Here is a 72,089-nt window from a genome sequence, read left to right on the forward strand (position 1 = left end):
ATAAGCCTACAGTAGCAGAAGTCTCCAAATATTCCCGCTGCCAACTCCTGGATTCAGTTGCTCGCTCCCTCGGTGTGGCCAAATATGATCTGAGCGGCAGCGCTGGCTCCAGCCTGTAATGTCAACATGCGCTTTACCAGGATAAGTGAGAGAATTTTCCACAGCGGGCAGCTAAAGTTAGTTATTTCTGACTCATCTATGCAATCGGACCAATTTTAATTCTGTTTATTTTTTCCTCACATTCCAATAAAATTAAAGGAAAAGGCTAAAAAGGGCGGCACGATAAAATCAGACGAGATCAAGAATGTTATCAGGGCAAATCCTCTAGTAATTATGTAGAATAATGAGTTCCAATGCACTTCAACAATCTAATAAAAGACATCAATGGCATTTCCATTTTCAGATTTTAACTGGTAATTATAGCAGACCGAATAGGCTAAAAGCTGGTAACGGATTTCTCAAGAGTCTCGGCTCTCCAGTTTATCCACAGAAATCTTGATGACTTGTTAAGATGGAAATGTCTCCCGACACAGAAGTAGAATTATCCAGTCTTACTCTCTGTGTGTTCAGTGAAGTCAAAAAGGTCTGTCAGTGTGAAGCAAATTTCAGATGTTTTAACATAGACTCAGACTTTAGTGAAACACGTCACTGAGTCTACCCTCAGCAATGTCCACACTGAAGATAATGAGGATGGCCATCTTGTCCTGCTTGTTACCCTCAGCTCTGAATGTGCAGACTCATACAGAGAGACAGTGACCGCTACTGAGGCCTGAGATACTGCCTGTGCTGTATTTCATGTACTCGGCTTTCAACCCAACCACACAAAAAAGGGCTTCATTCAGAAACATTTGTATGGCTGCTTTATGGAAAAAAAAAGCTTGCCTGTGGCTTACTTTAAAAAAGCATATTATTAATGGAACCTAAATAGAAGCTAGACCAAGACTTGGGTACACGTAATCTGTGTACAAGGTTAAAACTGGGTCACATTTGATGGAAAATGTTTGCCTACAAAGGTCACATAGTATCCACTACTATATTTTAGTATAATTACACATAACCTTGAATTTCTGGCAAAACAGCCCTTTATATCTCTTCTTAAACATTTAGCTTTTCCATATTTAAGCGCATAACACAACGAGGAGCAGTTACGAAACTCAAAGCTCATTAATTCTAAGCTTTAATAACTCTAACCACATGATAAATAACAGAGGATACACATACACAAATAATTAACACCTTATTCCTTTGTTTAAAAGGTCACCATAGTCACTTGTTTTAGATCATTAATGTGGCTTGGAGCTTTCCTGTTTTCCTTCACTATCATTATGTTTTTTTTCCAGATTCATAAAGTGGCAGAGTTCAGCAAAAAAGTCTCTAAAATCATACCAAAAAACCAAATCAGAACGTTTGTCTTGTAGTGACTGACTAGACTGTAAATAGAGTGAAATGTTCAGCAGCTAAAACCCCAAACGTTTCCGTTCATTTCCTTTCCAAACCAGACCTGAATGTTGGAGTTACATTTAGGTGCTCAGACTCTAAATGAATGCTAATGCTGTGCTGTGCCTGCTGAATGGGTAAATGAGCAGTAGTTGTCATAGCACCCTTATGAGGTGATATGTCAATACTGCAATCCCCCAAAAGCCCCTCACCCTCAACCATCCACACATGCTTAAACAAAAACACCACAAACAAATAAGTTCATATCAAGACTAGCAGGCTCTGAAATCAATGTGGTTTGTGTACTTATTTACATTTCAGCTTTTCCTGGATGCTTAACTCAATAAGTCTTCAATTCATCCCATCAACCAATCAGCCTTTGGCTGTCACTTCAGTGTGCAGTCGATGGAACCAGCTTCCACTTTCATTCAGAATCCTTCTACTTGACGCGCTCTTTCCTCACTCAGTCTTTGTTGGTGTATCTTTTTGTGGACACCCCTGCAAAAATTTCAGGTATCTCTTGGATGTTTTTCCTACCAGGCACACCGTAGAAAACGATTCAATTTTAAATAACTTCATACGGCTGCTTTCTGTCAGCATCTCTTGAAAGCAATAATCTTGTCCAAATCTAGCGTCCAGTTGAAAGTCACAAATACCAAACCAATTCATAGAGTCCTGACTCTGCAACTATTCATGTCGTTATGCTTTCTTCTGCTGAGCCACTAGGCAGCACGTTCAGCTAGAAGGGGCATAAAAAACAACGCAGGCAGACAGACAGCAGCGTGTTGCCACAGCAGGACTCCATCTAGGAAAGGAACTGTTGAAAGCACATTGCCCCCATTCTGTTATAGGCAGTGAGGGATACATGCTGTTGGCATTTGAATGGGAATTCAAACCTGGGCAGCATGGATCTCTCTCTCAATATCTCTCTCTTTCCCAAGGCATCCTTTGATGATAAATCATTTGCGTCTTTTTTAACCGTGATTTCTGTCATGAGCTTATATTGCTTGTGCTGCAAAACATCTGTGGCAGGTGAACCCGAGATGCAGATTGCACAACGACTTGTAAAATATCACAGTTGACTCGTGGATGGCCTTAACGCACCAAAGCTGGTGCAGCCCGGGCACTGTGCCGTAGCTGTCATACATGGCACGTTGGACAAATGATGCCATTTATTAAATGTCAGAAGATAAAATGATTCAGAGGCATTTAAAGGGTACTTTATCAGGAGTTACTGATCTGGGGCGATTGTAATGTTCTTCTCTTTTCCCATTTTCTGCTTTGAGGTGACAATAAGACCATGTTAATGAATTCCTCCTATGTGCTGCTATAATGTGGTGTCATCTGTTCAGTAATATTGCCTCTTTGACAACGGGGCCATCAGGCCGTGGACAAATCTCCCTGACGTACCACAAGGAACTAATGATGTTCCACTTTCTAATCAGCTGTCATATCCCATTCTCTTGTTGAACACATGACTGGTTTTTATAATTTTTGCAGGTTCAAATGAGTATTTAAAGGTCGAATTGTATTTTGTGAAGGATAGAAATAGCAGAAATCACTGTTAAATGTCAAAGTCAAGCTATCAGACTTTCTAATCAGCCAATATGGATCTTGATTGCTCAACCCATTTTTCTGGCTTAATGAAATATTTTTGGTTAAACACAGTCTTCACTCTTCCCCCCTGATTCATCTGACCATACACTATACATGTATTAAAATCTTTATTAATAATAGATGTCAGTTGTGGTTATATTGCACTGCTCCTGCACTGTGAAGAGTAGCCAATCAGAAGAAGGCTGGGGCTGAAATGAGGGTGGAGGGTGGCATGTTTCGGAACGAATGAACTGAGTGCATCAACAACCAGTTTAATCTATCTAAAGATTTTTTTGAACTATGATCAATGCAAACTTATAGTAGTATTAGCCTTTCGGTTTTTCACACCCCCACCCCCTGACTTAAGTATTTCCGGTCAAAATTGAGCAGTCAGTTTTAACAGCTCTTAAATCAGCATAACAAACACATTTTTCACCACTAAATCCAGTTCAGTGGGCAGATCAATGGGTCATTCAATGGGTGGGTGGGGGTGGGGGGGGGGGGGAATTTGCATTCATTTCCTATGGATATTGACCGGCAACACCACAGATGTAACAAGGCTGATTAAAACGCTCACAATTCATTGAAAAAGGTGCTCATCACTTTTATATATTCAAGTCCGCAGTGTGGAGGATGTCATAAAGCCTTGAGGCAACCAGATGTAAAACACAATATTAATGATCTTGTAAATTGGGGTGATTTGACCCAATCACGACAGGAAGGGTAGTGGTAATAGTAGTTATAGTGGAGTCCAAGAAATGAAATATTCCAGCTACAGTAGGGCAAGACTTGGGACACACCCAGGTCACCACGTGTGTCACAGGGGTAACCGCGGGAGACGAACCATCCACACTCACATTCACACCTATGGGCAGGTTAGAATCAACAGTTAACCTAACCCCACTAACTGAATGCCTTGGGAGTGTATAAGAAAAGGCAGAGTACCCAAAGACAGAACCCGCACAGGCATGTGGAAAAAATGCAAAATCTATACTGAAAGGTCCCGGCTGAATGTAAAGGTGCTAACAGAACAGTGCTAACCACTGCGCCATAATATATTTTTACAATTTTTTACATTATGAAGTGGCACACAAAGCCATAACAAAATGGAATACAAGATTCTTCTGTCCAAGTGCTTACAACATACTGTACTGTACTTAACTTAATAGTGCTTTATGAGGCAATAGTCCAAGCATGCACTGTATTGCATTTTACATTGCATTCACAAAAAAAGTTCACTCATAAAACTTTTTAGTCCTCCAAGTTTTTATTGTTTACTAACAACATCTTGCATCTCAAATAAGACATTAAAATGCCACACATGGTTCCACCTCTTTAAAGCTGGTAAAGTCTGCAAGCTATATTTTTTATTTTATTTAAAGACGTTTAAAAAAAAGTAAAAGAGAGAAAATACGATCTCATAAATGCAGATGGCAGCAAGACGGTAGAAAAGCATTGCTGTTAGCCTGTGGAAATCCCTAAGAACAAAAGCATGAGCATCCATCAGGCTGCCGTTGAATAGAGCTCCCTCTGGGGAGCCAGGGCAAACAGGCCTCTCTTCTCTCTGTCTCTGCTGCAGCACTTGATACATAATAAGGATCAGCCCTCCTAGCTATCCGACTGTGCACAAAGAGTAAACAATTACATCTCTTTTTCATGCTAGGGAAAGAGCTGGAAAGCTTCAGTTAGTATTCGGCTCCCACCTGGTATTTCCGTGTTGAGAGAGAGAGAGTGAGAATATTGGAACATCGCCTTGACCTTGCTGGCAGAGATCTCGAGAGATCTTTCATGTTACACGACAGGGGGAGTAACTATATCCACTGCACAAAGTCGTAGGCTAATTGTAGATTTGAATCTTGAGCCTGACCAAATGACACTTGGAGGAAGGAATACAAATTAAGTGCAGAGTGAGTGCTGCAAAAGGAGCTGGTGCAGGACGTGTTTGAAGAGCATCTGCTGTTCAGAATTTTGTTTGTTTATACAATGAATAAGTCCTGAACGTTAAGGGGACAGTACACCCCCAAAATTAGCATATTTTTTCCCTTTGGCCTTTAGCACTATTTATTCATCTAGACTTTTTTGCTCTAAATTGCCCCATTCTGGCTCCTCAAATGTCTGCCTTCTGTTGACTATATTGGAATTAAAGATCACTTGGCAATAAATAAATACATAAACAAATAAATGGAATAGCACAGTAGCAGTGACTCTTTCTAGAAATCATACCCAGGTTACTCAAAGAAATCCATATACCTTGCTGTGAGCAGTTTCATGTAGCAATATTTTCTTTTTGTTGCCTACATCTTCCAACCAAAGGGGACTCAATTAATGTTTCCATTGTGTCACACTGTTAAGAGTGTGAGCATCAAGTAATTGGTAGATGCTGTCTTCATTCTGCACAGTGTTACCACTGGCAAATGCAAAGGTTCCTATGGGAAATTGCTATAAATAAGGTGAAATATACACACTGTAGAGTTTGTTTTCACATGACCCGATGCATGACCTGTAAAAAATCCCCCCATTATTCAGTAACTTGCACAGCCACCTTTAGCAGCAGTAATAGGAAAAAAAAATCTATATCATGTTATCAATCTCTCACATTGTTGTGGAGGAAATTTGGTCCACTCTTCTTTGCAACATTGCTTCGGTTCATTGTGATTTGCATGCATTCAGACACTCCCCACAAAGTTCTGCCACAACATTTCAATCAGGTTCAAGTCTAGACTTTGACTGGGCCATTGCAACAACTTGATTCTTTTGTTTTTCAGTCATTCTCTTGCAGATTTGCTGGTGCACTTGTGATTATTGGCCCTGTTGCATGACCCAGTTTGTGCTTTAGCAATTCTCACGGGCTGCCCCACAGGCACAGCTGGTGTGGAGCACCCAGAATTTTGTTGTACATGTACAGTGACAATAAAGGGCATGACTTTTCTTTTTATTGCACAAAAGAACAGGAGTGAGATGGTGCAAACTGCATCCAGAACAGAAATAACTGCATTATACTTCTAACAAAATTCTGACTGTTTGCAAGCACATGCAACAACAACACACTAACTCTAAGCTAGCCAAGAACCCAGAGTGATCTTAAAGCTGAGTCAATGCAGACCCCAGCTCAGCAGCTGGACCCTAAACTTCAACAGGTAACAAAAGCATTCATTTGCAATCAGGCTGCAGCCTATGCTTCTACCTGTTCACGTTTCTACAGCAGCATCACCATGGCATTCACTTTGAAGTCTCTTTGTGCTGATTTTCATCTTTCCTCTGTGCTGTCAACTTTCTGTTCATACATAAATGCTAAGAAAAAGATTATGTGTTTCCTAATATGGATTTGTGTTGGTGTGTGGGGCTGTAGCCTATAGGTTTATATTGTTAAATACTAATTATGAGACAATGCAGGTCATTTTATGTAGAAATGCAAAAGTGATGTGTTCTCCGTAATACGTGTAATACAGATTTTTTGAGAAATCCTAACACCAATCACAACAAACAGAGGACATACCTGCAACATGCAGAAACATTTGACCACACAGGATCCAATTCATTGGCATGAACGTAATTTCTTTGGTATACAGCTTGCAGATGGTGGAGAATCAAAGCGGAGCCAATGAAAACCCGATGAGAATCGATATGAAAATTGATCATGGAATTGCTAAATTCTTATTAATTCCCATCCCTACTCACATTTTACTCAAGAAAACCTGTATATAGTGGAGTTTATGGTCAGCTCAATGACTGCAATGTCCCACATCCACATTATTGCCCTATGCAAAAATATTACTTTGCACTCAAAATTACTGTTAAATTTAAAAAAACAAGCATTTTGATCTATTTTTGTTCTCCCAACCCTGCTTATGCGAGTAAATCAGAGTAGTTTGGAAGCAATGGCCCTGTACAATCACCATACAGTTTGGATACAATCTGCAAAATTGCCCCAACCCAATGTTTCTCTGTAAGGAAACATGTGAACTTCCAGGTAAGTAAGTGTGGGAAGACAGAAGCCTGTACCTCTAAGGCAAGAAATGTGTAGAAATTCTGACTCCTTATAGAAAATGAAATAAATCCTCTGTGAGGTCCAAGGAGGAAGCCAGAAGAGGAAAATGTTTAAATTAACAGTTTAAAATAGATTGGGGCCACAGCTGCAGTGATGCAGACATTGCATCAGTCCATCTTGCTGGAAAGTGTAAAAGTAAAGCGGTCGATTTACTGGTCGATCTACGTCTCCATCCTCACCTACAGTTACGAGATCTGGGTAGTGACAGAAAGAATGAAATTATGCAAGCAGCAGAAATGAGCTTTTTGGCTAATGGTCATTATGAAAACTGTAAATAACCACCAAAATGCAACAATAATAATTGTAATTCTAATAGTTCTTAGCTGCTACCTTCCAAAGAAGTCAAATTTCAGTCTCTTTTGAGTTGTATTGAATTTTAACAATTAACATGGTAACTGAGGCCTCTAAAATCTGATATGTAGCTCTTGGGTTTCTTGCTTTTTCTCTCAGGGTTGTATGGTTAGCATGTTAACATGCTAACTTCCAAACTGGCAAAACTTCTGCTTTTATAGAGGTGCTCCCACCTGCAAACTTTTCTTTTCTCGACACAATAATAACTGAGTGAGTGGGAACTGAAATAACCGTGCAAGTTTGATGTTAAGGAGCCTCCGTTGGGTTTTATGAGTGAAGGTGGGAATGATATCAACAGCTGAACAGGTTTAGCTATAAGCCCTACTTCTTAACTCATCCCTCTGCAGGGTGCTTCACTGTTCAGAGAGGCCATCTCATGACCAAAGGTAGCAGGTTCAAGCTCTATGGGAGAAGGCCTATATGCAGTCATTTAGCAATAGTGTGCTTGAGTAATACATAGAACCCCTACCTACTCCATCTAATTGTAATTCACCCATCGGGGAAGAGCTGAATCTAAGAGCTTAAAAGGAAAAGAATCCCCCATGGATACCTTTACACCAGTAGAGTAAGCCTAGTGAAAGTTCAATCAGGAAGATGACTTCATTGACAAATTATTCATGTTTTAATTTGGAAGAAGAAGACACAACTCCCTTAGCTTGCATCATCCAATCAGCTCAGGATTCTAGACTCACAAATCAATGCGGTTTTTATTACTTTGTACAGATCTACACCATCACACTATTGTCAAGGTGAGGGAAAACCATGATTTCCTACATGATCTGTATTGTATCTGTATCTGTATTATAGAGGACATAAAACAGAATCTGCCATTAGCAGTCATTGGAACTTAATGATCTGAAATGTTATATTTGTACAGAAAATGCCTGCTATTTTATGTAAGTTACATTTGACATTTCATATAGGTAAAATACAATATCCTCTTTGCTTCCTCATGAGAAAAAACATTGGTGTACAGTTGCCTCCAAGATTTGGCTGCAAGATAGGCAGAGAATTGTTGTCAAGCGTCTCTTTTCTGATGCCTTTCTTCGATGGCCTTCGAGTTCAGCTGAGAAGATAAAAGAACAGCATATGTGCATTCTCACAAAAGGTTGACAGTCAACATTGTCTTCCGGCTTCAGCAGGACTCCCATGGGTTTCCTATTATCTTCCCTGAGATGATGATTTCAAACTCAGTCAGTCCACCAGCTCAAACTAGGCTGTTATAAGGAAGAAAAATAACACAGTGTAAGAGGAGATAGAGCAGCTGAAACGTGATGCCTTTAAGAATTTTTCCTTCATTGTGAATTGAACGCAGTGACCATTTTGACCTTGCCAGATATCAGTTGTTTAAAATGTTCTTTCCATGACTCCTGACTACAGAGGGAATTTGGTGTTCTATAGAAATGTTATCTTAGATGTGTAATGCTGAAAGACAGAGAGAATTGTGTGCTATTCTTGCTCTTTATATACAAGGAAAGAGATGACTGTTTTCTGGCTTTGAAAGTCATCTTGTGCACTCAAATCAGCAAGGTTGGTTTAGCTCTGTCAAAATAACAAGGCCTCAGGCCCCAGGCTGCATGTTTCCATGTTAAAAAAAGGAGAAAAAAAATGTGTTGTAGGTGTTTCTACTCAGACCTTGACATCAGAGTGTTGTTACTGCACACAGACCATGCTGGGAGACAGGGTGTATTTGTCTGTATGCAGCCACTGCAACAAGCTAACCTGCCATCAGGAAAATGATCTTATAGGTATTATCTGAGATCAAGCCAAATGTCTGGGTTCATCCCAGTGGAATGAAAACCTGAACAACCTGGCACTGGGTCATTTTTGTGCAGATTGCTGTGAATGCAAACAGGTAGTCAAGCTAATGCAGTGTCATACAGGGTGGCATTAACTAAAATTAATGTGGATAATTAGAGAATAATTGAATCTGAGGAATGTGAGGTGACCTTTACTGTTGGAAGATGCTTTATTGCCTGCCCCAGTGAGGCATGTTCTTTTGAAACAAACAGTGTGACATAATTTACAGGTTATGGGCCATCCTAATTTACTTGGACCATCCTAATGTCACGAGTATACTTGGTTACATCCAGGTAATTACTGTGAGTCTACCCTCACATAAATGTGTGAATAATGACATTAGCCTCCAAGCTGCAGGCTTTTACATTTTTCTTACTTTTTGTTAATGTTTGGTGTGTTTGAAAAAGAACTTTAGTCCACTGTTTTCACTCATTCTTTTTCCTACCAGCTTTCTTTTAACTATAATCAGTACAAAGGTTTAAAACGAACCTATGTTTTTGGTTTAAAGAACTCTGGGAAGGTTTTTTAAGAAATTGTAAATATATGTGCTTGTTAAACAGCCCTAAAACAATGTAAAGCATATGAAGAGTTACTGTTTACTGCTTCCAAGATCCTGGTCTCTGGGTGCTTTGCTTTCCTCTTACTATTTCCTGATATTCCCGCCTTTTATGTCATTTGCTGATGTCTGAGTCCTGCAGCTAAGGGATAACCTTCTAGGTCCTCCATGAGCTGGTTGGTTGAAGCTGCAATTCAGAGTGCTCTGTCTTTTCTCTATGATATGTTTATTTAGGTTTTATGTGTTCTTTTTAATTCATTACTCTTGATTGATGCATTCTTTGTTTCATTGTTTTGTGCTAAAAAAAACCTTGTAGGGGAACATTGCGTTTTTAGTTTGATCCTGGAATTATTAGAGAGTTGAGTCGTGCTTTCCTTTTGTCAAAGTTAGTTAGCTGATGACATTTTGTTTTAGGTCATGACTGTTTTGCTTGCTACATTGGTCTTGGTTCTCTTTGACATTAATTGATTTTTAGTTGATTGTTTTTCAACTGAGTTTTATGCTACTCCCCTTATGCCCAGATCAATTTAGGGATGTACAGTGGGGCAAAAAAGTATTTAGTCAGCCACCGATTGTGCAAGTTCCCCCACCTAAAATGATGACAGAGGTCAGTAATTTGCACCAGAGGTACACTTCAACTGTGAGAGACAGAATGTGAAAAAAAAATCCATGAATCCACATGGTAGGATTTGTAAAGAATTTATCCGTAAATCAGGGTGGAAAATAAGTATTTGGTCAATAACAAAAATACAACTCAATACTTTGTAACATAACCTTTGTTGGCAATAACAGAGGTCAAACGTTTACTATAGGTCTTTACCAGGTTTGCACACACAGTAGCTGGTATTTTGGCCCATTCCTCCATGCAGATCTTCTCGAGAGCAGTGATGTTTTGGGGCTGTCGCCGAGCAACACGGACTTTCAACTCCCGCCACAGATTTTCTATGGGGTTGAGGTCTGGAGACTGGCTAGGCCACTCCAGGACTTTCAAATGCTTCTTACGGAGCCACTCCTTTGTTGCCCGGGCGGTGTGTTTTGGATCATTGTCATGTTGGAAGACCCAGCCTCGTTTCATCTTCAAAGTTCTCACTGATGGAAGGAGGTTTTGGCTCAAAATCTCACGATACATGGCCCCATTCATTCTGTCCTTAACACGGACCAAATACTTATTTTCCACCCTAATTTACGAATAAATTCTTTACAAATCCTACCATGTGGATTCATGGATTTTTTTTTTTCACATTCTGTCTCTCACAGTTGAAGTGTACCTCTGGTGCAAATTACTGACCTCTGTCATCATTTTAAGTGGGGGAACTTGCACAATCGGTGGCTGACTAAATACTTTTTTGCCCCACTGTAACAGTGCTAAAGAAGTTATTTGAGTTCCCATATCACTTGCAGCCATTCTGCTTTTCTCATTTTCCCTATTAGTATCCTCTAAGGACATGTCCTTCCTGAGACTTCTGACATTGAAATTTATTTTCTTACTATAACCATCTAACCAACTAAGGATGGCCTCGGTCGCGCTGGCCAAGAGAATACTTGGCAACCCTCGGCAACCACTGGGAAAAGTGCCATCAATTTCAAATAGATGCTGGAGGTTTTTGACAGTATTTGATTGGTAAAGCCTGATTCTAATAGTTCTCGAGATCAATTACTGACTCCCTGGTAACCACTGGTTACTAGACGAAAGTCTATATTCTGCTACTGGTTGGGAAAGGGTAGCTGGAAGTTTTGGGCAGTAGCCAGCATGAAAACTAATTGCAAAGAGAAATACTGCAGTTGCATAAATAAAACTTTGGTCATTTAGAGGTTGCTGCAGTCGCCAATAGTTTGCATGGAAGATGCCAGTTTGTCCGAAAACACAAACTACTTGCTGAGGAGTAGAAATACTCCAAAAAGGGTGCCAGAAATGGAAAACTAAGGCTATTTGACAAAGTAAAAGTTGACTCTTTTGAAGCATGTGGGATTGTAGGTACAACACTGAAGGCAAACATTCTCCATTTCCAGTTTGTGTCCAAGTTTTTCAAGTTTCACTACAGAGAGTAAATGGTGGGTGTTTGGAAGTTATCATTTTCCATGTAAACTTTGCCATCTGCTACCAGATTTCACCTGGTAACAGCCAGCTATCATCTGCCAACCAATTGGCAAATACCTATTATCCCCTAGTGGTCAAATGTTGCCTCATCATGTTTATGGCACACCAGTCTGTAGGTCTGTGTGACTAAGGCCTAAGACCAGTGATAACTAGCCAGTAAACAGTGATCACAACACTAACCTTAACCAAGTAGTTTGTTTCCTTAGCTTGAGCAAGTCTGAAATATCATGTCAAAGGTGAGAAAGGGCTTGACTATAAACAGTAGTGCCAAGAAGAATCATTACTGTTAAGCATATTCATGGTATCATAATTTGTCTTCTCTCTACAGCTATGGAAAATTCTATTTTCTGATTATGGGAATATCCTCCACATGTACATCACCAGAAGAAAGACAGCGCCCACATTCAACACTTCAATAAGTTAACACAACACTTAGAAGCCAGTTTTGCCTGAAGATAAGCAGCATCTACATGAATGTGGGATTTAAAAAATATTGTGTGTAGTCTATAGACAGGCTAATCAGTCAGTTGCCACTAAATATCATTAATCTGCAAACAGCATGAGGAACTGTGAGAGTCACGGGTAATAGACAAGTCTGACGTGTTGGTGTGTCTGCCTGCAGGTTAGAATATGATCAAAATTTAATTGTAGCCAAAGCTATGCTTCACAGCAGGCATTTCTGTGGGGTTCCTATTACAAAACTGTTTGACATAATTGTGTTTACGTTATTATAATAAAGGCATTAGAGAGAGAAGTACTGTGTGTGTGTGTGTGTGTGTGTGTGTGTGTGTGTGTGTGTGTGTACTTGTTTTCATGACATCTTAGGACAATTTTATGATAACACACTCACAAAATGAGGACGCTCAGAAAAATGAGGACATTTTTGAGGTCCTCATTTTTCTGAGCCTTCTAAAGTGTTCTAGAGGCTCCCAACATGCTCCCAAACCAAAAATCTCGAAAGTCCTGAAACATCACAATTTTATGAAAAAGTGTGTTTAAGTGTGTTTAGCGTTTTTGCTCACTTTCAGTTTCGCCGCCTACTGGCCAGTTTTGGAACTTAACACACTTTAAACACACTTTCAGTGACGTCACTCTGCGAGTCCTCATATTGTAGGTGTGTCAGACACAATAACACATTTGACCCAGGTTATACCCTTCTGGGGCTTAGCGGACACATGCGTTGGCAGCACCTTTTAGTTCTTATGTCCAAAGTCGTATTCAATGTTGAAATGGAGGTGAACTTTATTTCAATCATTCGTGGAATAGTAACAGATGAATTTTGAGGCTTCTGAAAATTGTTCGTTCAAACCTTGCCAATTAAACAATCATTCTAACACACATCAAAAACATATTAAGGTGAGCTATAAGCAAGGGTAACAACAGTTAAATCAGGCAAATCTTGACAAAAATGAAGGTCTTTAGATTCAGTTATCAGTACCTGCACAGCTTGGTTTCTTTTGTTGTTGACAAAATGTATCGAAATATAAAGTTTCAACATTTGTCTAATTATATTACTATTAATTAATGAGTCTTACTTCTCAAGATCAATGCACAAATTGTCTGACCTTCACTATGCAGAATGATGTGTGTGCAGATTTTGACCCTTGAAGAGTTTATATTAATCTACATTAATATAATTGCATCTGCAATCTGCAGTTGAACTTGGAGATTCCTGCCGCTGTCATCTGATTCAGTATGATCATCAGGCTCAGTCTCGACTCTGTGTATCTACAAGAATTGATGAAAAAAGTCAACACTTTATTAATTATATTTTAAATTCAACTTACCTTATACTTTTTACAATATAGTATAAAATGCATATTGTTTCTTTAAAAACTAATAACACACTATTAAAAACTGCAGAATGCACAATTCCAGCTTCATTTAGTAATTCAATTAGTAAATAAAAGTGAGTAATTAAGTCACTTAATTAACTAAGCAACTGTAAATGTCACAGAAGTACAATTCAATTTCAATTCAATTTTATTTATATAGCACCAAATCTCAAAAAAAGTCGCCTCAAGGCGCTTCATAGATACAGAGAAAAACCCAACAATCATATGACCACCTATGAGCAAGCGCTTTGGCGACAGTGGGAAGGAAAAACTCCCTTTTAACAGGAAGAAACCTCTGGCAGAACCAGGCTCAGGGAGGGGCGGCCATCTGTTGCGACTGGTTGGGGTGAGAGAAGGAAAACAGGATGAAAGACATGCTGTGGAAGAGAGACAGAGGTTAATAACAGATATGATTCAATGCAGAGAGGTCTATTAACACATACTGAGTGAGAAAGGTGACTGGAAAGGAAAAACTCAATGCATCATGGGAATCCCCGGCTGCCTACGTCTATTGCAGCATAACTAAGGGAGGATTCAGGGTCACCTGGTCCAGCCCTAACTATATGCTTCAGCTAAAAGGAACGTTTTAAGCCTAATCTTGAAAGTAGAGATAGTGTCTGTCTCCCGAATCCAAACTGGAAGCTGGTTCCACAGAAAAGGGGCCTGAAAACTGAAGGCTCTGCCTCCCATTCTACTTTTAAATACTCTAGGAACAACAAGTAAGCCTGCAGTGTGAGAGCGAAGTGCTCTAATAGGGTGATATGGTACTACAAGGTCATTAAGATAAGATGGGGCCTGATTATTTAAGACCTTGTATGTGAGGAGTAGAATTTTGAATTTAATTCTGGATTTAACAGGAAGCCAATGAAGGGAAGCCAAAACAGGAGAAATCTGCTCTCTTTCTAGTCCCTGTCAGTACTCTTGCTGCAGCATTTTGGATTAGCTGAAGGCTTTTCAGGGAGTTTTTAGGACATTCTGATAATAATGAATTACAGTAGTCCAGCCTGGAAGTAACAAATGCATGAACTAGTTTTTCAGCGTCACTAAGAGACAGGATATTTCTAACTTTAGAGATGTTGCACAAATGAAAGAAAGCAGTCTTACATATTTGTTTAATATGTGCATTGAAGGACATGTCTTGGTCAAAAATGACTCCAAGGTTCCTCACAGTATAACTGGAGGCCAAGGTAATGCCATCCAGAGTAAGAATCTGGTTAGATACCATATTTCTAAGATTTTCAGGGCCGAGTACAATAACCTCAGTTTGATCTGAATTAAGAAGCAGAAAGTTAGCGGCCATCCAGGTCTTTATGTCTTTAAGACATTCCTGCACTTTAACTAATTGGTGTGTGTTATCTGGCTTCATGGACAGATAGAGCTGGGTGTCATCTGCATAGCAGTGAAAATGTATGCTATGTCTTCTAATGATACTGCCTAGGGGAAGCATGTATAATGTAAACAGAATTGGTCCTAGCACTGAACCCTGTGGAACTCCATAATTGACCTTAGTGGGTGAAGAGGACTCTCCATTTACATGAACAAATTGTAGTCTATTAGACAGATATGATACAAACCACTGGAGTGCAGTACCTGTAATATCTACAGCATGCTCTAATCGCTCTAATAGGATATTATGGTCAACAGTATCGAACGCTGCACTAAGGCCTAGCAGGACAAGCACAGAGATGAGTCCACTGTCAGAGGCCATAAGAAGATCATTTGTAACCTTCGCTAAAGCGGTTTCTGTGCTGTGATGAACTCTGAAACCTGACTGAAACTCTTCAAATAAGCCATTCCTCTGCAGATGATCTGTTAGCTGTTTGACAACTACTCTTTCAAGGATTTTTGATATGAAAGGAAGGTTGGAGATTGGCCTATAATTAGCTAAGACTGCTGGGTCTAGAGATGGCTTTTTGAGTAAAGGTTTAACTACAGCCAGCTTGAAGGCCTGTGGTACATAGCCGATTATTAGAGATAGGTTGATCATATTTAAGATTGAAGCATTAATTAATGGCAGGACTTCTTTGAGCAGTTTTGTAGGAATGGGGTCTAAAAGACACGGAGGATTGGAGGAAGTAATTATAGAAGTTAACTCAGAAAGATCAATTGGAGAAAAAGAGTCTAACTTAACATCAACGGTACTAAAAGTAGCTGTAGATAATGTTACATCTGTGGGATGATTATTGGTAATTTTTTTCTCTAATGATAAGAATTTTATTTGTGAAGAAGTTCATGAAGTCATTACTAGTTAACGATGGTTGGCTCAAAAGAGCTCTGACTGTTTGTCAGCCTGGCTACAGTGCTGAAGAGAAACCTGGGGTTGTTCTTATTGTCTTCAATCAGTGACAAATAGTAAGATGTTCTGGCTTTGCGGGGGGCTTTCTTATAAATCAGCAAAATATTTCTCCAATTATGATGATCCTCTAAATTTGTGACACGCCATTTCCTCTCCAGCTTACGAGTCATCTGCTTTAGGCTACGTGTTTGAGAATTATACCACAGAGTCAGGTACTTCTGATCTGAGACCTTAGTTTTCACAGGAGCTACAGTATCCAGAGTCATATGTAGTGAGGAGGTAAAATTATTATTAACAAGATAATTGACCTCTGTTGGGGTAGCGTTCAGATAGCTGCTCTGCTCTGTGTTGGTACAGGTCATTGAAGATGATAACAGTGGGTGGATTACATTCTTAAACATAGTTACAGCGCTTTCAGAAAGACATCTGTGATAAAGTCTACTCTCCACTGCTGTGTAATCAATTATTGTAAATGTAAATGTTATCAGGAAATGATCAGACAGGAGAGGGTTTTCAGGAAACACTGTTAAATGTTCAGTTTCTATGCCATATGTTAAAAACAAGATCTAGAGTGTGATTAAAGTGGTGGGTGGGTTCTTTTACATGTTGAGAGAAGCCAATTGAGTCTAATAACAGATTAAATGCCATGTTGAGGCTGTCATTCTTAGCATCTACATGGATGTTAAAATCACCCACAATAATTATTTTATCTGAGCTGAGCACTAAATCAGATAAAAAGTCTGAGAAATCAGAGAGAAACTCTGTGTAAGGCCCAGGTGGACAATTAGATGATAACAAATAAGACTGGTTTCTAAAATTTTTCAGCTGGGGTGGACAATGCTAAGCATCAGGCTTTCAAATGAATTAAAAGTCTGTCTTGGTCTTTCATTAATTAATAGGCTGGTGTGAAAAATTGCTGCCACACCGCCCCCTCGGCCTGTGCTTCGAGGTTTCTGGTAGTTAGAATGACTCGGGGGTGTTGATTCATTTAAACTAACATAATCATCCTGCTAAAACCAGGTTTCTGTAAGGCAGAGTAAATCGATTTGTTGATCAATTATTAAGTCATGTACTAACAGAGACTTGGAGGAGAGAGACCTAATATTTAATAATCCACATTTCACTGTTTTACTCTTTAGTTAGGATGTGGATACTGTATTGTTCTTTCTTTGTAATTGTTTATGTTTAAGTTGTTTGTTGCTGGTTTTTAGTTTGTTTTTTGTCTTTTTGGAAGCTGACACAGTCTCTATGGAGATGGGTTTTTGGGGGGGTAGCAGGAGGAGAGAAGCTGCAGAGAGGCGTGTAAGACTGCAACTCTGCTTCCTGGTCCCAACTCTGGATAGTCATATTATGGGGGGTTTAATTAATTTGTCCATATTTCTAGAAATGAGAGCTGCCGTCTCTCCTTATAAGACCAGGTTTCCTCCAGAAGGTTTGCCAATTATCTATGAAGCCCACATCGTTTCTGGGACACCACTCAGACAGCCAGCAATTTAAGGAGAACATGCGGCTAAACATGTCACTCTTGGTCTGATTGGGGAGGGGACCAGAGAAAACTACAGAGTCCCACATTGTTTTGGCAAAGTTACACACCGATTCAATATTGATTTTAGTGACCTCCGATTGGCGTAACCGGGTGTCATTACTGCCGACGTGAATTATGATTTTACTGAATTTACGTTTACCCTTAGCCAGCAGTTTTAAATTTCCTTCAATGTCGCCTGCTCTGGCCCCTGGAAGACAATTGACTATGGTTTCCGGTGTCTCTAGCTTCACATGTCTGAGAACAGAATTGCCAATTACCAGAGTTTGACCCCCGACGGGTGTGTCGCCGAGTGGGGAAAAACGGTTAGACATATGTATGAATTTGAGGAGTGGACCCAAAATGCTGACACAAAGGAACGTGAAAGAAAATTTGAATATTAACAGAAAGCAAGCCGTTTATTAATCTCTACTTTTAAGATTAGGCTTCAAACTTTCCTTTTTGCTAAAGCATATAGTTAGGGCTGGATCAGGTGACCCTGGATCCTCCCTTAGTTGTGCTGCAATAGACGTAGGCAGCCGGGGGATTCCCATGAAGCACTGAGTTTTTTCCTTTCCAGTCACCTTTCTCACTCACTGTGTGTTAATAGACCTCTCTGTACTGAATCATACTTGTTATTAATCCACAGCATGTCTTTGTCCTGTCTTCCTTTTCTCACCCCAACTGGTCACAGCAGATGCCCGCCGCTCCCTGAGCCTGGTTCTGCTGGAGGTTTCTTCCTGTTAAAAGGGAGTTTTTCCTTCCCACTGTCGCCAAAGCGCTTGCTCATAGGTGGTCCTATGATTGTTGGGTTTTTCTCTGTATCTATTATTGTGCGATCTACTGTACAATATAAAGCGCCTTCAGGCGATTGTTGTTGTGATTTGGCGCTATATAAATAAAATTGAATTGAAATTAAAAGATTACAAAACAAAAGGCAGAGGTGAAGCTAAACAATAACCTAACCTGGGGAAAATATTTTTTATTAAAAAAAACAAACAAACCATGAAACCTGACATGGATACAAAGATACCTGGAACATGGAAACGTGGCACCAAAAACAACAGATGACCTGACACTGAACAAATGAGGACAGGACTTACAGTGGCTTGCAAAAGTATTCGGCCCCCTTTAACTTTCCCACATTTTGGCACATTACAGCCACAAACATGAATCAATTTTATTGGAATTCCACGTGAAAGACCAATACAAAGTGGTGTACACGTGAGAAGTGGAACAAAAATCATACATGATTCCAAACATTTTTTACAAATAAATAACTGAAAAGTGGGGTGTGCGCAATTATTCAGCCCCCTGAGTCAATACTTTGTAGACCCACCTTTTGCTGCAATTGGATTCCATTAAAATTGATTTGTGTCACGGCTGGGAAGGCGAGCCGTGTGGTGTGGAGGAAGGAGGACCCAAGATGCAAGCAGTGGATGAAAATGCTAGTGAAGTTTATTTACAAGGTGTAGTGGCAAACAAGCAGTGGGGCATGACAAATAACTGAAGACACCTAAACTGGGAAGAACTAAAATAACAGACCTGGGTGCATACGACAAAGGGATGCGCGGCAGCCGCCGAGCAGGACACCGAGTAACAGGCAGGAGAACACACAGGGCTTAAATACACACACCAGTAATCAGGGGATGAGAGACAGGAGGGCAACACGGCTGGGAGGAATCAGAGCTGACGGGACAGGGGAAACGTAAACTGAACACACTCACATCAGACAGAGACCTTCACAATAAAACAGGAAACTCAGACACGGGGAACCAAACAAGACACAGAACTAAACAGACAGATTCACAAACAGACGGGGTGACAGCATAGACAGAGACACAGACTCAGAGGCAGACCAAATATAACACATAGAACTCAAACAATAATAATCATCATCATCATCATCATAATAATAAACTAAAAGCGCTGGGTCACCGACCCAGGACCATGACAATTTGTGTTTGTGGCAGTAATGTGACAAAATGTGGAAAAGAGGGACGAATACTTTTGCAAGCCACTGCAAGTACACAGAGAGATAATGAGGGGATGAGGAACAGCTGGGACAAGGGGAAACAAAACTAGACTCACTGCATTTAGGACAAAGACTTTCCCAATAAAACAGACATCACAAGGGTAATCTAATAAACAAATGAACTTAGCAAACCTAAAGAACTTATAAATAAACATCGACATCTAAACAAACTAAAACTTAAAACGCTGGGTCAACAGACCCAGGAAAGTGACAGTAAAATCATTTATTATACACATTATACTTATTTTCTTAAATTGCTTATCTATTATCTGTATTTTAACTTGGGGGTCTAGGGGTGCTGCATGTTTATGATAACACACTGACAATATCAGGACAATTTTAGCCTTACTCTATCAGTGAACAGCATGCCCATGCTAACTTAAACTAGACCAGCAAGCTAACCCCATGTGTATTAAGTGTTACTTCAGAATAGGAACCAAACAAATTAACGGAACGAAATTAACTGTAACAGCAGTTTGCAAAACATTGTGACAGTTCTCAAGTGTTCCTACCTCAAATCCAGCACGTGTTGCTGTGTTTTTGTTGTTAAATGGACGAGGAGAGACCGTGGCTGGTGAGAGGATGCAGCATTTCGTCAGTGGAGCATAGAACGACGTCTCTGATTGGTCAAAAAGTGAGTAAAGATGCATCTGATTGTTCGAAAGCGTCAACCAAAGAGCTGCTGGTCACGGCAAGATACAAACTCGCCGGAGCTCTGCGTGAACGGCACATCCGGGACCTTCAGCACTCAGGAGAGATTTATCTTGAGGTATGTATTTACCTTTGATATCCATGCGTCGACGAAAGCTCCGCGAGGTAAAGTTGTATGTTTAACAAGCTAATTAAGGTTAGTTAAACGGAATTAAAACAATACACAACCGATTTGAACAAATTGAAAGTGGTGAATGATGATAAATGCTAAAAAATTACTTAAGATTTATCTTTAACAATAGATATTAGAAGTTAAATTTAACTGTTTTTAAATTCCCACCGGAGTTAAAGGGACCTGCGGCCTTGCATGTGCTCTGCATCTTCAACTGCAGAGACAGTCAGTCTAAGCTCAGTGTAGCTAACTGCAACACACTTTTTTTTTTCAACACAAGATATGCTTGGGGGGATTTAAATGATAATATTAATGTTTTCTTATTCAGCACAAATCAATAATATTATAGTTATTTGCTCACGGTCTGGGTCTCTGGCCCAGCGTTTCTGATGTTATTCTAAGGTTTTTGAGTTTCTTATGTTTAATGGCGGGTTAGTTGAGTTTGGCTTAACGTTATTAATATCGTTTTAAGGAGTTTATGTTAGGGCTGTATATTACCACGTTTGTATTTTCATGCCATGTTTCCTGTTTTATTTTGAAAGAGTCTGTTGCGTTCAGTTCATTAATCTCACTTCCCTGTTGTGTCAATAGAATCATTTGTGCAAGCTACTACCCTGCTGTCCCTCTGTCGTGTCTCAACCTCCAACAGGAAAGTAGAAGTCCTCATATGGTAGGACCAGTGATTGTAGTGTGTGTTACACTGTCCTCATATTGTTTTAAGCTGTGAAGGACAGGAGTGTGTTTCAGTTGCCTTCCTCATGTGGTAGGACCAACAACTCTAGTGTGTGTTACACTGTCCTCATATCGTTGGGTAGCAGAACCGTACAGTGTTAAGTTTCTATAGAATCTGGTATAAGGAAGTCAGATCCTTCTGTAATAATATTCACTGATACAAATATGATCTGTAGTTAATTAAATAGTCGGGATTTATACTAGAGAATGTTTCTGAAGTTATATTGTTGTCTTTTGTTGCAGACACCAGGTGCCGAGGTCCTGTCTCAACCTCCTTCAGACCAATTGGTGAGTGACACACCCACTTCATTCTTCCAACAGGTTACACATTATTTTTTTGTATTTGGCATCAAGTATATGTGTCAGTTGGGCCTAGTGCATAAATGAAATGCACTTTAATTGTACTAAAACAATCAGTTTTAGTCGAAGTTAAACAAAACCAACATTAGCATTAGGATAAAGTAATTGTCTATACCATTTGTTAGTCCAAACTTTCCCTTAAAGCATCAGCTTGATCTTTATTCTGACAAAATTTGATATTTTTGTCGTTTTACACATGTTTTTGTCAAAATAAGCTCCCGCTGATCAGTTTACATGATTTAATTTCTGGGGAAATAGATGGCTGTACATCAGTGTTGGGTTTAGAGCTTTTATTGACAACAGCAGGAGAAGTTAGAAGTCAGGAATGTGAACTCTACATGTGTTCAGTCGTCATGTCCTCATATTGTTTTAAGCTGTGAAGGACAGGAGTGTGTTTAAGTAGAAGTCCTCATATGGTAGGACCAGTGATTGTAGTGTGTGTGTTACACTGTCCTCATATTGTTTTAAGCTGTGAAGGACAGGAGTGTGTTTCAGTTGCCTTCCTCATGTGGTAGGACCAACAACTCTAGTGTGTGTTACACTGTCCTCATATCGTTGGGTAGCAGAACCGTACAGTGTTAAGTTTCTATAGAATCTGGTATAAGGAAGTCAGATCCTTCTGTAATAATATTCACTGATACAAATATGATCTGTAGTTAATTAAATAGTCGGGATTTATACTAGAGAATGTTTCTGACGTTATATTGTTGTCTTTTGTTGCAGACACCAGGTGCCGAGGTCCTGCCTCAACCTCCTTCAGACCAATTGGTGAGTGACACACCCACTTCATTCTTCCAACAGGTGAAGATGGATGTTGCAGACAGGACATATCCTAACTTTTGCAGCCGTTACGATAATAACGCGCTGTTTGCACGATGAGCACAGCTTCCAAGCTCCCCTAAATTGACCGTGCGCTTCGTGTTGTGTGTGCGTGAGTCTGTGCATTTAGTGGCGTCTGTGCAGAAATGACTAGTAAGACAAGGCTGCAAACTATTCTCACAGACTTCAAGTGTGCACTTGAATCCAAAACGATCTCTCTCTCTCCCTCCGGCTCTGTTGAGATGCCACTGGGAGAGTAACGACTGCCCCTCCCCCCCTCTGCTCAGCAAACAGGTGGCTGTTTTTGCACCCCTCCCCCTCTGCTCTGCAAACACGTGGCTACTTTTGCACCCCTCCCCCCTCTGCTCAACAAACACGTGGCTGCTTTTGCACCCCTCCCCTCTCTGCTGAGGGCAAAAACAAGGCTCATGTGCAAAGTGAAGCAAAATAACATTGACAGAGGTTCAGAGAAAGGAGAAAAAAACGGAGCAGGCTCCCGTTGTTCACTTCAAGGAGGCGGCTCTACGGGCCGTTTTGTTTGTGACCGACACACACAGTATATATATATATATATATATATTCTCAATCACATTCACACCACTCTCTTATATCAGTTCCACTACATCAAGACTATTTTATGGTGGTCAGCTGTTTTATTGTCATGTATTTTGCATAGTAAGATAACCATGTCCTCCATTCAAAAGCACTGAAAATGTCTATGGTGGTGCTGTACCTAATATTGTGCTCATTTGATCCAAAACCTATTTTTCCTTTATTTTGAAGGCTGAGGCTTAGATCCATTAGGTATTCACGAGAAAGGCATTATCGCATGTCAGGATTACAGTATATCGAAAATATGTGATTATAATGGGAGTCAATGGGGCCCAAACGGATACAAGGGTAAAAGGAGGTAGTACATATGTGAATCTTCTTTACTATACACCACACCATAGAGGGGATCATTGAATTTCAAAAACAATCCTAAAACACACATCCTGGCCAAGTTTCATGCAACTAGTCTTTAAAATGACTGATATATTGAGAATCAAAAATCCAAAGTTACCCAAGCGGGTCCCTTTTTTCGCTAGGGTAAAACGAGGGTTAAATAGTCGGGATTTATACTAGAGAATGTTTCTGATGTTATATTGTTGTCTTTTGTTGCAGACACCAAGTGCCGAGGTCCTGCCTCAACCTCCTTCAGACCAGTTGGTGAGTGACACACCCACTTCATTCTTCCAACAGGTTACACATTATTTTTTTGTATTTGGCATCAAGTATATGTGTCAGTTGGGCCTAGTGCATAAATGAAATGCACTTTAATTGTACTAAAACAATCAGTTTTAGTCGAAGTTAACCAAAACCAACATTAGCATTAGGATAAAGTAATTGTCTATACCATTTGTTAGTCCAAACTTTCCCTTAAAGCATCAGCTTGATCTTTATTCTGACAAAATTTGATATTTTTGTCGTTTTACACATGTTTTTGTCAAAATAAGCTCCCGCTGATCAGTTTACATGATTTAATTTCTGGGGAAATAGATGGCTGTACATCAGTGTTGGGTTTAGAGCTTTTATTGACAACAGCAGGAGAAGTTAGAGGTCAGGAATGTGAACTCTACATGTGTTCAGTCGTCATGTCCTCATATTGTTTTAAGCTGTGAAGGACAGGAGTGTGTTTAAGTAGAAGTCCTCATATGGTAGGACCAGTGATTGTAGTGTGTGTGTTACACTGTCCTCATATTGTTTTAAGCTGTGAAGGACAGGAGTGTGTTTCAGTTGCCTTCCTCATGTGGTAGGACCAACAACTCTAGTGTGTGTTACACTGTCCTCATATCGTTGGGTAGCAGAACCGTACAGTGTTAAGTTTCTATAGAATCTGGTATAAGGAAGTCAGATCCTTCTGTAATAATATTCACTGATACAAATATGATCTGTAGTTAATTAAATAGTCGGGATTTATACTAGAGAATGTTTCTGACGTTATATTGTTGTCTTTTGTTGCAGACACCAGGTGCCGAGGTCCTGTCTCAACCTCCTTCAGACCAATTGGTGAGTGACACACCCACTTCATTCTTCCAACAGGTGAAGATGGATGTTGCAGACAGGACATATCCTAACTTTTGCAGCCGTTACGATAATAACGCGCTGTTTGCACGATGAGCACAGCTTCCAAGCTCCCCTAAATTGACCGTGCGCTTCGTGTTGTGTGTGCGCGAGTCTGTGCATTTAGTGGCGTCTGTGCAGAAATGACTAGTAAGACAAGGCTGCAAACTATTCTCACAGACTTCAAGTGTGCACTTGAATCCAAAACGATCTCTCTCTCTCCCTCCGGCTCTGTTGAGATGCCACTGGGAGAGTAACGACTGCCCCTCCCCCCCTCTGCTCAGCAAACAGGTGGCTGTTTTTGCACCCCTCCCCCTCTGCTCTGCAAACACGTGGCTGCTTTTGCACCCCTCCCCCCTCTGCTCAACAAACACGTGGCTGCTTTTGCACCCCTCCCCCTCTGCTCTGCAAACACGTGGCTGTTTTTGCACCCCTCCCCCTCTGCTCTGCAAACACGTGGCTGCTTTTGCACCCCTCCCCCCTCTGCTCAACAAACACGTGGCTGCTTTTGCACCCCTCCCCTCTCTGCTGAGGGCAAAAACAAGGCTCATGTGCAAAGTGAAGCAAAATAACATTGACAGAGGTTCAGAGAAAGGAGAAAAAAACGGAGCAGGCTCCCGTTGTTCACTTCAAGGAGGCGGCTCTACGGGCCGTTTTGTTTGTGACCGACACACACAGTATATATATATATTCTCAATCACATTCACACCACTCTCTTATATCAGTTCCACTACATCAAGACTATTTTATGGTGGTCAGCTGTTTTATTGTCATGTATTTTGCATAGTAAGATAACCATGTCCTCCATTCAAAAGCACTGAAAATGTCTATGGTGGTGCTGTACCTAATATTGTGCTCATTTGATCCAAAACCTATTTTTCCTTTATTTTGAAGGCTGAGGCTTAGATCCATTAGGTATTCACGAGAAAGGCATTATCGCATGTCAGGATTACAGTATATCGAAAATATGTGATTATAATGGGAGTCAATGGGGCCCAAACGGATACAAGGGTAAAAGGAGGTAGTACATATGTGAATCTTCTTTACTATACACCACACCATAGAGGGGATCATTGAATTTCAAAAATAATCCTAAAACACACATCCTGGCCAAGTTTCATGCAACTAGTCTTTAAAATGACTGATATATTGAGAATCAAAAATCCAAAGTTACCCAAGCGGGTCCCTTTTTTCGCTAGGGTAAAACGAGGGTTAAATAGTCGGGATTTATACTAGAGAATGTTTCTGACGTTATATTGTTGTCTTTTGTTGCAGACACCAAGTGCCGAGGTCCTGCCTCAACCTCCTTCAGACCAGTTGGTGAGTGACACACCCACTTCATTCTTCCAACAGGTTACACATTATTTTTTTGTATTTGGCATCAAGTATATGTGTCAGTTGGGCCTAGTGCATAAATGAAATGCACTTTAATTGTACTAAAACAATCAGTTTTAGTCGAAGTTAACCAAAACCAACATTAGCATTAGGATAAAGTAATTGTCTATACCATTTGTTAGTCCAAACTTTCCCTTAAAGCATCAGCTTGATCTTTATTCTGACAAAATTTGATATTTTTGTCGTTTTACACATGTTTTTGTCAAAATAAGCTCCCGCTGATCAGTTTACATGATTTAATTTCTGGGGAAATAGATGGCTGTACATCAGTGTTGGGTTTAGAGCTTTTATTGACAACAGCAGGAGAAGTTAGAGGTCAGGAATGTGAACTCTACATGTGTTCAGTCGTCATGTCCTCATATTGTTTTAAGCTGTGAAGGACAGGAGTGTGTTTAAGTAGAAGTCCTCATATGGTAGGACCAGTGATTGTAGTGTGTGTGTTACACTGTCCTCATATTGTTTTAAGCTGTGAAGGACAGGAGTGTGTTTCAGTTGCCTTCCTCATGTGGTAGGACCAACAACTCTAGTGTGTGTTACACTGTCCTCATATCGTTGGGTAGCAGAACCGTACAGTGTTAAGTTTCTATAGAATCTGGTATAAGGAAGTCAGATCCTTCTGTAATAATATTCACTGATACAAATATGATCTGTAGTTAATTAAATAGTCGGGATTTATACTAGAGAATGTTTCTGACGTTATATTGTTGTCTTTTGTTGCAGACACCAAGTGCTGAGGTCCTGTCTCAACCTCCTTCAGACCAATTGGTGAGTGACACACCCACTTCATTCTTCCAACAGGTGAAGATGGATGTTGCAGACAGGACATATCCTAACTTTTGCAGCCGTTACGATAATAACGCGCTGTTTGCACGATGAGCACAGCTTCCAAGCTCCCCTAAATTGACCGTGCGCTTCGTGTTGTGTGTGCGCGAGTCTGTGCATTTAGTGGCGTCTGTGCAGAAATGACTAGTAAGACAAGGCTGCAAACTATTCTCACAGACTTCAAGTGTGCACTTGAATCCAAAACGATCTCTCTCTCTCCCTCCGGCTCTGTTGAGATGCCACTGGGAGAGTAACGACTGCCCCTCCCCCCCTCTGCTCAGCAAACAGGTGGCTGTTTTTGCACCCCTCCCCCCTCTGCTCAACAAACACGTGGCTGCTTTTGCACCCCTCCCCTCTCTGCTGAGGGCAAAAACAAGGCTCATGTGCAAAGTGAAGCAAAATAACATTGACAGAGGTTCAGAGAAAGGAGAAAAAAAACGGAGCAGGCTCCCGTTGTTCACTTCAAGGAGGCGGCTCTACGGGCCGTTTTGTTTGTGACCGACACACACAGTATATATATATATTCTCAATCACATTCACACCACTCTCTTATATCAGTTCCACTACATCAAGACTATTTTATGGTGGTCAGCTGTTTTATTGTCATGTATTTTGCATAGTAAGATAACCATGTCCTCCATTCAAAAGCACTGAAAATGTCTATGGTGGTGCTGTACCTAATATTGTGCTCATTTGATCCAAAACCTATTTTTCCTTTATTTTGAAGGCTGAGGCTTAGATCCATTAGGTATTCACGAGAAAGGCATTATCGCATGTCAGGATTACAGTATATCGAAAATATGTGATTATAATGGGAGTCAATGGGGCCCAAACGGATACAAGGGTAAAAGGAGGTAGTACATATGTGAATCTTCTTTACTATACACCACACCATAGAGGGGATCATTGAATTTCAAAAATAATCCTAAAACACACATCCTGGCCAAGTTTCATGCAACTAGTCTTTAAAATGACTGATATATTGAGAATCAAAAATCCAAAGTTACCCAAGCGGGTCCCTTTTTTCGCTAGGGTAAAACGAGGGTTAAATAGTCGGGATTTATACTAGAGAATGTTTCTGACGTTATATTGTTGTCTTTTGTTGCAGACACCAGGTGCCGAGGTCCTGCCTCAACCTCCTTCAGACCAATTGGTGAGTGACACACCCACTTCATTCTTCCAACAGGTTACACATTATTTTTTTGTATTTGGCATCAAGTATATGTGTCAGTTGGGCCTAGTGCATAAATGAAATGCACTTTAATTGTACTAAAACAATCAGTTTTAGTCGAAGTTAACCAAAACCAACATTAGCATTAGGATAAAGTAATTGTCTATACCATTTGTTAGTCCAAACTTTCCCTTAAAGCATCAGCTTGATCTTTATTCTGACAAAATTTGATATTTTTGTCGTTTTACACATGTTTTTGTCAAAATAAGCTCCCGCTGATCAGTTTACATGATTTAATTTCTGGGGAAATAGATGGCTGTACATCAGTGTTGGGTTTAGAGCTTTTATTGACAACAGCAGGAGAAGTTAGAAGTCAGGAATGTGAACTCTACATGTGTTCAGTCGTCATGTCCTCATATTGTTTTAAGCTGTGAAGGACAGGAGTGTGTTTAAGTAGAAGTCCTCATATGGTAGGACCAGTGATTGTAGTGTGTGTGTTACACTGTCCTCATATTGTTTTAAGCTGTGAAGGACAGGAGTGTGTTTCAGTTGCCTTCCTCATGTGGTAGGACCAACAACTCTAGTGTGTGTTACACTGTCCTCATATCGTTGGGTAGCAGAACCGTACAGTGTTAAGTTTCTATAGAATCTGGTATAAGGAAGTCAGATCCTTCTGTAATAATATTCACTGATACAAATATGATCTGTAGTTAATTAAATAGTCGGGATTTATACTAGAGAATGTTTCTGACGTTATATTGTTGTCTTTTGTTGCAGACACCAAGTGCCGAGGTCCTGCCTCAACCTCCTTCAGACCAATTGGTGAGTGACACACCCACTTCATTCTTCCAACAGGTTACACATTATTTTTTTGTATTTGGCATCAAGTATATGTGTCAGTTGGGCCTAGTGCATAAATGAAATGCACTTTAATTGTACTAAAACAATCAGTTTTAGTCGAAGTTAACCAAAACCAACATTAGCATTAGGATAAAGTAATTGTCTATACCATTTGTTAGTCCAAACTTTCCCTTAAAGCATCAGCTTGATCTTTATTCTGACAAAATTTGATATTTTTGTCGTTTTACACATGTTTTTGTCAAAATAAGCTCCCGCTGATCAGTTTACATGATTTAATTTCTGGGGAAATAGATGGCTGTACATCAGTGTTGGGTTTAGAGCTTTTATTGACAACAGCAGGAGAAGTTAGAAGTCAGGAATGTGAACTCTACATGTGTTCAGTCGTCATGTCCTCATATTGTTTTAAGCTGTGAAGGACAGGAGTGTGTTTAAGTAGAAGTCCTCATATGGTAGGACCAGTGATTGTAGTGTGTGTGTTACACTGTCCTCATATTGTTTTAAGCTGTGAAGGACAGGAGTGTGTTTCAGTTGCCTTCCTCATGTGGTAGGACCAACAACTCTAGTGTGTGTTACACTGTCCTCATATCGTTGGGTAGCAGAACCGTACAGTGTTAAGTTTCTATAGAATCTGGTATAAGGAAGTCAGATCCTTCTGTAATAATATTCACTGATACAAATATGATCTGTAGTTAATTAAATAGTCGGGATTTATACTAGAGAATGTTTCTGACGTTATATTGTTGTCTTTTGTTGCAGACACCAGGTGCCGAGGTCCTGCCTCAACCTCCTTCAGACCAATTGGTGAGTGACACACCCACTTCATTCTTCCAACAGGTTACACATTATTTTTTTGTATTTGGCATCAAGTATATGTGTCAGTTGGGCCTAGTGCATAAATGAAATGCACTTTAATTGTACTAAAACAATCAGTTTTAGTCGAAGTTAACCAAAACCAACATTAGCATTAGGATAAAGTAATTGTCTATACCATTTGTTAGTCCAAACTTTCCCTTAAAGCATCAGCTTGATCTTTATTCTGACAAAATTTGATATTTTTGTCGTTTTACACATGTTTTTGTCAAAATAAGCTCCCGCTGATCAGTTTACATGATTTAATTTCTGGGGAAATAGATGGCTGTACATCAGTGTTGGGTTTAGAGCTTTTATTGACAACAGCAGGAGAAGTTAGAAGTCAGGAATGTGAACTCTACATGTGTTCAGTCGTCATGTCCTCATATTGTTTTAAGCTGTGAAGGACAGGAGTGTGTTTAAGTAGAAGTCCTCATATGGTAGGACCAGTGATTGTAGTGTGTGTGTTACACTGTCCTCATATTGTTTTAAGCTGTGAAGGACAGGAGTGTGTTTCAGTTGCCTTCCTCATGTGGTAGGACCAACAACTCTAGTGTGTGTTACACTGTCCTCATATCGTTGGGTAGCAGAACCGTACAGTGTTAAGTTTCTATAGAATCTGGTATAAGGAAGTCAGATCCTTCTGTAATAATATTCACTGATACAAATATGATCTGTAGTTAATTAAATAGTCGGGATTTATACTAGAGAATGTTTCTGACGTTATATTGTTGTCTTTTGTTGCAGACACCAGGTGCTGAGGTCCTGCCTCAACCTCCTTCAGACCAATTGGTGAGTGACACACCCACTTCATTCTTCCAACAGGTTACACATTATTTTTTTGTATTTGGCATCAAGTATATGTGTCAGTTGGGCCTAGTGCATAAATGAAATGCACTTTAATTGTACTAAAACAATCAGTTTTAGTCGAAGTTAACCAAAACCAACATTAGCATTAGGATAAAGTAATTGTCTATACCATTTGTTAGTCCAAACTTTCCCTTAAAGCATCAGCTTGATCTTTATTCTGACAAAATTTGATATTTTTGTCGTTTTACACATGTTTTTGTCAAAATAAGCTCCCGCTGATCAGTTTACATGATTTAATTTCTGGGGAAATAGATGGCTGTACATCAGTGTTGGGTTTAGAGCTTTTATTGACAACAGCAGGAGAAGTTAGAGGTCAGGAATGTGAACTCTACATGTGTTCAGTCGTCATGTCCTCATATTGTTTTAAGCTGTGAAGGACAGGAGTGTGTTTAAGTAGAAGTCCTCATATGGTAGGACCAGTGATTGTAGTGTGTGTGTTACACTGTCCTCATATTGTTTTAAGCTGTGAAGGACAGGAGTGTGTTTCAGTTGCCTTCCTCATGTGGTAGGACCAACAACTCTAGTGTGTGTTACACTGTCCTCATATCGTTGGGTAGCAGAACCGTACAGTGTTAAGTTTCTATAGAATCTGGTATAAGGAAGTCAGATCCTTCTGTAATAATATTCACTGATACAAATATGATCTGTAGTTAATTAAATAGTCGGGATTTATACTAGAGAATGTTTCTGACGTTATATTGTTGTCTTTTGTTGCAGACACCAGGTGCCGAGGTCCTGCCTCAACCTCCTTCAGACCAATTGGTGAGTGACACACCCACTTCATTCTTCCAACAGGTTACACATTATTTTTTTGTATTTGGCATCAAGTATATGTGTCAGTTGGGCCTAGTGCATAAATTAAGTGCCCTTTGATTATATTAAAATAATCAGTTTGAAAGTTTCCCATATTCAACATTAGCATTACTTGTTTGTGAACATCTTAGGAGAAAGAAATTGGCATATCATTTGTTAGTCCTAACTTTCCCTTTAAAGCATCAGCTTGATCTTTATTCCTACTAAATTTGATATTTCTGTGTTACATTGTCCTCAGATTGTTTTAAGCTGTGAAGGACATGAATTTGTTTTTTTGTTTTTAGCCTTTCTCAATTGGTAGAACCAACAACTGTAGTTTGTGTTACATTGAAACTGAACAGCAGGGATGTTTGTCATGAAGATAATAACACTCTATCCGATTTCAAACAATCACACTGTGATGAGTATTATTAGTAGATTATGTTCACATGTAAAATATTCATATCAAATGGTAAATATCCTATATTTATATAGCGCTTTACTAGTCCCTAAGGACCCCAAAGCGCTTTACACATCCAGTCATCCACCCATTCACACAGACATTCACACACTGGTGATGGCAGCTACATTGTAGCCACAGCCACCCTGGGGCGCACTGACAGAGGCGAGGCTGCCGGACACTGGCGCCACCGGGCCCTCTGACCACCACCAGTAGGCAACAGGTGAAGTGTCTTTCCCAAGGACACAACGACCGAGACTGTCGGAGCTGGGGCTCGAACCGGCAACCTTCTGATTACAACTCTTGAGCCACGATCGCCCCTTAGCCCCTTAATGTAGAATTACACACTGCCCAACGCTGACTTTGCCTACAATGCAGAGAAAAAAGCAAACAGACCTATTGCATGCATTGATTCTCATATTTCACTGTTACTTTTCAAAGGCTCAAGGACCAAGTATTCCGGGGGTTCCAAGCCACACGCTTTACTCAGCTGCCCTGGACAACATGAAGGGCACCTCTGCCTCAATCACCCTGGACAACAAAAACATTAGCAACACTTCACCAAGAAGGGGTAAAGGCACCAAAATACAAAATGTTTTAGGTTAATATACTTGTGATCAAAGAACAAGTTTGTTTTCAGACATGACACTATTCAGAGCTTTTATCATAAATCATTTCATCTTATTTGATTCCCAGCAGAACACAGCACTTCAAATGGTTCATTCCAAGCATCCTTAAAGGAGCAATAAGCAATATCTTTTCACTGCTAGGTGTGCTGTTTTGCACTGCCTGTGAACCAAACCAAAGTCTATGGCTGGAGATCAACACAGAGAGAGGGATTGTGACTTCATGCTGTACTCCAGATGTAATTACACCTCTAGTTCTTCACATAGTCATTTTTAATTCCTTCAACCTAAGTATGATGAATTGTGCTTATTGCTCCTTTAAAGTGCTCCAGTAGAAAGCAAGGTTTAAGAACATTTTGTATTCACATTATAAACTAGAATATTTTCTATCTTTTCTTGCATTCACATTAAGATATTTTCTTTTGTTTCCATTTATGACAGCTGGGACGGTGAGAAGCAAGTGGACAAATGATGAAGTGAAGGTTGCTGAGCGGCATGTTTCACTTCATAAAAAGCTGCAAAGTACCAGGTAAAAAGGAATGTGACTGCTGCCTCCAAGCAGAGCCGGCAGCTCTGAAAGGCAGAGACTGGGTTGTCATAAGGTACTACAGCCACAACAGGATCATAGCATTAAAAGAAAGATGCAAGAAAAAAAGAAACAAGCAAGAGAGATACTTTGTTACTTCCACAGTTATGTCAGTATTGCAGTTTTCTGTATTGCATTGTTCTTACTCATAAATCTGTGGTTTATGCTGGGTGCTTTTTGCAATTAAATGATAAAAAAGGCAGATAATGTTCCACGTTTTTATTCACATGAACATTCACTACAAAATGAATTAATGCATTACAATATCAAGACTTAAAAAGTAGACTGACCACATTTGACCCATGTCTTTTTTTTTTTAAAAAGTCTTTACACAGCTCAGATTTACTGTTTTATTAACACATAAATGTCTGATATTTCTGTCAGAAGTTACCCAACTGATGAGCATTACTATTGTGCATCCATGTCTATTATATTGTAATCTCAAAAGGAGCCAAGCTAAAAATGCAGAACCTACCGTTACCTGGTCCTTATAAGTCATGTATACTTGAAAATTATGTGTTTCCATGGGCTTCACAATTCACCTAAACATGAAATATCTGTGTGTGACCTTATGGTACTCATAAGTCACATAAACCTGACAGTGTCCTCACAAGTAGCATTAAATTCAGGTTTGACCAAAATTTAGCCCTAGCCAAAATCTCAACAGATGGGTGTGTTCCTGGAAGCATGGGTCAAATTTTTTGAGATCCCCATGCCTCTAGGACCTTCGGAAAGGCACGTTCCCATTTGTCACATTTTTGTCATACGTACTGATATATCACGAAAACACGTATGTGTGTGTGTGTGTGTGTGTGTGTGTGTGTGTGTGTGTGTGTGCGCAGAGAGCTGGTCAGGGGTGCGTGCCTGATCCATAATAATGGGAAACAAATGAATCGGATTAAAATAAATACAGTTATTTCAAAATATGTGCAGAGTTTCTGAATTAGGTTTTAAATGCAATCATACATACTTGAAGGCAGTGCAATGCAGTGCAGTGGACAATGCAAGATCAGTATTTTCATGACCAGTGAGCATTCAGACCTTAATAACACTCTTGAAACAAAATAAAAAAAGTTGCATAATAATGAAGAGGTTGCAGGTAAGTGAGGCGGTAGTTGCAGCACAAGATTGTAAACCATGCGGGTTTTTTCGTGGAAGTGTGGCTGAGAGGATAGAAGCAGACAGAGCAGAGTGCAAACAGAGACAGCTGGTTAGGATGATGAGGAGAGCCCGGTCGAGTCAGAAAAGCAGGCAGGCGGCATGAGAGCGAACCACACAAGTAGGCTAAATGATCCAGCAATGAGTAACTGAGAAGAGGGGGTTTAAATACAGCATGCTGATGGGGTGATGAGGAGTAGGGGACTTGGCAGCGGCAGTCAGGAGCAGGTGAACTGGCTGATGCAATAGAGAAGAGAAGCAGTTTGCTACGCCTGAAGACACATGAAAACAAACAGGAAGCGAGTGAGACAAACACAGGAAACAGAGGAGGCAGGGAGTTGGGAAGGATGGAGAAAGAGGGGAGGAAAACTTGAGGCATCGCCTGACCCATGACATAGCGAGTGCATAAGAATATTTATTGAGGTTAACAACAGCGAAGGACTTTAGACCCTGTGTGAAATGATGAGACCCCAGGTGAGTTCTTTGGAAGAGGACCTGAGGGGTATACTATGAAACGAGATTAATGGGTTAGTGAGGTCTGTTGAGCCTGAAGATAGATTTTATGGTTTTTTTTTTGGTTTTTTTTCCAATGTCACAAAGGTGGCTCCCTTTTCTGCTAGCTAGTTCCCCGTGGTCAGTCGCTGAACACATAATCTGCTGCAGGGCACAGTATGTTCAGAAATCCAGTTAAGAATTCACATATGAGGACGTTGTTTCAACTGATTCTTATCCTCGTAGTCTATTAGTCTACGAGTAATGCAGACTCTTAGGTGAGGACTCACAGTTAATGTTAAGGAGCATAGAGTGTAGCACAAAAACAGCACTGCATTAATGCAGGAATTTACTTGCATACATTTCTTTTTATGTTTGGTCCTGGTTTGCTGCCAAGTCTATTTCACACTGCTGGTGTTGCAGCTAATAAAAAATGATTAGTCTGGTAGTATTTGTTAAAACAAAAGAACTGGCAACCTAAGATTAAAAGAAAGAAAGGAAGAAATCAATATAAAGTGCAATGGGTGCTGAGCCTTCCCAGAATCAAGTAATATAAAATAAAATCTTCAATATTCTCAACACAGTTCTCGTAACTCTTAAAGCTTAAAACTTTTAATCTTGTATAGATGCAGAAAGACACATTTTAGCCTTTCCTCAGCAATTTAGTCGATATTTATCACAAACGATTAAATAGAAACTGATTTAATTAAAGTACTTCTATGTATTATCCATCATTGCACTAAGTAAGATTTAAATGCACTTCTTGGCTGTCGTATACATTATAAATATGTAATTCTTAGCATTTAAAAAGCAAGAGTTTGAATGCACGGCTTACATGTTAGAAATAAACAGCAATGAGTTAATGAGCAATAACATAAAGATATTAGAGTGCTGATTTCCCATAAATGCATTTTTTCTGCAGGATCCTCTTCTGTCTTATAAAAGAAACATTGCTGCTGCATTATTTTATATTCTTCATTGTTCTCCCGCTATAACTTTTCTTGACGGGTGATCTGCACATATTGTAGGGAAGAAGAATCAAATGACTCCCACTTTTAGTTTTACACACAGCCAGAGGGGGGGAAAGCCTTTAGTTAACAAGGCTGATAACCACTAAGCAATACCAATATCTGGGGTTTTAGGTTTTTGTTGAACCAGCTAATGCAAAGAAAAGGCTGGCTATGTCAAACTTGCTTGGTAGTACACTCCTCAGTAAATGTCAGATGAGAAAATCAGGATTATCCAGCAGGAAAATAAGGTTGTGTAGCAGTGAATGGGGCTGCTATGTCTGAATGCTATTCCTGTTCTGTCAGTCCAAACTAGAATTTGAGAGATTTTCAAACAAACACTGAAAGCTCCAAATTCATGGCTGTCAAAATACAACTATATTAGAAATTTATTTTGGTGCTTAAGGACTCATTGTAAGAAGATGGGCCTTGTATCAAGCTGTCATGCTATAACTTGTTTTGACAATCCACCTATCCTGCATGGTGAAATGGCCCTTTAAGTGTTTTGAGGCTCTCCGCAGTGAATTATCAGAAAACAGATAAAACATTTATAGTACCCCTGATACATGTTAATGCAGTTTTGCCGCCGAAAGTTAAAACTGGTTACTGAGAAAACCAAGCTGAACAAAAATGTGATTTTAAAAACTAAGTGATTAAATTGTTTTCTCTGGAGGGATAGAAATCAAGACTTTAGAAACACAGACGCAGGTGCTTCATTCAGTGGGTAGATTGGGTTTATCAGTCCAAAAGTTTTTGAAAATCTTTCAAAATTATTTCTGGGTGTAATGCAAACCAATTTCAAAATCACAAATTTCATTACTCCTGTAGAAAAAGAGGTTGCTTTAGATTTAGTTGTCTGTTATCATGACTGTCAGGTTTATACAAAACTGAAATTGAATATTATCTATAGCTTTTTAATTATGATGGGACATGTTTCTAAAAACTGTAAAGCTAAAAAATAACTCGATCACAATAACTGGCAAGAAAATGAATAAGCAATGAGAGAAGTTTACACCACAAGAAGCAAATAGGGTTGTTTTTTTCCTGCAGTTACAGGACAGATGCAAAAACACAGTGATTATACCGAAACAGGCAAATATGTACTTAGCAGGCTAAACCTAAGTGATTGCTTGAGCGTAATTAAATGCATCAAGGGTGGTTGCTGCTGACCCATTCTTTTACATGTTTTTTCATGTTTCATATTTACTTCGAAGACTGAGCCCACCACTGCCTAAACACAGGACACAGACATTACCAGCACCAGTTAGAAAGTGGTCAGAAGTCCCTGAAAGTCTCTGACTGCAGCACTTTCCCATCCAGCAAGCGCTCACGTCTCCAAGAGGAAATCTCATAGTATGCGTTCCTTCTGCAAAATGGAGCAGGGTCATAGATTTGCTCCAAGGCCATGATAGAGGATTCTACAATGTATATTTAATGTGAAAGAGACAGACCACCAATGTACTGTTCTTTACAGTGTTGCGCGTGAATTATTTAATGTTACAGCGTTACCGTTCTAATCTGTTGAATTGACGGACAGCCTTCAGATTTTTCCATCATTGTCAGTGATGGAAAATATCTTTTTAATACACTCAGACTACATAAAAAATGAAAAATAAGTATATCTCCATTTCTTACAGCAATGATTGTGAATGAAACTATAACCTTAAAATAAAAAATAAAATAAAATAAAGGCGGTCACAAAAGGAAATGGGTCCCACATTAAGAGTAAATTTTATTTAATGGGATTTTTAATTTAGAGAAGAGAATCTCACACCACAGTATCTGTAGGACAAAACAGGACAAATAAAACTCTACAAATCTTGTTCATGGCCTGAGATGTGTGAGCCAGTGGGAAATATACCAGCAAAGCAAAACAATTTCAGGGAGATCACCTATCTCCAGCCAATTCCCTCACTAAATCTATTCAAGATGAATATGGTAGGATGTGTTTGCCCAGTTGGAAAGGTTGTGTAAACATAGTTTGTCCAAAAAGACATGCAAAAATATGAATTTCCTTGGTTATCTCACCAAACAAATTGGAGTCACAGCCTTCCATTGATTGCCCATGCTATATCAACCAAACTAACAAATGTTGTTTTTAAATTTTTCTCCTCTGTTAAGTTGTTTTGACCAGTCTTTTTGACTTTTCTGCTCTTATCGTCGCAGCTTTTACTGCACTCTATTTACGCTACATAAAAAGTAATAAAAATAAAGTAATGAAAGATGATCGAAAACTTTCTATGCACCCATTTGGAGGCCCTTTACAATATATCATTTCTTAGATTAATGCACTACCATCACTGCTGTATTAAAATGCTGCCCTGTTCTCATCATCATAATTACTCTGCCATGGATAATATATGTGTCCTTTGCCCTTTTACTTTAGAGGAAGATAATATCATGCTTGATGCTCTGACTTTATTGGATCATGAATTTTGAGCTCTAATTGTGCATGCTATTTTTAATTAGCAAGTTATTATAAGGGGTTGCATTGCAGATGTGCGTGGCACTCCTAGTGCGGCACTCTTAGCCCAGAGTTAATGTATTTAGCAGAGACACTGACACCTAGAACACCTATTCTGGTGAATTGGCAAAGATGACACACCCAGTACACAACCACTCAGGCATGTCTGCTAATGCACTGCATGGTAGTGATAAGGCTTTTTGTTGAGCTGCTGAGAGACCATTGGACTGTTCTGGCTCACTAACCCGCTAACTCACATGAACAACTTGAGGGAAGACACTGTGAAGTCTGCTATGATCTCATATCAGACAACTTTCAAATCTGGATATGTTTTCTTTTCTTTTATTTAATTGCTTGCTTTCATTGCTGTTTGTCCCTGAAACATATTTTTTTTCACAGACAGCTCATTCTCAAAAACATTTAATGAAGTGAGCATAAAAGATCAGAAAGTGCTTGTGTGTGGGCACCATTTCAATATAATGAGCTTATACCAGGGAAGAATTTTGTAAGAGTTGTATGAATTATAGACAAGGTTACATTTAGGCAACAAAAAGTCTTCAGATAAACAAACATCTTGGTGCTAATTGCAAAATCTGACATGCACAGCTTGTGCCTTTCTCTTATATCCCTTAAACCCACAACCCATAAAATCCATTCTTTGTCACAGATATCTTCATTCTACCCATTAAAAATCAGAAGACAATTTAATTGGAGCAAAAATTGCAAACTTCTCCCTACGTATACAACAAATAGATTATTTTTTAATACCTTATTTAGCCTTTCAAAAGGCATTTCTTCCTCTATCATTGTTGAGAAGAGTGTAGCCAGGAGTGAAATACTAAATATATAGTATTAAACCACATTTAATCGGTTCATTTTGCATATTGTAACCAAAAGACCTGAGTCGTATATCACCTGTGACAGGGAAGCAAAAATTATGGCCATACTTCTTTCCCCTAATTTTACAGTCACGATAGGGAAAACAATGGAGACCACTGCATAATCAAAACTCTGTGCAATAAGCTTCTGAACTTGTTGTCTTTTAAATGGTTGCTTTGAAGACAGAGATCCATTCTGTGGCCCCTCACAGAAAGTTGCTGCCCCAAAGCAACTTTGGGTTATCAGTCAGCACTAAAAGTGCAATGAGAGAGTTTGGAACTAAGTGTGTTCATGCTGATAGTTATAAGCAATCTTTTTGTGATAACTGCAAATCTGTTGCCATCTCCATACGCAGAAAATCACATTAACGACTCATAGATTTATAAAAGACATTTCTCCACAAACCGTATGACAGTTATTTAACTGGAACATATCACTGGGGCGTAGTGACCTTGTTTTTATATAGAAATATAACCAGAATACAAGCAGTTGGCAACCAGCTGAGTTTAATCCCTAAATGCAAAAACACATATTATTTTTCTAATTCTTTGCAAAACGTAGCCAATCTCTGTGATTGGAGGCAGCCTGAGTTGGATAGAGATTGCTCATAAGGCAACCTGTGCAATAGCCCTAAGAGAAAGTGATTGCCCAGAAGTAGAAGGGGTCATACGTGCAACCTGTGGCTCACCAGTTGGTCAGAGCAACTAGTAGCATCATTTTTCCCAGTTGCAGGGAGGTTAGGGCCTGTTTTACTTTAGTGTAACTGAGCCATAATTGTGACATACTGTCAGTGTTGTTACATTAACATTATAGCTCTGTAATGTGGTGCAAACTCTGGTCTTGTGTATGAAAGCTGACAACCTCCATATGCTTAGTTTGTACACTACATACTGTATAATGCACGCAAATAACCCTGCAATGTACACCCTGTTCTCATTCTCAGGCTGTCAAATGCTGCCATCAAAGCCGGTGGCATCTCAGAGATAAGCTTGATGTCCTTTGGCATCAGTACTGTGACTGACCACTGATATGATGATAGTGAGATAGTTCTCACTCTCAATTAGCCAGATATGATGCTTCTTCACAACTCTTTAGTATCAGGCACTAACCAAGTGTCATTTTCCAATGTGCAGGCTTAATGTTGTGACCTGTGACATTTTATCCTAGACTATCATCTTTTCCAAAACATATTTGAGTAGTTTTGGTGACAGAAGCTCACAAATGAAGCAAAAAAGAGAACAACACAGAGCAAAAAAGAAACAAGAACAAAGTAAACTTGTTAAATACTCGACTATCAGCCCGCCTGCCTCCAAAACTCCAACTTTGTTGCTCTTTAAATCAGGTCTGTTATATTCCTGTGACAGGTGACTCAGTACACCAAGGCCAAAGGACCCCTTATCCTTACCTCTGTGAAAGCAGTTTTTCATTTCGCCTGTCTGAATGGCAGGATTTGACACCCTTGGATGAGAGTATATATAAATATATACGATATGTTCAAAGACAGCCTCTCAGACATATTCAACTTTCAAAGTATGTGCCTAGCAGTTAGTACTGTCTGGTTTCAGCGTAGTTAGAGAAAATTATCAGTCCATATTGCTATATAAATATTCCATCTCTCTATCTGAACAATAATCTAACCCAAACAAGCTGCACAGTACTCCATACAGCATGGTTGGTAAATGAAGCGCTAAGACATGACTCTCAGCTGCTCAGTAATCATCATTTACCAGTGATGCAGCTACTGATGAGTTGCAATGTAATTCTTGTCCTTGCCTACAATGGTATGCATAAATGGGGCTACCGGTACATTAGGACACACTAGAAATAAAGCAGAAATGAAAGGATTGTTATTTATATGCTGCATGTTGACATTTCGTTTTCCTGTTGAACAGAGATATTCCTGCTGCAGTTCTATTAACACTTAGTGCAGTATGGTGTGCAGCAGAGTCACCTGAATCATGATGTGACACCACAGCAATACCAGCCTAAATGCTGCAGTGCTGTTTGTCAGCTGAAAGCATATGTAAAGAGGCCCGCCACATTGGATTCTTGGAGCCTTTCTTCCATGAAAATCAAGAGGTTATGTTTAAAGATTAGCATAAAATATTAGTGCATTTTCATCCTTCCAAAAATAAAAAAGAGGTCATTTTTAAGAGATATGAAAGTGAGACAGTTTGGATGTTTTTATGGTTACTTTTTAAAAAAATATGGTTATAAACAATGTTAACTGAGATAGTACTTATTATAGTACATACCTCTGAAGTAAGTATAGAAGTATAGTAGAGAATCATTTTTCTTTTTTTTAAAAAGAAAATAGAACATTTTGATTTAAGTGTTATCACGTATGTCTGTCTTTGGGTCACATGTTTAGTTTTCTAATCACAAGGTGACACCTTTGCTCCAGGCTTTCCACCCTCAATTATCACACTGGAAATTGAATTAGCTCTTCCTTCACACACAATGTAACACCAGTAAAAAACATGTGTGATTTCTCAAAGATAGAGCCACAGCCTTTCTTCTTCATTAATTAAATTAACTGTCTATATTTTGCATAAAAAGTTTTGTTCTTCTATACATATATTCACGAGGAATAGATATTAACAATCGTTAAAATCTGATTTTCACTACACACACCCACATTGTGAACTGACACTAAGATGCTGTACTGTCTAACTGATGCATCATAGTGAATTGTAGCATATATACCACCTAACACTGGATGCTCCACCAGTCACTACTGTTGGTAAAGATGAGTCAACCAATATGGAGGAAGCTGTGCTCAAAAAAGATGTGGATATATATCCATTCAGCCCACTGTTGAGCTGGTGTCTATTGCACCAACAAGTTCTTATAATATAAGGTTAGGTTGTTCCTTAAAGCAAATTTTCCATTTGAGTGAATTGAATCTAAATATAACCTAATTACCCATTAAAACAGTAAGAAACATTTCATGTCAACGGTTCTAGCATCCACTGCAGTCACTAGCAGTTGATGTATTAATTGTACAAGGTAACACAAGTCCAAAATTCATATTCTAAAAGGTTTAAGTGACCAGAGCGTTTGTTGTGAAAGACAGGGTGGAGTATTGCATGCCTAACACAGCCACAGACACTGCTCTCTCACATCCATATGGCCAGTTTAGTCTCATAAATGTATTTATGTAAATGCAGGTCTTTGGACTGTAGGAGGAAGCCAAAGCATCAAGAGGAAACCCCAAATGTGCTAACTGCTGCACCAGCATGCCGCTTGTAATACAAATCCATCACAGCAAACTATATTATTGTTCTGAGCTACTGTATGTGACCCTGTTTACTTCAGCTCAATGTACCTTTTCATTGCCCTTTAAAGCTTGTCAAATGTGCAGCGATCCCTTTGATGGACAAATTAATCTTGACAACTTCCACATCAAAATGTCTTGATTTGGCTGGCTAGCTGGCTCTATGAAGGAGAGAGTGGTTGATGGTTTATATGAAACTCTAATGCTTGTTTGTTCTTGTGAAGGAATTAAACAAAAACCAAGAAAACATAGGCCAGTAATAATTCAGACATGCTTAATTGGTTGATTATGATGGCATACACCCAGATTTGCCTTAATAACATATAGCACTCAAGTGTCTTATAATGAAAGTATTTAGCAAATGGCTGCTTGAAAATCAGCGTAAACATTTTGCTGTTTTCATCCGTGAAATATTCTAATCAACTTGACTTCGCCATATAAATTGTTTGAATTGAACACCTGTTTCTCCTTGAATTAGCATCTGTGCATCTGTTTGACATTGGGCTGCACTTTCAACACTGCAGGGCTGAAATCATCCAAATTGTATATTAGGCAGGGTTTTAACAAGGCTGCACTCAAAGCAAAGAGCATTTTGAAATTAAACATGATGAACGTCAGAGCAATTTCTCTCTTTTACTCAACATCTAAAAACAACAAGTCCATGTATTATTAATCTAGTTGTGTGCCTGTTCTGGGCAATATCCCCAGCCATTGTATGCCTCTGTACAGTCAAACCTAATTCTAAAGCCAGTTCTCATTAAACTCACTTGTTTCTTTTGCACATAGAGGTGTGGACAAAGTGTTTAAGCGCAAAGTGGATCAAAGATTATCATACAGTAATTCTTGACAACAGTATAAAAACTAAACAGTGGTTGAACTTGGTCTTTTTAAAGTTTTTCCCATGTTTCTACTGCAAGTATAAGCCATGATACACTCTCACTGGTCACTTCATTAGGTACACCTTGCAAGTGTGTTAACTTGACACAATAAGCTTACATGACAATTGCTAAGAAAGCACACTGTTTTACGATTATGAAACATAGATCAGCACAGACAGATTTCTTAATTAGCACTGACATGAAAAGGCACTAAAACAGTGAATCTTTAAGCTGGTCTTCTTTCATTAAAAAGAAGGTAAAATGAAACAACCCTTGCCCCCAGCAAACTCTGCACTGTGATATTATGGTAGAAAATTATCTTTTCTCTTCTTTGGTGCTCCATCATTATTTATTATATTTGAGGTCTAGCTGCAAACTTGGCTAATTATGTTCTAAACCTCCTACGTCTTTCCAAGACCTCAGTGACCACCAGAGAAGAAAAATGAAAACATACAAAAAGCCAATATAATGAACCTTTTTTTTTTCATTTCAAGTGGAACACAAAATATTTGTCTTTATTTAAGATTAAATGACCTGAAGTGACCCAAATTTAAAGTGATACTCATAATACTTTTAAAAAAACTGATGAAACTTTGTTTATATACACGCTATCTGTCGCTAGGTCAAGTGGGCAGTTTTTATAAAAAAAATTTTTTTTTTGAAAACTACAAAAAAAGAATGTCACTCCTCCGTTTTATTGACCATTCCACTTCCAATCCCTCCAATATCAGAAGGAAGACTGAGTTCAATGGGCCACTGATTTTCTGGACTCTTGAGACCTACAGTTAGCCTGTCTGCCTTTCGACTCGATCTCTGCCACAGCTTCATTACACATTGGCTGCAAAAGATTTTTTTTCCCTCTGGTGAGTCACATTGTATGATCACTAGCTTTGAGCAGTCAATGTTTGTGTGGTATGTGTCACGGCTTTATTGTCCTCATTGCTCATTAAAGCTCTCCTCTGAGGGATGCAATGGTGATAAACACAAGGCACTGGAACACAAAATATTGCCTTCTCTCTCCCGACCAGGATCGATGGCCTACGTGGCAAGGGTGAGGACCACAGGGTCACTCATCACATCAAGTAGCCAAGAACATAGGAGGATGCAATTGTGGCTGGCTGAATGGGTTTTTAATTCAAGCATTTATTGGAAAGTGCACTTTGGTATTGCCCTCCAGAAAGTACCACTCATTCTGTTTAAGACTGACCTTGGCGGCACGGGGGCTGAAGTTTCTTCATCAAATCTGTTCCAGTTACCACAGAGAAGCTCAAGATGTGCAGTAATTGTTTGCCTCGAGTACTGTGAGTCATAGTCGCAGAATTTAAGTTTTAACAGCAAAATCCACAGGGACAGCATGACAGTATGAGTGAACTAATAAACACATGATCAAAAAGAAGATATTAAAAGCTCTTCTGAGTGACAAAAAAATTGAATGTCATACATATGTAGCAGTTCGTCCTAGAATTAATATGAAAACTGATGTTTAAAGACTGTGATATTCTAGGTTCAAAAGCAAAACATTGGCGAATTAAAAACAAATACACTGTTCTTGGTACCTTAAACAACCATATATATCTATATATATATATATATATTAGGGGTGCAACGATATTCGTATCGATATTGAACCGTTCGATACAGTGCTTTCGGTTCGGTACGCATATGTATCGAACAATACAACATTTGTAATTTATTTTATCAACTTTCCTTCTGACAATGCTGTCTGTGTGGAGCGCTCAGTGAATCTGCGTTCGACTACTCCGCCTAGGCTGCACTGTTGAGCGCAGATCAACTGAGCGCTCCACACAGACAGCATAGTCAGAAGGAAGAGCAAAAAAAAAAAAAAAAAGGAAGAGCGCAGGGCAAGCTAGTGACAGAAGTTAAGCTCTCCTTGCAACATGGCAAATTGAACCTCCCCCACCCTCATTCTGATTTTGGTTTTCATGTGACGTATGACCCTGAAGGTAAGCGCTCATGGACTAAAGTAAAACAGTATGTTGGATGTGCCTAGGGTTGCCAACCGTCCCTTAAAATACGGAATCGTCCCGTATTTAGAAACAAAAGTACACGTCCCGTATTGAGCTAATAAGGGACGCACTTTGTCCCGTAATACAGTGAGAATCAAAAGTAGTCTATAACTTTTAATGGAATTAACGCTTTGTTTGAAAACATAATTCCCAGCCCCTCTCCTGCTTTGTGACCAATGAGCTGACAGCACACTTATGACAATTCGAGTATGACAATTCAGATTACCGCTCATCTCATTGGTCGAGGAAAGGTCGCTTACGGAGAAAATACCGGAAGACAACATGACCACAACAAGAAGCATGGCCAACAGGGAAACAAATGCCGACACTGCGGTGCAAGTCTCGGACGACAGTACACCTAATGCTGGGCAGACACTGTGCGATTTTTTTCAGTCGCGTTATTCAGCTCCTGCTCAAACTGCACGATTGACTCGCAGGGGTTAGAAGTTCATAGGTCACGATGTACTCTCACACTATACCGCCCGATGCTCTGATGCGACCTGAGAGCTCACCCTGTGCGTCCATAAAATGAAGGTTATAACAGAAAATCTGTCGCGCTCTCTCTCGCTCTCTGTCTTTCACTCACACAGACACACCACCACCATCAACTTTGCTAAATTGCTAATGAAAAACATGATCAGGCAGCTGTGATTGAGCAGCAATGTAAATCCAACTATTTTCACGGTTGTTGTGGTCGTGATAATTTTGTGAGGCCACATCGAAAAGGCTCGGATAAGCTTTCCAAAGTTCTACAAGTTGTGCCTCCATCGCTTGTGTCCAGATCACACGCAGCACTGCCGTGCTGCTCCATCTTTTTCACCGACGTTTACGTGTTTGCGCATGAGCAGTGTGAGCGCCTGTGGTGACACCCTCACGAGCGATTGATGATCGGGAGCTGGTCGTGAGGTATTAATCACTTCTCGTTACCCCACGTATACTACACGATGCACGATGAAGGCCAAAATCGGTCCGATCACTCAAAAAGCGGCTCAAAATGGGCCAAAAACCGCACAGTGTAAGCCCAGCATTAGAGCAGCAATGTTTGTTCCCCTCAGAGAAAGGGAAGAATGGGAAAAGGAAAACACCTGGCTGGAAAAAGTTAATATGCATGTGCAGTGAATATCAGCGCTATGTGGCCAGAAGTGTGATAATATAATTTATTTTGTGTAATAAACAACTGCAAGGATAGATGATTACAACAAATAGATGACTAATACATAAAAGTAATACATAGATGAATAATGATGATGAGTTATGATGCGTAATCATGGGAACAAGCGGGTTTTCAAACGGGAGCAGCTGATTAGCGTTAGAAAAGCTGAAATAATACCTCAACCGAAGCCAATTGTACTAAATGCACTAAATGTGCACTGTTACAAGAATATTTTTCTTTCTATTGTTTTAAGTTAAGCAGGACAGAGTTCTTTTAAAGAAAGATTTACTTATATTCTCAAAAGTTAAGCATGACAGGCTTCTGTTTAAGAAAGAGACCTGTTTTATTGTGTTAATGTTGTCATTTTGAGCTAAAAATAAATGGCTAAATGATCATTTGTTTCACATGTGTTCACAAAGAATATGCATCTACTTAAATCAACTTCAAGTCAAATGGTTAAAAAAAATAATTTCACACACAAAAAAAGAGCTAGAAAATTCACCACACTGGGAAGGGTGAAGACAACTGGGTCGCCCGGCCCTGGCCACGAGGTGTCCCTTATTTATTTTTCAGGGAGTTGGCAACCCTAGATGTGCCACGCAATGCTCAATTACATGGGTGGGAGCTAGCGTGTTAGCGCAGTTAGCTCGTTAACGGAGATTTGCCGTGTTGTGGCGTTAAGGTCATTTTAACGAGGTTAACCTGAAAGCACTAGTGGGAACACAACGAATATGACTGCACATTTACGCCGACATCATCCTAGTGCAAAGACAAAAACAACAAGCATTCATGCTACAAACTTTACCCGAGTCATTTAGACAGAAATGGGAGATGCCCCCAAGGGTGGTGGAGAATGACCGAGCTAAGATCCTGTGGGACTTCCAGATACAGACGGACAAAATGGTGGTGGCTAACCAACCGGACATAGTGGTGGTAGACAAACAGAAGAAGACGGCCGTAGTGATCGATGTAGCGGTTCCGAATGACAGCAATATCAGGAAGAAGGAACACGAGAAGCTGGAGAAATACCAAGGGCTCAGAGAAGAGCTCGAGAGGATGTGGAGGGTGAAGGTAACGGTGGTCCCCGTGGTAATCGGAGCACTAGGTGCGGTGACTCCCAAGATAGGCGAGTGGCTCCAGCAGATCCCGGGAACAACATCGGAGATCTCTGTCCAGAAGAGCGCAGTCCTGGGAACAGCTAAGATACTGCGCAGGACCCTCAAGCTCCCAGGCCTCTGGTAGAGGACCCGAGCTTGAAGGATAAACCGCCCGCAGGGGCGTGCTGGGTGTTTTTTTTTTTTTATATATATATAGATAGATAGATAGATAGATAGATAGATAGATATAGTGTGTATATAGTATATATGTAGTACCTGGATCAAAAAAACATCACCATGGAACATTATCCATCATGGATTGGCTTCCCTAGAGCTTGAACCTCAAATTTTGAGTGTGGGATGATCTTTGTAGGGAATGGAAGAGGACAGGCAACATCCAAAGAAGAGCTTTGAAGGTCCTTTGAAAGTTCAGGCTGTGTTGAAGAATAGTCATACCAAATACTGACTTTCAAGATCATTAGAATTGTTTTTTCTTATATGTTGCATTTCCATATATGCTTGCACATTTCAAGGAATAGCTGCACATATTTCCATTTTTCCTAGCAAAATATTAAAACATGATGATGATGAGGTGACTTTTGCACAGTAATCTGCTGTGATTCTGATACTTCAAAGCAACGTACTAGTACAACCCTCAAATGTTGAAGATTCTACTATTTTAATGATGTGTTGCAGGTTATAGATTTCATATTTTCAAAATAATCTAGAAATGCAAAAATTTCAAGGTGATTCCATATTGTCTTCTCAACGCTGAGTGATGTTACATATTTCTTCTTTACTGGATTTTTAAAAATACCATTAACTAAAACAGTTTGAATTTGAATGGCTTTTGTTTCATGAAGCTTGAATATTTAGCCAATAAACAAAATAGTCTTGTGGCGTATCTGTAATTTAATATTTGCTACAAAGTACAAAAGAGTGTGGTGATTCCATAATTTTTGCCAGGGGTCGCAGATATGTTAATATAGAGATACATGACAAGACAAGACTGACATTTTCTTTCCTAGAGCCACCTAGCAATAGCAGTGTAAATAATTTTAAGGCAGACTAAGACTAAGATTATAAATCAGTTAAAAAAAATTATAGTCCTTTAAGGAAATATTGTAATTTGGTGATTTCACCAGCAAGCACTAAATGAACTACACAGTGAAAGTGCTGTGTGGGATTTTCTGTGTCTTTTACAGTCTAACAAGAACAGCAACCAAGCACATTGTCATTCCTTGAAGTAGGCCTTTTTTTAACCTTGATCATAGATTCAACACTAAACTGCTTCCATCAGAAATCATCAATGGCCAGGAGGAAAAATAATTTTAAAAAAAGACCTGAACTTTGTTGAGACAGCCAAATTGTGACCGCAGTTAGGGACGTCCTGTGTCCTATAAAGACATTTGAAACTTCAGGGCATACTGTCACCTGAAAGTCCACATTAAGATGATTATGCACATAAAAATAGCAGACTAATCACTTTGGGAGTAACTATACATTGCTTTGATGTAAAAACGCTCTCATGTGAACAGATCAAATGGTAATCAGTGGTTTCACCACCAGAAAGAACTGACAGCTGAAGATCAAAAAGTAACCAAAAAAAGTTTTTTTAAAGAAGTTAATTGATTTAGAATTATGTGTAGTTACAATACTACCTGAAAATAAGAATATTGTTTATTTAGAGATGGGAAGAATTACAAAATGATATCTGAGAATGTGTTTGTATAATTGAGGTGCTGTCTGAAAACTTAAGCATGCAAAATAGGCCTTTTAATCACGGTGAACAAAGTCCTAAATGTGAAAACAGGTGAGACAGAGACATGAAGTAAGAATCTGTCCACACATGCACAGGCATTTTTGTAAAACATAGAAATGGAGCTATTTCTATGAGTTTTAACCTTTCATACACAAATAAATAGTATTTTAGATAATTGAAAATGGAGCTTTAAAAAAAACTCCTTCAAAGCTGAAGATTTTCAGAAAATCAGTTTGAAGGAAAACTTAGCACATGATTGACCTTGCAAGACAAAATCTATCTACTTATTTGATGTCAGACTGTGCACTGCATTATTGTTTGGCATTTCTACACCTGTTGCTCTTGACAGCTCTTGACATTTTTTACAATGTAATGTGGAGATTTCAAGACAAAAATGGGAAACATGCTTTAAAAACGTCCCATGTACTTGTGAACATAGCCTAAAACCAACACAAGATATGAATGAAAACTCTACTTAAAAGTAAGAATAAAAATCATGACATGACCCAAAACAGGATTACAAAAGTGAAACACATCACTAGAATACTTAAGAACCAAGAACTCAATACTTCTAGAACTATGATTGTGAATACTTGAATCAAAAAAGAAATCAAAACACGAATCAAGAACTCAACGCAACACTAAGGAAAAAGACTACTGAGTACTAGAGTACTGGAACAACAGTGAAACCAGAAAGAAAACAGCTGATAATTAAATATTAATCCAAAGACTCAAAACTATGGGATGAAAACCAGGGAGCATGATAAGCACTGTTTCTAAAAAAAAAATAATTGCCTTCTTGACAAATACTCCGCATTTATAATACTTTTATACTTAAATGCACATATACATAAATATATATTTAAAAAATAAGCAAAGATTTTCAGAGCATTAAAAAAATCATTAAAAATAAACTGAAAATTAAACCCTTTTTTACACCTTGGGTCATGTGATGAGGCACATGGTCAATAATGGGTCAAAAACCCTCTTAAGGGACAACTCCCACTAGGCCTTAACCCTTGTGTGGTGTTCATATTTTTGTTACTCAGCCAGTGTTCATGGGTCTGGTGGACCCGCTAGAGTTTTGGCTTTCCAAATTAACACTATCAAACAATTTTATGTTAAATTACTCAACAGATGTTTACTTCATCCCAATTACAAGACACATGAACAGCAAACATGGTAAATTTTTTCCCTTTACCTTTGTTAGATCACATTTATGAATTAATGTGCTTCTCGTTTTTCTTTTATATAAAATGTTATAAATAAATCAATTATTATCAAGTGGAGTGAGTGGAAAGACACAACACATTTACACATGAAAAAATAATTAATTGTTTAATTTTTCTTTTGAAAAAAACTGAACACGGGTCTCACAGACCCGAACACCATACAAGGGTTAAATGCTTGGGACTCTCCACCATTTGGTCTTAGAACTAAAGAAGCTTCTCGAATGAGAGGGCAAAGTTCTTCAAAGAAGTCCAGGTCCTTTTCTTTCCAAGCTCCTTAGATTACTGTACCCTGGATGACTGAGAACCTATGCAGACCCTACAATAATAAAGAAAAAAACAAAAACAAATCAGATGACCCCCCTATTAGCAAGTGCTTTGGCGACAGTGGGGAGGAAAAAACTAGATTTTAACAGGAAGAAACCTCCAGCAGAAACAGGCTCAGGGAGGGGCAGCCATCTGGGGATGGGGTTAGGGGAGGAAGACAGGACAAAGACACGCTGTGGAAGAGACCCAGAGATTAATAATAACTAATAATCATCTTGGTGAGAGAGGTAAAAAAAAAGAATCACAGGCACTCCCAGACGGCTACACAATCATACATGTGTTAAGATAAAATCATGACGCAGAAAACTGCTTATCTTTGGTTTTGAGACAAATTGAAAGTTTTATTTGCAAATCTTTGAACAGAACATTAAAAAAATGCATTTTAATTGGATCCAGATTTCTAAAAGATGCAAAAGTCTGAGGGGAGAAAAAAAATCATTTTTTATGTATAGTGTACATACTGTTTGATTATTTCACTATTTTAAAAAAAAAATCTACCAGTAAAGCAACAGTTACCAGTTTCAAGAATTGTTATGTCTGCTGTTACCATTTCCAGAGTGTAGTCTTAATTATCCAAGGTGATTAAATACTGTGAAAGGCTTCCAAATGCAGCCATTATAGCACATTCAAATTCAATCTAGCAGCAGGCAAAGGCTATTACAGCCAGCATAGATTTTGATTACTGATTATATGCATGGGTGACTTCAGACCTCTCCCTCACATTATTTCACACAACTGGAAGGAAGAAAACCACCTTTCACTGCCATACCTTTGTTGTTACTTCTTGCATTTTTCCTGCTGAAGCAAATATTCCCTCCTGACCTTCAACTTTGTAATAATCTCCTGCAAAGGGGGTTGTGTTTTTGTTTGTTTTTTTATGGATGAGGGGAGTGTGCATCTGTATCCTGTCCAGTAGAATTCCCCTAATGTAGGAGCCATCTTATCATTGCAACTGGAGTGCAAAGGCATGAGGAAACCCGGGTGGATCTGGACACTATCAGGCAGCCCAACAGCTGGACTGTGAAATAGGAAAAAGTATAACAGGAAACACAGACAGAATGTGATGCACTTCCTGATTGACCACTGCTATTCACAAATAATTAACATTTCTTACTTAAGATACTGGGGTGGAAGACCACATAAAGTAAGGATCAGCCACAGACATGCACCATGCACAGCAATAACTGAAAGATAAGTGCTTTTTCATGGTCCACTAGTGTCCGATTTAGATAACTCTCCAGAAGTAATTTTATCAATATGCCTCATCTAAAGTAAGGCTCATTTCCACCTCTCAGTTTATGTGTGTTTGATGAACCCAGCATGAATTACACCACAATATTATTTTAAGAATAAAAATCACATTTTTAAAGTTGGAGACTGCAGCAATTACAGTGCGATCTAATCAAGAAAGAAGTTAGAGACTACCTTTAATTTAAGTTGATAGCCATCCTGGACAACAGAGCTCATATCAGTCAAATCTGCACCACACTCTCTCTGTAATTTAGAAGCCCTGGTTGCCTTTGATGTATCACATGAAATAGGTTTGCAATAAAGGGATTTCATGGTAATTTAAATTTACTCTTGTCCTCATCTGCAGTATGGAAAGGTTATTTGGGGATGGTTTTGATAGTGGGAAGAAAGAGGGACAATGTGACTGCTGTATGCTTCTCTGTAGAGCTGCAACATATACAGACTCCAGCTGTGAAACTGCAGCCTAAGCATAAAAGTGACCTGCTGTGTATTACTGCCATTTTCTCCTGTCAGGACACATACAGTAGTTACTGAATAGCAGTTCTTAAAGATACAATAAATGGCAGTGACAAAAAGCTTGAGAACTCTATTGAAAAAAGCAGTGGATGGTAATTATTTGGAAAATGTGTGTGTTCTAATCTTATGTAATCTGCGCTGCAGTGCACAGCAGTTCTCTTTATCCCTGGCTTTAGCGGGGCCGTATCGTGTTGTTGGAATCACATGGAAACAGGGAATGGAGTGCACCGCGCTAATCCCATTTTTGCATTTAATTACCCACTACTTCAGAATGCTCAGTGCACCCTGGCTGCAGAACTGTTTGCAAAAACTAGGAAGTCGAACACCTCTCCGCAGCACACTCTCCCCAAGGGAGAAGGGCTTGGCTGAGCAATTGTTCATACTCCTCACATGCACGTCACATTAGCATATCTGCCTGCCTGCACAGACATTAAATGCAGGTGAAGCACATCCAGGGTATTATCACTTTGTTTATAACACAAAGGCTGTGTGTACGTGCTCTTCCCTCCACTTCATTTCCCACAGACAACATCAGGCCGCATTCATCGCATGCTCGTGTTTTTAATTGCCAGCTAGGATTCTGAATTCTGACCCACAATCTCCGTTTTCAGCTGCTAGTTGCCATTTTTCTTTTGTAGTGTCCTGTTATATAGATGTGTTGTTTTATTACAGCTCATCAAAGTGTTCACAAAACACCATCTGCACAATGAACACAGATGTTTATGTGCCAGAGTATCATGTTAATTTCACTGCTGAGTCAATGAAATTGAATGAGAGATGAATGAATTGTCTTAAGGCTTTAGTGTGAGTACAAAAACATCTGTAGTCAGAACAGGACTCCGCAGATGGATTTTACTAATGAAAAATAAGTAATACACCTCTGAGGAAATTCACATTTATGATTATTTTTCACTTCTAAAATCTAAATGCGCTGAAATTGCAAAAGCTGTGAACAGTTACTGAAACGATACCCCCCAAAAAAACAAATATTTTGCATAATACCCCCAAAAAGTAAAATATTGGACCTGGCAGTTTGGAAAATTACCCCAAAAAGATAGTGTGGCTTAATAATAAATCTAAGAGAGATAAGAGATAAGATAGAACTTTATTAATCCCTCGGGTGGGTTCCTCTGGGAAATTCGATTTCCAAAAAAAGCACAGCAATATACACACACACACACACACACACACACACATATATAAATACAGAAACAAATATAAATAAAATATACAAAGGGGATAAATAGAATAAATAAAAATACAAGTGAATTGCACATTTCAAGTATTGAGTCTATTGCACTGTTGACTATTTACAAAAAGTATTGCACAAGGTATTGTACAGTGAGGTGAAGAGGCACTACAGCTTAGTTGTTCCCCCCTCCTTTGTCCTCCTGTTTCCCCTCCCTCTCCCCTCCAGGGAGGAGTTAAACAGTCTGATGGCGTGTGGGACAAAGGAGTTTTTAAGTCTGTTAGTTCTTGTCTTTGGGAGAAGCAACCTGTCACTGAACAGACTCTTCTGATTGTTTATGGCCGTGTGCAGAGGATGCCCAGCATTGTTCATAATGTCCAGCAGTTTCTTTAGTGTCCTTTTCTCTGCCACTGTCACCAGAGTGTCCAGCTTCATGCCGACCACAGAGCTAGCCCTCCTGATCAGTTTCTCCAGCCTGGATGAGTCCTTCTTTGCTGTGCTGCTCCCCCAGCACACCACAGCATAGAAAAGTACTCCAGCAACCACCGACTGGTAAAACATCCTCAGGAGCTTCCTGCAGATGTTAAAAGACCTCAGCCTCCTGAGGAAGTACAGTCGGCTTTGGGCTTTTTTATACAGGTGCTCTGTGTTGCATGACCAGTCCAGTTTATTGTCCACCCACAGCCCGAGGTACTTGTACTTGTTGACCACCTCCACCTCCTCCCCCTCTATCTGAACCGGCAGTGGACCTACTCTGGACCTCCCGAAGTCCACAACCAGTTCCTTAGTCTTTGAGGTGTTGAGTTGCAGGTGGTTTGTGTGACTCCATGCGACAAAGTTCCTCACCAGACTTCTGTACTCCTCTTCCTGATCATCCCAGATACACCCCATGATGGCCGTGTCATCTGCAAACTTCTGAATGTGGCATAATTCAGAGTTGTAGCAGAAGTCAGAGGTGTACAGGGTGAAGAGAAGAGGGGACAGCACAGTTCCCTGTGGTGCTCCTGTGCTGCTGACCACAGTGTCAGACGTGATGTCCTTCAGCCTGACGTACTGTGGTCTGTCGGTGAGGTAGTCGGAGATCCAGGCCACCAGGCAGGGGTCCACCTCCATCCTGTTCAGTTTTTCCTGAAGCATACAGGGCCGGATGGTATTAAAGGCACTGGAAAAGTCAAGAAACAGGATCCTGACCGTGCCTTTTCCCCCATCCAGGTGTGAGTGGGCTCTGTGTAGGAGGTACAGGATGGCATCCTCCACTCCGACACCCGCCTTGTATGCAAACTGTAGTGGGTCCTGGGCATGTTGTACCTGTGGTCGGAGGAGGTTGAGGAAGAGCCGCTCTAGAGTCTTCATAAGATTTGACGTCAGTGCCACCGGTCGGAAGTCATTCAGCTCATTGGGCCGGTTCCTTTTGGGGACCGGGACGATGCAGGATGTCTTCCATAGGGCGGGCACTCTCCCCAGTCGCAGACTGAGGTTGAAGACTCGTTGTAGCGGCTCCCCAAGTTCAGCAGCACACGCCTTTAGCATCCTAGGACACACCTTGTCTGGGCCTGCTGCCTTTCTGGGGCGAAGCTTCCTCAGTTGCCTCCTGACCTGATCCACTGTGACACTGGGAGATGTTTGGGAGGAGGGGAGGGGGGGATTTGTCTTGCTGCTGAGAGAGGGATTGGAGGAGGGGGGTGTCATGGTGTCAGGAAGGGGGGGAAGCGAGGGAGGCAGGAGAGTGGGGAGAGGACTCTGTAGTGAAGGTGAGGGTGAGGGTGGGGGGGTTGTGGGCTGGTCAAACCTGTTGAAGAAGTTGTTGAGTTCGTTTGCCTTCTCCACAGTCTAAAGTGTAGAGAAGTGATAGTTGCATCATGGATAATGTAGCCATCAATGTCATCATCCATTTCTGTGATGAGAGTGTGATTAGACTATTTACAGTTCACATCAGTGGCAGTCAGAATAAACCAACAATTGAAGCTCTAATGGTGAAGCTCTAATTAATGGTGACACCTCTAAACAGACAGGCAGTGTGATAGCATGTTGATAACCGCACCATCAAAATAGTGCAGTCAGGCTTCTCTCCGCCTGCTGTGTTCCCACACTTTGACACTTACCTGATAATGCAGTGAGTCATTCATACATAGAGCTTGCTAACGTGTATAAACAACTACACTATTGCTTGCTCCTTCTTCCCCACTTAGTGGGTTTTCACTCAGGTTAATCCACCAAAGGGTTTTTTTTTTTTAACATACAAGCTTGTAATAGGATCTGGAAAAGCATCTGGATGCGCAGTAACACAGTGAGCTCTTAACTTGTATGAAACTGGGCGTATCCCAGCAAATCGCCTTAATGGATAATGCTGGCTAAAGAAAGGTGTAACTTTCTCTTTCGACATATTTACCAAAAATGAAAATCAAATTGGATGAGCCACTCTTGGTAATCTTCAAAGTATTACATTAAATGAAATCCAGGAATTACTGTGTTACAAGGTTTCTATTTTATGTGGTTATGAAGCATCTTCGAGGCAAGAAATAAGACAAATAAAAAGAAAGCAAGATGCAATGCGCCGTTCCAAGTTACTTTAATCATATTGCATAATTTTGCCTTTTGCACAATGCCAATAAAAATTCAAGAAGCGACTCTCTTGCACTCAAGGCTTCTGACCTTGTATTCTTTTGTACAGGCCTGCCTATTCTTCTCTTTTTTCCCCACTTCTATGGAAAAATTAGACTTCAAAATACACATAATATAAAAACTTTAAAGCACAATGTGTGTGTTATCTAACAGTCATTTTTTTTCATAGTGTTACTGTTTCCAATGTGTCAGAAAAACTTCAATAATGTCAACACATTCAAAAGTGTATAATCCACAATCGGTGTAAACACAAAGAGACTTCTCTTCTTTTTACCTGATTCAAAGAAAATAAAAATCGCTGTTGTCCAGAGACTGGTCCCACACCTACAGCAATAAGATCCGATCACTTGGACCACATTCAGAGGTATTCTGGGCCTCATATACATTATTTTAGGCGTGTGTATTCAAAGGACTGTTTCAACTGTGCAAATCTGGCACAGTGCTGTGCTTTTAGACAATGTCATGAGCAAAATTACAAAGCACTTGTGAGTGAATGTGCAGTTTATCTTTTAAGATGTTTGCAGTACTAGAGTGGTTTGGATTTGACTTGTTAAAACTGTGGGCCAACAGGTCGGATATCATGCGGGTGTGGCTTAATAGAGGTTTGCAAAATTGGTCTGTGTAGGCATATGGTCTTTATAAACAGTAATAATGAGCAAATATTTAACTGTCTGTTAAACTGGGAAGTCAGGTCCAGACCATTCTAATGCCAGGGGTGAACTAACATATTTTAAGTATCCACCTGTAATCATATCACCCAACATCCATCCATCCATCCATTTTCTTCCGCTTATCCGGGGCCAGGTCGCGGGGGCAGCAGCCCTAGCAGAGAAGCCCAGACCTCCCTCTCCCCTGCCACCTCCTCCAGCTTGTCCGGGGGAACACCAAGGCTTTCCCAGGCCAGCCTAGAGATATAATCTCTCCAGCATGTCCTGGGTCTGCCCCGGGGCCTCCTCCCGGTGGGAGATGCCCAGAAACCCTCACCCAGGAGGCGCCCAGGGGGCATCCTTGTCAGGTGCCCAAACCACCTTAAATGGCTCCTTTCGATGTGGAGGAGCAGCAGCTCTACTCTGAGCCCCTCCCAAATGGCCTAACTTCTCACCTTATCTGTAAGGGAGAGGCCAGCCACCCTTCAGAGGAAACTCATTTCTGTCGCTTGTATTCGCGATCTCGTTCTTTCGGTCACTACCCACAGCTCGTGACCATAGGTGAGGGTAGTGACGTAGATCCAACATGCATGCTAATATCCCCACATTACACACAAATAAACACATTCTTGAAAAATTATTAGTACAGCTTATGTTAAACTGTGTTGTTGGCCCAGTCGATAACAGGATAGCATACAATACAGGCACCAAAAATACTATACCTGTTGTTACAAATTCCTTGAAAGAATTTTCCTGTGCCAGTATATGCATATAATACATGCTTTGCATAAACTAAAGCTTTTTTTCTTAAAGGGTTATGATGCAAAGTGGAAAAGATACTAAGCTTGGATATGCAAAAATAAAAATACCCGAGTGCTTATTAACACAATCAAAGCAAACACAAAAGATAATATATCCTTGACAGTATAACTGATATTATCTGTATGCTCTTTCTTTGAACCTAATAATTATTCAAATACAACCAGAGGTCTATATGCTATGAAAATAATATCCGATGAGTGAAAATAACCTGGTTTGAACTACTGTGGGGTGGGGAGAAAAAAAGGGCCTTGAGGTTAGTGAGAACCACACATTCATGATTGATTTAAGTGTGCAATGAATCAACAGTTTTGTTGTATATTCATTTTATACTGTTCAGACCAAAATTAAGCATTTGTTGGAATCTGATATTCCTGGGAAATATATGTATAAAACCGATAGCTATGTCACCAACTATAACATGTACCCACAACTGTAGCCTTAATTTTCAGCACATAATTTTCGCCACCAGCCGGTTTACCAATTACACCCAGGTACATATAAGGACAGGATTAGTAGGACCCTGCAACAAACTGACATAAATGATATAATTATGCTTTAGATGGATAATGGGTTATTTATAAAACTCAGTCATTGGTGGGGGTCACGTTCATTCCAGATAAAGCAATTTGCTTTGATAGAACCTCAGAAACTGCTTGTGCATGCAAATGGTAGCATTCATTAATATGTGACTGCACTCTGCATGGCATAGGGAGGCTATTACCACCAGACACTGGATGCTATTATCAGACAGAAGAAAGTGAGATGGATAGACCTTCCTCTTCACACTATCCATGCTTGATGTCGTTAATTTGGGTCCTCGCCAGTGGGAGTGGTATGTTTTTCTAACAACCCCCTCCAAGTTGGTAATTGGCAGGGACATCTAGACAACAGTGGACAAGTTCTTCCTCTGGACTGTTTGGACTGTGCAGCCAGTGTAGATGGGGTAATAGTGTGCAGTGTGTGATGAAGAGCACAGGAGCCTTAGCACACACCGCCAGTGTTGTTGACACCAGCTGAGATGACCCCCCTCCTCCTCTCCCCCGACTCAATGACTCATTAATCATGGAGTGTGCTGAATGTGGGATGACAGGCAGCTAAGAGTGTACACATGCAGAATCAACAACATAATGACAGAGAGTCCAGAGGAAAGCCTTGGCACTATGCGTTCTGTTTGATAATGTAGCAGCTGACGTGGAACTGAGCTCACGTCCACTAAATAGCATCAGTGTCTGTCTGAAGTTGACATCGGTATAAGGATGCACTCTAACTAATTATGTAATTGTGTTAACACATGAGGTTGCCTGAATTTGAATCAGCCACACAGCCTAAATCTTGGCTGTGGCACTTTACTTTGGCTGTGTTCTTAGAAACTATTCCATCATATGAACTTGAAATCTACTGAAATAAACTGATATATACAATGTGTAGAACACAAAATATTATTTACCGTCAGATACCAAACCTCAGTGTGTGCTGTGTGAAGTTGTAGGAACTTTTTAACTCAGTATGCACACTGTAAAATGCAGACATTAATGTAACACACATTATTGAGTGCAGTTTGACAGAATTTAAAAATGGTATGCATGCTGTGTAATACGTAATAGCTTTGTTACTACAAATAAAAGAAAGAAAGGAAATAACATGAAAATTGAATGTACTGATCTCAGTGTGACTACAAATTTGAAAGACTGTAAACCACTTTCCTCACAAACTGCTCCCAATACAAGACTTTTATGTGTCCTGTATTGGGATTCAGTTCAGTTCAGTTTTGCATTGTCAGGTGAAGAAATTCAGGACTGGTCTCTAAACATTCAGGGTGAGAATTCAGTCATAAAACTGACACTGCTCCTCTCTACTAAATCCCAACAGTAGCTTTTTAATGCCAAAGAGGCTTTTTGTGCTGGCACAAGCTGATATTAAATCTGGCCCAATGGCACAAAGTGTTTTTGTTTATAAAATATACATATTTTTAAATATGTAGCTGCTGTTTAAGACATTCACCAATTTGCCTAGAAATACTCTCTTTAAAAGCTGTTAAGGTTCAAAAATTGAGGAAGGAGAGTACAAACCACCATGGTCCAGAAGCTCTTGGTCAAACAATTGATTTTAATACACACGTGGGAAGATCGCTACAGACAGCAATTGATCTTCGACTTAATCAAAACATACACAGATTTTTATAGCATCAGGGTTTGATTTACTGACGCCCCTTTATGCGTCACAGACAGGATATATACATACGTCAAATCAACACCACAATGACTTTTAACACAGAACATCATCTTCTATTTTCATGGCTGGCCCTTCCTGTCTACCTTTCAGTTCTTGTCTTGTTCCTCTTTCTTGCCGAGACACCAAGGAACGGTTCCTCTTTCGCCTACTAACTGTCTGTGTCTCGTCCTCAAATGCTCTTTCTCAATTCACCTGTTGCACTTCTGACCTTTCACCAGGACAGAGGCTCACTGAGACTATGTGTATGTCTTCTACTAAATAAATGTTCTAATCAAAAACCTCTAATGAAACCTTAATATAAAATAACCTGATATAAGTGTTTTGTAAGCATGTACGCAATTATCCTTCTATGTTCTAGTTTTCCCTCAACATGGATCATCTGAACAGTCACGTCAGTGAAGCTTTAAACCTTTTAAAGAACCTGAACATCAACTCAAATAAGCACAGATATGCAATATGTATAAAATAGTTATAACTGCATCTGAAATACAAAGTTATCATCATCATAAACATCTTAAGGCCATCTTAAAGCTATCTGTTACATTGTTAAAGCCTCGTCTTAGCCTGCTGCTCAAAATAACTTTCTGCTTTCACTTCTGCAAACTCTCTGCAACTTCCTGTCAGCCTGCAACTTAGTCTTTCTGAAAGACACACACACTGTTTAAACCTCTGAATACAATATCCATGCTGCAAATTATATTCTTAATGCAATGGTACTGTTGATAATTATTTAACAATAGCAGTAAAATACTTTCCCTGCTCCACAAAGCACTTGGCAGATACATTGTTCTAAGCATCTAAAAGAGCTGATCTCTTTTGCCCTTTGCTTCTGGTTCTTCTTTAATCCCAGAATGACTCCTTGATGTCGAGAGCAGAGTTCTGCATAGGCATACTATCTGTTGCAGAAATTCCCACTCTTCTTTACCCTAAGGGTACCTCTTTATAGCTTTGACTGTATGTTTTTGGTATATATATATATATATATATATATATATATATATATATATATTACACCATAAAATATGTGCAAAAGCATATTCTTGGTGTATTTAATTGAAGCAAACAAAGTAAACAAACCAGTTAAATTTCTACAATTACACTTTACAGCTATCAGAAAATTTAAGATGTCATTATAACTATCCAACACAAAGTCCCAAAAGGAAACTGCAGTAGTTCCAGAAAGAAATCTAACCTGAAATTTTAATAATAAGTCAAAACGAACCTAAAGTAATTTGATAATTTGCCCAGCTACTTTGATGGTGTCTAAGATTAGTTCAGCAGCCTGCAGAAGTTTCTTTTTCCTGGCTTAAAAAGCCAAGAAATATGACAGTGCTCTGTATCACTTGCCAAATGGTAACTGGTTGAACAGGTTGTAAGAATATATTATGTTTTATATCACTAGGGTTCACCAACACCACTGATGTTCAGCAGATGGATGTTGGTGGTGTTCTGCTATTTTTTCCTGCTGCAGAGTTTTTTGGTCATCCACATCCTGTACCAGTTGGTGATGTTTCCAGTTAGGCTGTTTGCTTTTTCTCACCTATAAAAGAAGACAGATATCTGTAACAATAATTTTGCCATAATACATTTCCTTAACAAGTACTCTTAATAAATAAATGTTTATATTAAACATTATATTTTATATTAATATCGTTTTATTTGTGGTCTGACATCCTGACTCTAAAGTTTTCTTTATAGTCACTCCTTGGTTTAACTAGTGATATCCTTAAAGTTATTACCTTACTGGAATTACTTAGCATTTCTCTTTATCTTTCCATATTCAACCCAAAATACTTACTATTTGCTTGAACTAGTCGTTCACAGGGTCACAAAAACACATCCTCATAATGTCACTGCCATGCTTGACTGTTGGGAAAGCATTAATATTGTATGTGATGCTCTGGTTAGCTGGCTGTGTGGTGTCTGGTTTTCATCAGACACACAATTAGGAATTCTAGCTTAATTTCATCAGATTCAAGAATTTTGCTTGTCACAATCAGAAAGTCATTAAGTTCCCAATAGACTGATATGGGTCTTCTCATAAGAAGAGGTTTTAGTGATAGCGTGTGGATGTTCACCACAGAAAGAACTCTTGGATATCTTTTGATTAAATGTCTTCCTGTCCTCTATTAGGACTAAAACTAAGAACCTGTTGGCTGTTTCATATGTCTGCCATTATAAAAACATTAATGCTATCATTGTAGATTGGCACTTTCAGGTACCCTTCCTCAGATCTGTACCTCAAAACAATCCTTTTGTCAGGGTTCCTGGGTGGTTCACCTGGTGTTTTCAGTTCATGTTCAGTTTATGTTCCACATTCATGTCTCCCGTTTCACCGTGCCAGCCCTTTCTCTGTGTCATTAGTTCTACTTCCTGTTTCATTATGTTCAGCTGCGATCTCACCGGTCCCTAATCATCATCATTAGCTAGTGTACTTAACCCCTCAGTTTCTCTCTGTTCAGTGTCATTCATTGATGTTGATGTTGTCTACTCTGTGCGTGTGTTCAGTTCAGCCAGTCATCTTATGTTTAGCCGATCATCTCGTCATAATAAACACCAGCCTTCACCTACCTGTGAGTCCAGCGTTTGGGTCCTCCTTTCCTCGCATCCACAAAAGACACAAGCCCTGACACCTTTGTTGCCGGTCTGTGAGTAATTCTTTTGACTACATGTCATTATTTTGCTCTACTATATAAGATCCCCTGGAAAACTTTACATAGGCAAAAACTGGCATTTTGGGTCTGTGTCAATTACTTCTGTACAATAAATTTAATTATGCATAGGTGAACTCCAATCAAGCTGAAGAAGCATCTCAAGGACCATTGACAGTAGGAGGCACCAGAGTGCAACTGAGAGTGTCTTAACCCAAGGGTCTGAATATTTATGAAAATAGCCAATTTACTTTTGTGTTAATACATTTACAAGACTCTCCATTTCTTCTTATTCATTATTTTTAGACAGATAACAAAAAAAGGAGCATGAACTGAATTTATTTAATAAGTAAATTCCGCCTAGCAAAAAACAAACATTTCCGGATTCAGAAGTTGCTTGTTGTTTGTTACTTTGAGTCTTATTAATCTGTCATGCTGTCCCAAGTTTTATCAGCTGGGGTGGGTCACAACAAATCTATACTCAATTAATGAGCATAATTGGAATATGCTATCTGCTCCTGGTGTTTGTGGCAATTAATGACCCATTAATCAAAAACATATTTGACCTTGATTTTTCTTTATGTGGCCCTAAGCAGGTGTTCATGGCCTTGTGTGAACATCTGTTTTTCTCTGTTTTCTCTGTATTATAGCAGGTCTTTACCATGAAATGTAAAGTGCCTTGAGGCAACTGTTGTTGTGATTTGTATGCTATATAATTAAACTGAACTGTGTTATTTTTTACATATAAACATAACATCTCATATGAAAAGAGGATTGCATCTCACATGTTGTAGGTATTTTTTGGTTATGTTCTTCCTACTTATTCAATGTGGGTAATTTAATACTTAATTATTCATTCAAAATAATTGTTTAGGTGGAGCTTTATAGGTTTTTTAAGTAATCATAGAATAATCAAAAACCACCATCGGAAACCCATAAGACAAAGGCACACAGTGCATGCTGCCTGCACTAAGTATGCATTGTATTTTATAACTTGAAGGTGAATAGATGGAAAAACTGTAACACTGTTACAAGTCTTTCATATTATTCTATAAAAAAATTCCCAATGTTGTGCTCCATGCCAAAACATACTGTATCATATGTAAACATTCATCATTCATCAAGATATATACAGGTGGGGAGCTAGAGATGGAGAACACAGATGTGTATGTGAATGTATGTTGGGTTCAGATTAGATGGAACAGCTATGTTATAGACATGGTTTGGTTACAGGAAAGTCAAAGCCATCAGGGAAGTGGTTGGGGAAAAATAATAAGGGAGAAAATGCTGAGTAATATCAAGTAAGGTTGGTCAAATCGAAATTATATACAGCCTCAAGAGAATGAAAAAGAGCAGAGAGAGAAAAAACAGCGGGTAGAGTTCAGAGAGGCAGGTAAGAAAAAAAAGCTGATTTTTTTTTTTTTGAGTGCCAGACCTTTTCACAAGCAGCCAGTGTGCAGATGTTACAATATACAAAAGGTCCCAGTCGCCAATGATCTCGAACAGCTTGAGTATGGCTGCCGTAGCTCTCCATGGAGTGGTCAGGTGGGCGAGAGACAGATATAATAAGAGGGGCTATTGTGTTTGGATGGGGCTGCGGTGAGCCAGGGCACTAAAGGTCTAATGAGGCATCGTGTTCCTACAATCACACATAAATACAATACAATGTGGCCACCTGATCACCACAGTTCCACGTCCAGCAGAAATTGAACAGCCTGTTGGAAATAATGGAGTGTGAAAACCTCTGCCCCAGAGATAAATAACAATTTAAAAAGAGATAACTTAATAGTACAAAAAAGACAGGTATAAATACTAGGTATAGTTTCTATCGGTCTGAGTTAAATCTGCATGTCATCACCTTACTGCACCATTTTTGGCAAACCATTTTCATATGTATTAGCCCTTTTACACCAGGGGCATGCAGTGATTTTTACAGAAAGGTGATTTGTGATATGTGATATGTGCTCTAATGAATGATCTTAGTAAATAAATTGTATATATGTCTTGCATTCAGTATTGGGGGTAACGGAATACATGTTATGTATTTAAAATACAAAATATGAGAAACTGTATTCTGTTACAGTTACCCTTTAAAAAGGTGGTATTCAGAATACAGTTACTTTTGTTTAAATAAATGGATTGCATGGCGGTATTTTCCTGCTTCATAAGGCTATGAACTCTATATTTTTGGTAATTACAAGCTAGAGCTGGGCGATATAAGATTTTTTCATATCACGATATGTTTTTTTCATTTCAGGCGATAACGATATCTATCACGATATAAGCCAAATAACTATATTTGTAAGATTTAAATGTGCCGTTGCTCACAAGTAAAATGTGAAATAATCAGCAGCTTGTTTTTATTTAAATATTTATTTCCCATAATAAGTTCAACAGGGTAGATGTACTTAAGGAACATGAGACTTTTTCAGATAAATAAAGGCAAATATTGCAAACTACACAAAAGGCAGCCGCTAAAGCGTTTAAGTTTCAAAATAGAACAAACGAAACAGACTAAATTGTCAATTCCACTTAGAAACAAAATATTAATTCTAAAAATAAATCTTAGTTTGTTTTACAGAAGAACAGACAAAACCGACTAACTTTTGTCAATATCAAATAAACTGAGAACTAAAAGGAAATTCTCAATCTCTCCTTGTTGTATAGCTTAGGTTTTCAAACAGTATTAACAGTTACTTTAGTCTGACAAAAGCCGAATGACGAATTAGCGCTTCCAGTCAGAGACTGAGGCTACGTCCACACGTATTTTTGAAAACGGAGATTTTCCGTTTTCGTTTTAAAAAATAATCCCGTCCACACATAAAGGGAGAAATGAAGGAAAACGCTGCTATGAACATGCCAAAGCAGCAGGTGGAGCTAGATTCCTAACCGTGCAGAAATGTTGGCCAATCAGAAGTCTAGAAGCCTCGGTGGGAAAAAGTAAACAAAGCTGGGGCATAGAAGCAGAACCGAGTCGTATGTGTGGAGGGACAGTAACTGTGTGTATATGTAAGCATTTAAACACTGCAGAGAGTAGAATTACAGTAACAGTATTGTAGAAATTCATTTCACCGAAACAATAATGTGGCGCACAGTGTGACGTCAAAAAATGCGCACACCTTTGACGCTGCGTTTTCTCCGTTTTTCTAGTCCACACGCAAATGCAAAGACGGAGTTTTTAAAAATCTTCGTTTTCAGTGACCAAAAACGCCGTTTACGTGTGGACGAAATGTGCAAACGCATAGAAAAATCTGCGTTTTCAAAAATACCCGGGTACGTGTGGACGTACGCATGCACCAGTTTATTGTATTTCCAGACTTGCTTTCGGCACAATTTACAGTGCACGCTACTCTGTTTTTTGTCAGACTTGAAATAGCCGAAATACCTTCACACTACGGAACTTTTATGGCTCTTCCGTTCGACAATCTCTCCGGCATTGGAACCATCATCTGTTTTCTCTTCGGTAACCTTCGGTCACGCTCGGTTGATTTTTGTAGTCGGCACACTCATTTCCTCCATTACCCGGGCGGCACGGTTGCTGGCTGCTTCCCAAACAAATACACATGTGCGGCTTGGCACTTGTGCTGTACGTAACAAGTCACGTGACGTGACGCTGCGGCTGTGATTGGTTCGGCTCTGCGCTACTTAATTTGGATTGGCTGTTCTTTTTTTTTTTTTTAAGACGACAAGAGCGGCGAGGTCTATCGCGATAGTTTAATTTTTCTATCGAAAAAAAGTTATGTCGCGATACATATCATTATCGTTCTATCGCCCAGCTCTATTACAAGCCATTGGAAACCCAAACAAAACACACCCACCATTTGACCTTAGAATTGAAGAAGCTTCTCGGCTGAGAGGTGAAACGCCTTCAAGTAACTTAAAGAAGTCCAGACACTATTACTGAAGGTTACTCGCCATACCAATACCAACTAGATTTTTCAATCTTTTTTTTTTTTTTTTTTTTTTAAATGACATCAGAAACAGCAGTATGCGACATTACGTGATGGCAGAGCTTCAGTTCATCCTTTGTCATTTTTTTTTATTTATTTATTTTTTTTTTATAAATAGGACAGGGGGAATGAATGAGAGAAAGAGGGGGAGAGAAAGAAAGAAAACCAAAGGGGAGAAGAGACGGTGAGAGGGGGGGGGGGGAAGAGAGAGAAAAAAAAAAAAAAGAACTCCTGGGTCACCTGTATGGAGAAAAAAAAAACAAACAAAAAAAACAAACAGAGGAGACAGCAAACAACAAAGAGCAACATAATAATAGAGAAAACAAAGCACCATCACAATAAACTAGCTAGTCATAGATATCAATATTTACTAAATAATAAACGATATTGTGCAGCACGCAAGATAAGACAGCGCACAGTGTGCTTTGAGGCAGCAGCCAAGAAAGCTTTAGTCCGCGTCTGTGAATACCCATGTGTGCATACCTGTGTGGATCAGCATGCTTGCATTCCAAAGGTTTCTCCATGTAATGATCTGCTAGGGAGTGTGGGGGGGCCACAGCCCCGTCCTCCAGGGTGTGAAGCGGGTATGGAGGAGATCAAAACTCCAGACATCCAGAGGCCCCCAGAACACAAGAGACCATGGAAGACCAACAGAGGGGCAGCCGCGCCACTGTTCCAGTAAGAGCTGAGGAGAGTCCCAGATGAGGGCTCGCCCAGCAGCCGCGGAGCAGAAGTCAGGGGGAGTTGCAGTGACGCGCCCGTGAGCTCCGCCGGCCCCCAGCTGTGCCTGAGTGACCGAGCCCCAGGCCGAGAGGCCGGGGGCACCCCACCTCCAAAGGGGCCCGAGCGAGCCCCAGGCCCCAGGCCCCGACAAGCGGCCGCCAAGGAGTGAGCCGGTGTGTACCCGGACGCCCACCCCCAGACACAAAGAACCACCAACACACCGACACCTGAGGGGGTCCGCCACCGGCAGGGGAAGTGGTGGTGGGTGGAGATAGGCCTCCAAACCTTGGAGGGCCTGAGGTGTCCCCAGAGAGGTGGCGCCTGACACCCAACCTGACATATAGACACAGACATACAGGCGCACACAGATACAAACATCCATTCCCACCCTCATGCTAGATTTTTCAATCTTAATATAAAAAGAGTAACAGTAGGGTGGACATTAGGTAAGGCTGCACTTTTTTCAGCGATTTGACTACGAAGACCTGGATGACTGAGAACCTTCACAGACTTCAGTAACAGTAATAAATCACATAGCAATAGTACATTCATGTAGTTGTAAAAAGCATGACAATATATTAAGTATTCAGAATACGTTACTCTTGTTGAGTAACGTAATAGAACACGTTACAAAATACATTTTGGGGCATGTATTCTGTAATCTGTAGTGGAATACATTTTAAAAGTAACCTTCCCAACACTGTTTAGATGTTAGGCTATTCCTTCTCTAACTTTGGTAATTCTACTCATTGCCGGAAACCCAAACAAAACATGCAATAAGAAGCTCTAATATAAGTGTCCTGTTAATGTTGGTGGCGTCAGTTACACAATGGACCCGCAGCCAACACAACAGAGCCAGCAATGCACAGGCAGGAATGCATTTCTTACTTGAAAATTCTGACACCACTTCACATTTAAAGAAGAAAGGGATGGGTGAAATCTGACCGTGCAATGCAAGCTCTGCAACCAAGCTTCTCTCAGTGTCAAACAACTTCACCTCCAACCTAAAGAAACATCTGTTCTTTTTTAGTTCTTTTTCTACATTTTTACATTTTAAATCCACTAATTATGCTATATAAACTTTTTTTAAAAAATTTTACTAATATTTATCAAACATTTTTCTATAATTCTTGTTTTTTCCATTAATTGTACTTCTTATATTATCTTCTTTCCATTTCTTATAAACAGAAGTTCTATTCTAACTCTGTTTTAGTATATAACCAGGTAAAAAGAGCTGTGCTGTCTCTGATGTAAAGGTGTTTCTGATTTATCCAATATATGCTTTACTCAATTTTGAATGTAGTCAAAGTGACAGTCATTTAGCTTTTAATGTTGAAGCCAGATTTGCTCTAACTCTTGCAAAATATTTATTATGTTATGGTGAATGACACAGCCTCTACACTAAACAGTCTATTACATCAGATACTTAACATTGCATTACATCTCTTTATTCAGTCATGGCTCGGTGCTGTTCAGAAATGGGAGGATATCTATAAAGAAAATGGATCCATTAATGACTACAAAAAGAAACACCCTGTCTTTTCTGAGTTCAAACATAGTGGTATGGCACTGGCTTGGAGCTATCCTCGAAAGCACTAATGTGTTAGAAATACCCATGGGCCCTCATTGCAGCAAGAATGAAAATATCAGCAGTAACTCCTACCCAGGCACTTAAAAAGAAAAAAAGCCTATGGTCACACTTTGTGACATATACCATCTTAATGGTGCTGCTGAGAGATCGTTTAAGCAAGACTCATCATAACATGACAGATCACCTACAACCACACTGTACTGTACTGTATGTTGTAAGAGTGGTTTTAAGTAAAATTCTGTATTCATACTGGAATGAAAGGCTTTCATGAATAAAAAGTAGTATTTAGTTATTGAAATGTTACTTGTCTACATCACTTAGTGTGAAAATTTCACATGTTACACAAGTAAATACATTTCTTTTTAGACCTGTTTGCAGTCATTCTTATCACAAACCATGAAGTGACAAGAACTTCTCTGTATTTTATTTATCTGAAAAAGTTTTATTTATGATGCGGAACAGGTGTTGAAATATAAAACTGGCCAAATTTGATTAAATGAAATTTTGTTTTGCTTGGTTTCTTACTTTGAGGTAAAATAAGTAATTGAAATGCTGTTGAATTCAACCAGTTTTTACAACAAATCATTGCTTACTGGACATAAGATGGGTGTCAACGATTCTCTAATGTTATAATATAATCTAGGCAGTGTTTGGAAGGTTACTTTTAAAATGTATTCCACTACAGATTACAGAATACTTCCCCCATAATGTATTTTGTAACCTATTCCGTTATGTTATTCAATGTGAGTAACATATTCTGAATACTTTGGATTACTTAATATATTGTCATGCTTTTCACAACTACATGAATGTACTATTGCTGTGAGATTTATTACTATTACTGACGGCTACTCGCCACCGAGCTAACATTGTTAGCTGGTGTTAGCTGAGGTTAGTTCATAGACTGCTTTCAGAACTGCACATGATTATTTGCAGCTAGCAAAATCTAACAGTCTGCAGTCTTTGAACTAACCTCAGCTAACGCCGGCTAACAATGTTAGCTCGGTGGCAAGTAGCCTTCAGTAATAGTAATAAATCACACAGCAATAGTAAATCGATGATACTGAAGTAGCACATAACCCAGGTAGCTACCACAACTAAAACAAGGTAGTTGCACTAGGCTAACATTAGTTTTTAACAAAGACATACGTGTTTCAGTCTGGATATGCATAGGAAATATAAGTTTTCATACAATTATGCATTTCATGTGTGTTTTAACAGTGATGCAGGTCGTTGTAGGTAGGCAATCTGTGAACAGTCACCATAACTGAAGCAAGGCTCTACAAACATGCTTCTATTATGGGTTTTTGGGGGTTTTAAGTTTGCAAAAATGAAATGTTCTCACCACTCAAATAAAGATGTGACATTCCAACAAAACAGAGCAGGCGAATAAGAATGGCAGATGGCCCTCATGGCATCAGACAAACAAAGGAGAAGGCCAGCCAAAAGTTGTGCACCACCACCAAACTACACAGACAAAAAAAATGGTCAATTTGAATTTGCAAAACCACCACTGTGCAGGAATCCAGTCATTTGCTAACTGTATGGTAAATGTATAAAAACAGATAAATTATATAAAATAAGGAAGAGGTGTTAAACTAATTTATTCATGTTAAATTCCATCTTGAATTTTTTTCCCCCCATTTCCACATCGCTGTAACAGGCTCGACTTTCTCAAAAAAAAAAAAAAAAATATGTGTATGCAGTGTCTGAAGTGTGAGGCACATACCTCAGATTCTTTCAAGAGTACGAGTTTATGTGTCGGAAAAGCTTTACACAAGTTTACTGTCTGTAAATTATCACCCCCTGCATGGTTTGGTGTTGTTTTTGCTTTGGTCTAGTGATGTGCAATACCACTGATTTTCTTTCCGATCCGATACCAAGTAATATTCAGGGTGGTATCGGCGATACTGATCCGATACCGATACTTTGTACAAAAACTTATTTTATTTATTGTATCTCAAATTATAGCGTCATAATGATTACAGGACATCAGATTATTTGTTCTTATCACTTAATAATGCTGGGTTCTTCATATAGAAATTAAAAAAATGAAGTTGTGCTATTTGAACACCTTGCCTGCCTGCAGCACTAAAGGACTCTGTGAGAGACGTCTGTCTCGCCCTAGCAGCACCTGACTCTCTCCTCCTCTTCAGTTCACCTCAACATACGCTCGTCATATTCTGTGATATGATTTACTCTGAGGTGTTTGACAAGGTTAGTGATGTTGCCACAACCATACATGCCAGCCCTCCTGATTTTTCCGAGAGAATACCGAATTTCAGTGCCCCTCCCGAAAACCTCCCGGAGCCACCATTCTCCCAAATTTCGACCGATTTTCTAGGACAACAAAATTGAAAAATCATATTGCAGAATTCATAGCGGGCCCAGCCAATTCCAGTTTCCAACACTGGCAGCAGCAACTTAGTTTTAATATCACTCTTATTTCTCTTTTTGGGTCGCAAAAAAACTTTTAACATATTTTCAGGTGAGAATGTAGCTGTGTGAACTTCAAATACCTGAGCCGACTGATCGTCTTCAACCCCCCCCTTTCCCTATTCGGGTTAAACATGATATATAAGTCACTTTGATAACTTAAAAATGTTATTGTTTGGCTTTTTCAGTGTTTTATTTGTTCGTGAGTAAATCGGTTTGGCTGAGATTAAAGTTATTAGATTTGATTAAATTAAATTTGACTTTATTAATCCTTCGGAAGGGTTCCTCCGTGGTTTTCACACAGCTGAATAAACGTCAAACAGAAAATGGTTAAACATAAGTGTGAGACGGTCGAGAGTTTACGTCAGTTCCCGGTTATATTTTAGATGGCAAGGAGCAGACGGCTGAGTTTCACTCCACCGAGGGAGCTCGTGACGTACTACCCGGCTTTCTTTAGACCGCGAAGGCCGGGTCCTCCTCTGAATTTGGACACTCCCGCTGTTTCCGGGCCGGCCAATAATAACGGTGACATTTAACGTATTTTATCCGATAAATAAACCCTGTAAAATGTATTCCCCCCCCAACAGCCCTTTTGAATGTCTCCCTAGTATGGCCACAACACCTCACTCTTGGAGCACTTTTTTTGCCACATGTATTGCAAACCACGTCTCAGCTGTGTGTGGAGGTAAAATACGTCCGCACATGACTTCAATTACGCTCATTGTTGCGAGTGCGCACACCAAGGAGCTGCGAGACATTTATACAGCCGTATTTCGCACATGACTATGAAAGGCGGAAGAGAAAGTAGTTCCTTTGAATGTAGACAATCCGAATGTTATAGTTTCTTTCCACTGTGTTGCTGTTAA

At 39.5% G+C, this 72,089-nt stretch overlaps 1 protein-coding gene and 1 long non-coding RNA gene across 51 annotated transcripts; one reads left to right on the plus strand and one right to left on the minus strand.

The window, feature by feature from the left end:
- Nucleotides 1-13,110: 13,110 nt before the first annotated feature.
- LOC145430975 (uncharacterized) lies at nt 13,111-20,212 on the minus strand. Its single transcript, XR_013911337.1, has 2 exons — nt 20,087-20,212; nt 13,111-13,614 (listed from the first exon to the last, which is right to left on the minus strand). It is a non-coding gene; the product is annotated as an uncharacterized LOC145430975 (long non-coding RNA).
- Nucleotides 19,987-33,045, plus strand: LOC145430974 (uncharacterized). 50 transcript variants are annotated; one of them, XM_080306137.1, is made up of 15 exons: nt 20,090-20,343; nt 20,989-21,067; nt 21,373-21,417; nt 22,213-22,257; nt 23,473-23,517; nt 24,313-24,357; nt 25,687-25,764; nt 26,527-26,571; nt 27,737-27,781; nt 28,577-28,621; nt 29,417-29,461; nt 31,097-31,141; nt 32,073-32,202; nt 32,402-32,496; nt 32,699-33,045. In XM_080306137.1, the coding sequence occupies exons 1-15, from the start codon at nt 20,219-20,221 to the stop codon at nt 32,708-32,710; spliced, it is 924 nt and encodes a 307-aa protein (XP_080162263.1). In that variant the 5' UTR covers nt 20,090-20,218; the 3' UTR covers nt 32,711-33,045. The 50 variants fall into 50 exon arrangements, 49 of the variants coding, with proteins under 49 accessions (XP_080162290.1, XP_080162304.1, XP_080162305.1 ...); XM_080306140.1 differs by having other exon boundaries at nt 25,687-25,731; XM_080306139.1 differs by having other exon boundaries at nt 20,989-21,043; nt 21,370-21,417.
- Nucleotides 33,046-72,089: the final 39,044 nt, after the last annotated feature.

This window comes from Astatotilapia calliptera, chromosome 9 (assembly GCF_964374335.1).
Source record: "Astatotilapia calliptera chromosome 9, fAstCal68.1, whole genome shotgun sequence".
Taxonomy (NCBI): Eukaryota; Metazoa; Chordata; class Actinopteri; order Cichliformes; family Cichlidae; genus Astatotilapia; species Astatotilapia calliptera.

Coding starts and splice junctions, on each gene's coding strand:
- LOC145430974 (XM_080306137.1), top strand. CDS start 20,219: ATGCATCTGATTGTTCGAAAGCGTCAACCAAAGAGCTGCTGGTCACGG. Junction 23,518..24,312: donor AACCTCCTTCAGACCAGTTG/GTGAGTGACACA, acceptor CTTTTGTTGCAG/ACACCAGGTGCCGAGGTCCT. Junction 32,203..32,401: donor CAACACTTCACCAAGAAGGG/GTAAAGGCACCA, acceptor TTTCACTGCTAG/GTGTGCTGTTTTGCACTGCC.